We start from the raw sequence: 53,831 nt of genomic DNA on the forward strand, positions 1-53,831 counted from the left end.
GTTTTTAATATAACAAGTGATGGCCTCATTAAGTATTAAGCTTATATAATCAAAAACTAAAATAGTCCTTTTGCTAATGTCACATATATTCTGATAATTTACAAAATGTAATGGATATTATGTCCTTCACACCTTGGTTCTAGTTATTGGTAAGCATTTCTGAGCAAGTTGTTTCAATTAATGATAATGATTTTTACTCATTATTGAAATATAAGCATAAATATTTACAAACAATCGATGGTATTGATTTTATTGTTATACTCAATTATGCTTCGATAAAGATGTATGTATCATATTCCAAAAGTAGTATACATGTATACGATTTGTTTAGTTAGTTTTCATATTATCTAAGCAGAATTTCCACCTACCATCTCTTTTATCCAATGAAGTTTTAAAAAAAGCTTCAAGAAAATATTCATGGATAATTTAAATATTACAAAAATATTTTTAAAATAGGTATTTTTTTCATGTCATTATTATATACTAGACAACTTGTAAATAGTTCCTATAATTAAAGACATCAATAGTTTATAATTTTCATATACATTTATGTGCAGTGCCTATGAAAAATTTCAATGGTTCATGTATTACAGAATGTTAAAATCTTTTTTTGTTGTTTTGTTCAGTTATTCTGCTCAACCATCTGTGTGCTAACTCCTTGAGGTTTTATGTGAACTTTGACATAGTAGATGTTGAACAACCTGAAATATAAAATTCTTATGTTAGAATGTGTAAGCTCTCATTAATTCTTTTAGAACTTAAACTATAAATTTTCAAAGAAGTCAGACAGAACACATTGCATTTTGAGAAGAAAGTATAGAATTTGGTGCATGAAAGACCTGAAAAGAGCAAACTCTCTACAACTCATTACTGTATAGCAGTTGACCACATTCTGTCAAATAGTTTCTGACGAAAATATCTTTTTTTTTCATGCATGATCTTGCAGAATTCATAGAATTGGCAAGCAAGAGGTTTTATGAGTTGATACATGTCTTTTCATCTTTGTTATTCATGTAAATTAATCATTGAGTGATAGATTTCTCTTAGAAGATATTTAAAGGTCCAAGTGAATATATAGAGACTTATAACCATTGTAATTATTCAATTGATAATAGAACAGATAAATGTTTAAATACCTTGACCAAAAGAAGATGACCCAATGTAAAAGTTCCATTAGATTTGCAAGAAGATCAATATTACACTCTTGCATAGAATAACAGTCTTGTATAAATAACCAAGGGTTTCCTTGCCACATATTTTATAATGTATATATTTTCTTGTGTTAGAAATATATAAAAGAGTAGATTAAGAAATGTCTTTTCTGACCATTGCAACAAGCTGAAAGTGTTTCAAATTGATGATTACATGTGTAAGAAAGTATTTAAACAGGACACTTTTTGTTTATCTTTTAATACAGAAAATTGCTCAAGACACTTCAATTATGTAAAATGGAGGTTGTTGTAAAAGTGGACAAATGGTCAGGATTTCAACCAATATTATAAGCCTAGGAAACATAAATAGCAGGGCCTTGCAGACTTAATTTTCAAGCTAAATATTTCATTTGTCACAACAAACATGATCAGAAAAATCTTTTTTGCTGATAAATTGGCTCCAGTTGTTTTTGTGGTTTAATTGTCATGTTCGTATTGATCTGATGAGTTAGGCCATTTATCAGCTGAACATTTTTATTTGTTCTTTAATGGGTTTGCTCATTGTTGAAGGCTGTACAATGACCTTAAGTTCCTTACCTTTATGTCAAATAGTCTCTGGTGGCAATCATACCACATCTTTTTATTTTTATACCTATGTTTCCAGTCAAAAAACCTATGGATTAATTCATAGAGAAAAAAAAGGGAATTTTTAATTTTAAATGATGGGGTTCAAAATTAATGCATGGGGCACTTACCAAATCTAAAAATAAAACAATATTGATATTTTCTATATACATACCAGTATCTAATACATCTGGTGTGACATTACAGAGTGTGTCCAAAACCTTTACAATGTGATTTGTTAACTAAGAATGAATGCACCAAGTCTCCTGGAACTCTGTAGACAGAAAAATAATTGAATTCAATATATCATTTATTAAAGGTAATGTATAAGCTAAATGTATTGTCTATGGTTGTTACATTTGGATTTATATATTGTCTATGGTTCTAAGATACAGGCTTTATGTATTGTCTATGGTTCTTAGGTTCAGACTATATGTATTGTCTATGGTTCTTAGAAATGGTCCATGTGTATTGTCTATGGTTCTTAGAAATGGTCCATATGTATTGTCTATGGTTCTTAGATATGGTTCTTAGGTTCAGTCTATATGCATTGTCTATGGTTCTAAGATACAGGCTATATGCATTGTCTATGGTTCTTATGTTCAATTTATATGTATTGTCTATGGTTCTTAGATATAGGCTATATGTATTGTCTATGGTTTTTAGATATAGGCTATATGTATTGTCTATGGTTCTTAGATATATGCTATGTGTATTGCCTATGGTTCTTAGATAAAGGCTATGTGTATTGCCTATGGTTTTAAGGTATAGTCTATATGTATTGTTTATGGTTCTAAGTTATAGGCTATATTGCATTGTCTTTGGTTCCAAGTTATAGGCTATATGTACTGTCTATGGTTCTTAGGTAGAGTCTATGTGCATTGTCTAAGGTTCTCAGATATGGTCCATATGCATTGTCTATGGTTCTTACCTTCGGTCTATATGCATTGTGTACAGTTCTTAGGTTCAGTCTATATGCATTGTCTATGGTTCTTAGATATAGGCTATGTGCATTGCCTATGGTTTTAAGGTATAGTCTATATGTATTGTTTATGGTTCTAAGTTATAGGCTATATGCATTGTCTATGGTTCCAAGTTATAGGCTATATGTATTGCCTATGGTTCTTAGGTAGAGTCTATGTGCATTGTCTAAGGTTCTCAGATATGGTCCATATGCATTGTCTATGGTTCTTAGGTAGAGTCTATGTGCATTGTCCAAGTTTCTCAGATATGGTCCATATGCATTGTCTATGGTTCTTATGTTCGGTCTATATGCATTGTCTATGGTTCTTAGGTTCAGTCTATATGCATTGTCTATGGTTCTTAGGTTCAGTCTATTTGCATTGTCTATGGTTCTTATGTTTGGTCTATATGCATTGTCTATGGTTCTTAGGTTCAGTCTATATGCATTGTCTATGGTTCTTAAGTTTGGTCTATATGCATTGTCTATGGTTCTTAGGTTCAATCTATATGCATTGTCTATGGTTCTTAGATATAGGCTATGTGTATTGCCTATGGTTTTAAGGTAAAGTCTATATGTATTGTTTATGGTTCTAAGTTATAGGCTATATGCATTGTCTATGGTTCCAAGTTATAGGCTATATGTATTGTCTATGGTTCTTAGGTAGAGTCTATTTGCATTGTCTAAGATTCTCAGATATGGTCCATATGCATTGTCTATGGTTCTTACGTTCGGTCTATATGCATTGTCTATGGTTCTTAGGTTCAGTCTATATGCATTGTCTATGGTTCTTATGTTCAATTTATATGTATTGTCTATGGTGCTTAGGTACAGTCTGTATGGATTGTCTATAGTTCTTAGATATAGGCTATATGTATTGTCTATGGTTCTTAGGTATAGTCTATATGCATTGTCCATGGTTCTTAGGTTCAGTCTATATGTTTTGTTGATGGTTCTTAGGTACAGTCTATTTGTATTGTCTATGGTTCTTAGGTTTAGTCTACGTGTATTGTCTATTGTTCTTAGGTATATAGATATAGGAAGATGTGTTCCAATGAGACAACTCTCCATCCAAGTAACAATTTATAAAAGTAAACCATTATAGGTCAAAGTACGGCCTTCAACACGGAACTAAATGGTTCTTAGATATAGGCTTCATGTATTGTCTATGGTTCTTAGGTTCAGTCTGTATGTATATTCTATGGTTCTTAGATATAGGCTACATGTATTGTCTATGGTTATTAGGTACAGTCTATATACATATATTATGTGTTGTCTATAGTTCTTAGGTTCAGTCCATATGTATTGTCTGTGGTTCTTAGGTAGAGTCTATATGTATTGTCTATGGTTCTTAGGTTCCATCTTCAGTCAAGGATATAACTCTATAGGATTATTAGAGAAAAATAACATATATTTGTTATTGTGGACTAAAAAATCAAAGAACTGTGATAACATATGTTTGTTACATGTTTCAAAGGGACAATATACATAATTAGTTTTGTTAAAATGTTTACAAGTTCTATCGATATTACTCTTGTCCTATGTATACACAACTATAGAAAGATATAACAGTTCATAGTTTGCCAAACATGCATAGTACATCTATGTAACTTGTACAGAAAAAATATGCCTGTAATGCCTGTAATAACTATTTAAAAGGGTGTTATTACAGCTTCTCTACATCACTCCAAAGCATTTGCTCAGACATACATCAGGCTTAATTACAATGTCTTTTTAGTTTATTGTAAGAAATAAGGATCAGAGCATGTAATGAGGTTCTCTGTAAGCTTCCCAGTAATTCCCAAGTGTCTCATATAATAAGTCACATGCTTTTAATATCTAAGCCTTGTTATTACAGCTAAGTGTATCCCTTAAAAGCCTCATCACATTGATTTTATATGGTTTATGAAAATTCAAAAATCACTTTTCAAGGCTATGCATTTAGTTTTTCCACAAAGTTTCAAGAGTTCCCTAGAGCCCACTAAATATTAAAATGTTTATGGTTTCTTTTACTTATCACAAACATATGTTCTCACAGATTTAGACAATTAAAGGATTAAAGAGTAGACAACTCATGAAAGTATCTGTAATAACACATGTAAGATATTTTCTGGAATAACCCTGTAGAGTTATATGCCTGACTGGTCTATATGTATTGTCTTTGGGTCTAGATAAAGGATATATGTATAATGTATTGTCTTTGAGTCTAGATAAAGGATATATGTATTATGTTTGTCTATGGTTCTTAGGTTCAGTCTATATGTACTATGTATTGTCTATGGTTCTTAGGTTCAGTCTATATGTATTGTCTGTGGTTCTTAGGTAGAGTCTATATGTATAGTTTAGGGTTCTTAGGTTTAGTTTATATGTATTGTCTATGGTTCTTAGATAAAGGATATATGCATGATATGTTTTGTCTATGGTTTTTAGGTTCAGTCTATATGTATTATGTATTGTCTATGGTTCTTAGGTTCAGTCTATATGTATTATGTATTGTCTATGGTTCTTAGGTACAGTCTATATGTATTGTCTGTGGTTCTTAGGTAGAGTATATATGTATAGTCTATGGTTCTTAGGTTTAGTTTATACGTATTATCTATTGTTCTTATATAAAGGATATATGCATGATATGTTTTGTCTATTGTTCTTAGTTTCAGTCTATATGTATTATGTATTGTCTATGGTTCTTAGGTTCAGTCTATATGTATTGTCTATGGTTCTTAGATAAAGGATATATGCATGATATGTTTTGTCTATGGTTCTTAGGTTCAGTCTGTATGTATTATGTATTGTCTATGGTTCTTAGGTTCAGTCTATATTTATTATGTATTGTCTATGGTTCTTAGGTTCAGTCTATATGTATTATGTATTGTCTATGGTTCTTAGGTACAGTCTATATGTATTGTCTGTGGTTCTTAGGTAGAGTATATATGTATAGTCTATGGTTCTTAGGTTTAGTTTATACGTATTATCTATTGTTCTTATATAAAGGATATATGCATGATATGTTTTGTCTATGGTTCTTAGTTTCAGTCTATATGTATTATGTATTGTCTATGGTTCTTAGGTTCAGTCTATATGTATTGTCTATGGTTCTTAGATAAAGGATATATGCATGATATGTTTTGTCTATGGTTCTTAGGTTCAGTCTATATGTATTATGTATTGTCTATGGTTCTTAGGTTCAGTCTATATGTATTATGTATTGTCTATGGTTCTTAGGTAGAGTCTATATGTATTGTCTGTGGTTCTTAGGTAGAGTATATATGTATAGTCTATGGTTCTTAGGTTTAGTTTATATGTATTATCTATTGTTCGTATATAAAGGATATATGCATGATATGTTTTGTCTATGGTTCTTAGTTTCAGTCTATATGTTTAGTATATTGTTGTTAGAAATAGGCTGTATATATTGTCTATAATTCTTAGATATAAGCTTATTATGTTGTCTATGGTGTTTAAGTATAGTCGACACTATATATGTATTTTCTATGGTTCTTAGATATAGGCTTTATATATTTTTCTATGGTTCTTATATTGAGGGTATATGTATTGTTTATGATTCTTAGGTTTATGTTATAAGTTTTGTCTATATGGTTCTTACGTACAGTCTATATGACATGTATGTATTGTTTTGTTGATATGGTTCTTAGGTACAGGTTTGATATAAGTATTGCAATTACATTGCAGTGATCAAACTATTTAACTATTTAATGATCAACCTATTTAATAACATGATCATGAATTTTTAGGGCAGAAATCAAAACTATTGGCATGATTAAACAAGGTTATAAAAGACAATAATTAACCAATCAATTTGAAGTGATGATTAAACCCTGTAATCACATTATCATCAAAGGCAGATTTTGAGGGAGCAGGGAGCTTCATATATGATAAATGTATAGACTTTATAAACGTATTGCTCTAAATGTTGGTTTACCATAGGGCATCTACCCCTTTTTCAAAATCCTGGATCATGTACAATAAGGGGAATAATCAAATGATTAACATGATCAAAGTGTGATATAACATTATCTAATCTATCATGAATATCAAGGGCAACAATCAAACCTTACATTAGATAATTATAAATACTAAGGGCAATAATCAAAAATATGTAATCAGATAATCATGAAAAGTAAGGGAAATAATCAAATGATCATCACGGTCAAACTGTGTAATCAGATAATCATGAATTTTGATGGCAATAATCAAACAATCATCATGGCCTAACTGTTTAATCATGATTATCAAGGGCAATAATCAGACGATCATCAAGGCCTAACTGTTTAGTCATATGATCATGATTATCAAGGGAAATAATCAGACGATCATCACAGCCTAACTGTTTATTCATATGGTTATGAATACTAAGGGCAATAATCAAACAATCATCATGGCCTAACTGTTTAATCATATGATACTGATTATCAAGGGCAATTATCAGACGATCATCACGGCCGAACTGTTTAATCAAATGATCAAGATTATCAAGGGCAATAATCAGACAATGATCACAGCCGAACTGTTTAATCATATGATCATGATTATAATGGGCAATAATCAGACGATCATCAAAGCCTTACTGTTTAATCATATGGTTATGAATACTAATTAAGTGGGTCTAATTAGGGTCTAAGCGTGACCGGGTATTGGCTGATTTTTTTTAAGCATGACACGTGATGGTCGAATAATTAAGCGTAAAAACAGGAAACGAAGTCCGGCAGGACACAGGAAATAACATGCGCTATTATGGCAATGAGAAGAGGGATACGGGATTCTCACTAAACAATAAGTGGGATCCAGGATCAGAACCCCCCCCCCCCCCCCAAAAAAATGAGACCCCCTATACTAAGGGCAATAATAAAAAAAATCATAGGGCACAACTGTGTAAACATATAATAATGAATATGAGTATCTCTTACTATCAACATGATCACACCACTCATTAGTTATACTTATAGACTTATACTGAGAACTTTTAAGTTTATAAATCCCAGGTTGGACCAAATCCTGATATTTTGGCCTTAATGTTTAAAACAAAGGTATGTTTGTTATTTGGTCGTAAACATGCAATTTTTGTTTTAGTGTTTACCCTTTTCCGCATCTTTAGGACTTCTTGCCCGTCAATTAACAGCAGTATAAATATAACGTGAAATCGAAACAGAAAGTACACTTCGGAAACTCTTTTTTTCGTAGAATAAATCCGAGTTACATTGAGAACCAATCGTATGATAGATAACAAAAATGAAAAATAAATAAGCCAATCAGAGCGTGGTCCATATCGTGGTTTTTAGATCGTAAGAACCCCAACTATTATACCTCAAAAAACATAATAATATTTCTTCACTGTGTTGTCCGATTTACTTTTTGCTAACAAATCAGGAATAACGGCTAAATAACTGTCAAGATAATTTGGTAACTCTGCAATATTGTTTCTGAACACCTGGAAAAACATACTTAATAACATAATTTTAAATAAATATGTGATCCCTTTCCAAGTTTAGAATATTTCATCAATGCAATACATAATAAACATGATAAACCAATAAAATTACAATATAATATCTGCAATACAAACGTCAACCAATTCAAGAAAAACTACCACCAAATGATTATTAATTGTTAATCAAATGTCTCCCTAAAATCCATTCTAAGAGCAAACATCCTAAATGGTAAATCAATATTACCAAAAACCGATGTATTCCCTCTACCAGGTACACAAAAACGGCCAGTAATTCGCCGATCTCCACAAAGGTAAAATAACAGTACCGTATGCTTTACACTGCTGCATGTACATAGGCACTTTCAAAAATAGGCAAATTGGGGGAACAAACCACCCATTTATACCTTGCCAATTAACAATGAACGCATCAATACCCATTGAATGTACATTCCAATACCTGGAACAAAATACAGGTAATCGATGGTTATGATCACTAGCAAACCAGTCAATTTCATGAGGACCCCAAAGGGAATCCAGATATTCAAAAACATGTACTGCAAGACCCCAGTCATCAGTGTCTATGATACGACTTATATGGTCTGCAATTTCATTCTCAGCCCTGCTATCCGTTCAACCTCTAGTGACTCGTTGTGCTTCAAACAAGTCACTAAAATGTCATATGCAATATCTTGCCAATAAGATTTCAAACTGCCCTTATGGACTATGGAAACAACGTTTTGGTTATCCGTAAACCATTTAATGCGCTTATCCCTCATAAAATCTATCAAAGAATGCAATACACATGCCAATAGCATCGCTATAAATATTGGTTTAACACAAAAAACCACTGTCAATAAGGTCTTGTTTAACTTGTGCAGCAATATATGTACAGGCGTTCAAATCAGAATAGGTACCAAACCCGTCATCTAAATACATAAAATGTGTTTACCTTCGCCTCTCCATTTTTTTTATTAATGGCCTGGTAACTTTAGTAAATATGTAACAGGCAGAATTTAATCTTAAAGGGAGGACTAGAAATCTAAAATATTTAGTACTTTCGCCATATGTCCAGGAAAACCCTAGGTAATCAGTATGCGGCTCATATATGTCTAACTAAAAACAATAAAAATCCTTTTTGATAAATTGCATAGCTACACGGATATCTTAAAATTTCACAGATGTCTTCCACGGATGTAAATTGACATGACGTAGATCTAAAATTAAACGTTTTTTGCCATTGGTTTGAATAGAGACAGTAAGTGGATTTACAACTAATGGTTTTTAACCGGATTTTCGAAGTAAAAATCGGTTATTGATTTGGGGATGTACGGCGGGCGAGCGGGTGGGAGGGCTATCGGGCGACTGCCAAACAGTGTCCGTTCAATAACATGAAAACACTATAACCAAATTTTTTCAAATTTATATATGTTGTATCCTGTGACTAAATGAAGGTCAAGTTCAATTTTCACGGTTTTTTCTTTTCTCCTTGTTGAGTTATTGCCCTTTTTAATATCCAAAAGTGGTACTTCTAATGTGATTGAGTTATTTCCCTTTGAACAGAAATTGTTAATTATATATATAAAGTTTGATTACACTAAGTGTTTTTTAAAAATTTTCCCCTGTTATCAGATTACAAACCATATGGTAAATGTCTTATGACACAATTATAATTGGAGTGACAGATTTATTTAAAAATTTTCTGTTTCCTAAGTGCTGATGATTATAAGCTATATAGGACTGTATAAATATAGTAAGAAATCTACTGTTCATTTTTAGACATTTTGAAGATAATTACAGATAAGTTTTATAGATTTTTAAAAGACATTGTATTAATGATAAAATTTTGGATTTTCTTTTCTTTGGTTAATTGTTTGAAGAATTTTGTGGTAGGTTTGTTTGTTATTCTGTAAAAACTAATTTTCTGAATGCTATATGTATTTTTTTATGAAGTGAACTCCTTTAAAAACTAAGCTTATATTGTCTATTAATAAACATATATTTAGATTTCTGATTTTGGGCCCAGTTTTCAAGTAAGTCCAAATCGGGGTCCAAAATTAAACTGTGTTTGATTTCAACATAAATTGAATATATATAGGGTTCTTTGAAATGCTGAATCTAAACCTGTATTTAATTTCATTATTTATTAGATTATACCACATTGAGGTCTAAAGGGTCCTAAATTAAACTTTTGTTTAATTTCATCAAAAATTGAATTCTTGGGGTTGTTTGATATGCTAATTTCTAACAATGTTTAAGTGATTGAATCAAATCTAATTTTAGAGAATTTAGTCATCACTGGTTGTTGTTATTATATTATTGATTATAATTTGAAAATAGATGTATATAACATAATATCTAATTTGAGAGAACTATTTATTCAGTTTGAGTTATTTCCCATTGAACAGAAAATTATATGGATAAGATTAAACTGTGTTTCATTCCAACATAAATTGAATATATATAGGGTTCTTTCACATGCTGAATCTAAACCTGTATTTAAATATTAAATTTTTGGGCCCAGTTTTCAAGTTGGTCCAAATCAGGGTCCAAAATTAGACTTTGTTTGATTTAACAAAAAATGAATTTATGGGGTTCTTTGAAATGCTGAATCAAGCCATGTATTGAGAGATTTTTGATTGTGGGCTCCTTCATCAAATTGGTCCACATTGAGGTCCAAAGGGTCCTAAATTAAGCTTTTGTTTGATTTCATCAAAAATTGAATTCTTTGGGTTCTTTGATATGCTGATTCTAACAATGTACTTAGATTTTGGATATTGGACCATAATAGGTAAATGATCCATTTCAAATATTTCAGTTCTTTGACCACATTCATTTTGTGTCACAAACCTATGCTGTGTCATATATTCAATCACAATCCAAATTCAGAGCTGTTTAAGCTTAAATGTAGTGTCCATACTTGCTCAACTGTTCAGGGTTCGACCTCTGCAGGAAGATCCGGTTTGATGTCACTCTGACAGCCTCTTGTTTATTAGTACATTCAATAATAAGTCCTCTAATCAAAAGATCATCAATAGCTTCCAAAACAAAATCACTGTGTTTAATAGCAGGACGATTGTTATGTAAGCAAACGGAAGGCGGTATAGTTAAAAAAAGGTATTTTATATCCATGTAAAATAGTGTCAATAATGAAATCATAACAACCGATACTATACCAAAAATCAATATGTCTCTTTAATCTACCTTTGACGATAATTTGTTCCTGACCTTGTTCATTTTCAAGGTAGTCGTGTGTAAGTTAGTGTGCACTCGATTGACTATCAATAGAAATATTTAAATACTCATCTTTTATGAAATCATTCCGTTTTTGACTTACTGACTGCTATTGGGTTGAATGGGCATCTATTCCTCCAGTGTTGCATAGATCCACAACCATAGCAGGCTCCTTGTTGGAATTTAGGCCGACTTCCGCTCGTGCTGGGCATGTTGGAGTTTAACAGGAAACCGGCATACCAACCGGTCTGAGGTTCCCGAAAGGGCTGCAGTTGGAATGTTGCTGGAATATTGGGTACATTCTGAGCAGAATTATTAGCATAAGTAGAAGAAGACTTAACCTTTTTTGACGCCTTGAACTTGCGCTTTTTAATAGCTCTACTCTCTGCATTGATGAATTTGTTTTCATACTCGGTATCACTTGCAACCGGGTTAGTCTCATACTTCCTAACAGTATCCTAACCACCCTCACTGCTATCAGCAATCTTTATCAATTTGTTGCGTTTTTAAAGTTTGTAAATAACCTCAACAACAGTCTCACGTGCATAATCTGATTTACAATGTTCAATAGTCCAAATTACTTGATTAAAACTTCAGAATTAAGTGTATGTTGCACCTTATTACCTTCATATTTCCAATGATATTCATTTTCAACTTTCGGTTTTTAACCTGCGAAGCGACAGTTAAAGTAGACCCTTGAACCTCATTTTTTAAATCAATGAGACTCCTGGCGGAGTTAAGAGTTATTTAACAGCTCTCAAAATGTTCTGTAATGAAACATCAGGAGATTCATCAAGTGGTGTTGGAGTCTGAATCCATGGAGATATTTAAGATGGCAGCGGACCAAGATAAATTCCAACTGTTCAGATTGACGGTGAAGTGCTGAATGATATATAGGAAATAAAAAACCACGAAAATAATTTTGAAGCGTGAAAACCTAACGCCCTCTATACTACATGTGATGAAAACACCATGGAGAAATTAATATCATTCTAATGCACTGCCTGTTTAAACGAATTAAATTACAATTATAGTGTTCTTTTTATTTGTCTTTGTATATTTTTACCCTTTACTGTTTAGTCCTTTTTTATGCCCCACCTAGGGGCATTATGTTTTTCGGTCTGTGCGTCCGTTCGTCAGTTCGTCCATCCGTCCGGCTGTCCCGCTTCAGGTTAAAGTTTTTGGTCAAGGTAGTTTTTGATGAAGTTGAAGTCCAATCAACTTGAAACTTAGTACACATGTTCCCTATGATATGATCTTTCTAATTTTAATGCCAAATTAGAGTTTTGACCACAATTTCACGGTCCACTGAACATAAAAAATGATAGTGCGAGTGGGGCATCCGTGTACTATAGACACATTCTTGTTGGTTATATACTTTTGGCATGGCTCTGTATTTATACATCCTGCCATGGTGTTATTATGCTACGGTCATTTTTTTGTATTCTTATCTCTCAATTTTTGCTATGTGCTTTGTCTATATGCCATTTTGTTTTTTTCTTTGTTTACATAGTTGTATGTTTTTATAGTGATTAAGATTATAACACGAGGCTGACTCTGTACCACATTTTTACTTATTGTTTGTTTGTTTTGCTCACACATTGTTGTCAATATAATGGAATTCTATGCGACTTTCATACAAGTGAGAGGTTTAGCTAGCTACAAAACCAGGTTTTTCTACATAAGGAAATGCCTGTACCAAGTCAGGAATATGACAGTTGTTTTCCATTCGTTTGATGTGTTTGAGCTTTTGATTTTGCCATTTGATAAGTGACTTTCCGTTTTGAATTTTCCTTGGAGTTCGCTCTTTTTGTTTTTTTACTTTTTACCCATAGTTTTTGGAACACCTTGATATACTGACCCAACACAGGTATAATACCTTGATATATTAGCCCAACATAGGTTTAATACCTTTATGACAAAATTGATAAAGTTCCACACATGACAAAAGTGAGAAAAAGTCATTCAAATCTGTTCAAAATAAGAGGTGCACATCTTCAAACTGTGTTTCAATAAATTGAAACAAACTATTGAAGTTACAGATGAAACAAACTATTGAAGTTACAGATGAAACAAACTATTGAAGTTACAGATGAAACAAACTATTGAAGTTACAGATGAAACAAACTATTGAAGTTACAGATGAAACAAACAATTGAAGTTACAGATGAAACAAACAATTGAAGTTACAGATGAAACAAACTATTGAAGTTACAGATGAAACAAACTTGGCACCAACTATGTGTTTTGGATTATGATGATTATAGATGGCCGCTTGACTTCCAGCGACAATTAAATGCATATTCAGGACAAGAACATGTTATAGCAATATGAATATGACCCCTGCTTTATACCAGACTGACATGCAGAGCTTGATTTTAACGTTGTACTCAGCAAGTTTACTGTCTGCTGGATGCCGTATTACCATACCCAGACACATTGTTTTGATTTCATACAGGCAATGGTACATACCGTACATATAATCAATTTCTTTCAAAAATGTTTTATTCTTCTGTATTACATTTTGCAAATATATCAAGTCTAGAAATGTTATGAGAAACAAACATCTATGGTGGTTTGTGTTTTAACCATATTAAACTTAATTACATACACAACAAGTTAATATATTCTAGGTCCCTATCTATTAGTAGTAACAATATACATATATACAGTTAACATGATCAGCTATAATAACAAACCTGTTTCCTTAGAAATCATCAAAGAAATTACATTGGCAAGTTCAGCCTACAATAAAATTAATGAGATTCTTTACTTTTCAGTTTAATATTTCACTTTTTATTTTTTTTTATTTTTAGGGTTTGTACCCGACATCAAACAAAATTTTTCTTCTGAATTTAAGCAAAAACTAATAACGAAAGATGATTAGATTTGTTATAAGAAAACTTGTTGTCCTTCCAAACAATGATGGTTTCTAAGGTTACATAAATCTAGCACAAGCATAAATTAATCACAGAAAAGTTCCTTGTACCACATGTGCACAAACAAAAACATAACAGGGATACAGTTCTAGGGGACAATAATATAACAAGGTTTTGAGAGATAAGGTGTTTTGGCACAAAGGAAACCATTTACCCAGGTCCATATGATTTATACCTATAATACAGGACAAGCCCCTAGACTCCTAACATCATTCACTCTCAATTTAAATTTATTTACTTAATTCATCACAAAATATTAGAATAGTCAAAGGTAAAAACTCTCATAGGAACTTAGAAACTTAAATTACCTCTTATGTTAGAACAAATTCTGGAATAATTATAAAACTGATGTAACTGTTATCAATTTAAGCAAACTTTTTTGTTCTTTAAATACTGAAGTTCAACATTACAGTAGTCCCGAGACAGATATGAAACTTTTCTACAAGATAACAAGCACTAATGAATCTATATATAAATAAACATAATAAATTTATATTATAAATATTATACTTTCTAAAAGATTGACACACTGGTACATGATCATTTGATTTTCAAAAAAAACAAGAAACTAGAAATTATGTTCATACGACATATACATTCATAACTCCACATGTTTTGAATGAGCATTGTTATTATAGAGAATGTCTTAGTAAAGGATTCAATTTGTAATACTATATCCATGATGGTAACCGTACTAGATGTCAGACAGGGCCAGTTAATTTTAAACAAGTTCAAATGATCAAAACCAAATATCTAATCAAATCTAAAACAAATTAATGACAGAAATTCTGATTATTGATTGGATGTCAGGGGTCATCACCAAGGGGTCATCAAACATTGTTCTGAGAAAGGATAATCAAATGACCAATTCCAATACCAGTGTCTGACAAACTGAATTACTCCTATATCCCATCATTTGTAATGACAAAAATGTGAGTTGACTGGTTGGTTAGTGGATACATCTGGCATAACTTCAAATATTAACAGTTCAAGGACATAAGCAACAAAATTTATTTCCAACTTGCCAAGAGGTAGAAAAACAAAATATCTTTTTTTATAGAAAACATATAAAGGTGACACAATAACAACTGATGTGATGAAGGTAATAGCCCACATTTGTGTGAAATAAAAGTTAGGATGTTTCATCATCTTTACCTTATTGCCATTATACAATGATCAATTTTGCTCTGAGGCATCAGAGATTTTCTCTTGTGAGGTCAAACTGTTATGGGTATGGCTGTGATGTAATGTAAAGTAGCAATAAGGTGTTTAAAAGTTAAATTTAAAAAAAGAAATATTTTCTATTACGTTCTTCCATTTTTTTCTTCCTTCATTTAATAACATTTGATTTCAGCTTTTTTGTCAAAAATGAACAATCCAGACTAATATCTTTAAACAGATTTATTTAATAAAGAATTTTATTCTAAATTCTGTGAAATGATTGATTGATTGTTATAGATGTACACACCTTACAGAACTAACTTTCTGGACTATATCAAAGAAATAACAAAGTGGTTTCTAGTAAAACAGACAGACAAAATAACTATTGAGCTACTACAGAAACAAAAGAATAGGCACTCTGGGGATGATATGTGTCTGTACAATGGAACATGAACAGTTTGTATGGCACAAAAAGGAAGACACTTCAACAATTTTGAATCAATGCAAAATATAAAATGTCCTAAATACATCTGTATCCAACCAAGTGCCTTCCTTTTTGTAAACCCTGAATAAGTACAATACAGAAAATTGATTCATTGTATTAAGTTTTGTCAATAAATGGAGGACAAAATAAATAAGTGATCTACAAATAACAAATATCATGATAAAATACATCCTTACATTGACATTAAGAGATCTGAGGGATTATGATTCCCTAAAACATAATTCTCAAATTTCAACTAACTCCTATTTACCACTATATCTCAAATCATAAAAAAATTTCATCACACAAATATTTTGTTCAATAAAGCAATGCTATGTTGACAATGTTAGAGGATTTGAATGAGAAAACATATTGTGTTTTATATGAAGGAAATATTTTGCTTCAGTCTGGTTAGCCACTACCAGTAAGCCTGTATCTATAGTCCAATCATGCAATGGAAAATGAGCATACATTTTTAAGTCAAAAATGGGTTTCTTAAAATTTATCTTTCAGGCAATTCTGTTTGACAAAAGGATATTACTGTTCACTGCAACTTAAACTCTAAATCAAGAGGAGATAGGCTGTAAGTTTGGACGATTACACAAATATAAGAGCTATGTTTCAATGTCTCCCTCTGCTGAAAAACAGATTAAAGGGGAAGATCATCTTAATGTTATAAACATGAGAGCACTGTTGTCACATAGTTCATATATTTTCCAAGAGCAATTCTTCCCACAAAACATTTTACAAACAGCATTAATTTCCCAACTCAAAAGCTGTTGAAATAAACCTTGCATATCTACTTCATAGAAATCCATCAAGAATTAAGTGAAAGGACTTGTAATTATACAGGATAACTACCAATAACTTTTTAGATCAGCACTTCATTGAAACTCAAACAAGATATTGATGATCTTAAAATCTGTCAACAACTGCAAGAGTGAGAGCACTTAGAAAACAATTTTCACATATATATTTATTCATATGTTCATAAGGCATAATTCCCATAATTTCTTTTTGATGGCACTGATTTACAACTTGATGCAGATGTTGCCATATACAAATTTCAAAAGAATTTCATAAAACAGTAACACTAAGGTCCCATGTTGGTGACTTTCCCAGTATGGGGGTATGAATCAGTCAAGGAATAAAAGGTGATAGAGCTTACAAGGCAATTTCCCCTTAACATAATTCATAGTTTCAAGGAGCATCACAACATTTAGACTTTTGATCATGTGCTGGTTTTTAAAATAGCAGAAAGCAAAACTCAGAAACTGTGTATGCAATAATGTTGAAAATTGAATTTGAACTACATTTTCATACTGGCGAGACATAGTAACATAATTTTACTATATGAAACCATTTTTACAATTTTGAGACTAATATAAGACCATTTCAGGACTAGACTTGTGTCAACAGAGAAAATACAAATGAACAACATTACATGGTAGGTAGCTGTGTTTCAAATTATAAGATCTTTCTGCAATACAAACTTATGTAACCATCCTGAAACCTTAAGCTCCCATCACGTTTTTAAGGAGCATAAAATACAGCACTTTCAAAAATATTCCTGTGTAACACTGATTGTAAAATGTACTAAATGTATAAGTCATGTTTTCATAAACAAAAGCCTCGGTTTAATAAATTATAAAATAAATAATATTTGTATAATATAAACTGTAAAACCTAATTTGTTAATAAGTGTATATTCAAATATTTTAATAGTCCTCCTAATTTTCTAGTTTAAAAATATTACACAAAGAACACAAACAGCTCTCAAATTACTATAAATAGATTAGTGAGTCGATGTCAGAGAATAAATGAAAAGTAATATCTAAATGAAATAATGAGCGTTTATTAAAACGTCTAATTAAACCTTTTGCTTCTGACACTTTATATCATTCTTCTGTTTTATTTTTAATAATGATGAGCAATTCTTTGGCAACAGTACGACTCCTTCTTAGTGAGACTGTTAGTTCTATCCGAAGCTCGGAAATCTTTTTGAAACTGAACCATGTGATATTATCTCATTCATTTAAAATACTTCCATTTGACTTTTGGCAGGTGATAACTGTCCATGATAGTCATGATATTATCCTAAATAAAATAATTATCAATAGAATTCTGAGTCAGAACTTTGATAAGACCCTGAATGTTCTTTAACGTCTTGTACACTTCCAGCAGGACTACCGATTCCAGCTGGACTTCCTGGGTTGTCTAATGTTCTTGTAGCACCTAAAATATACAGTTTCAAGATTGAAGTTTTTGTTACAAAATGGCAGAAACTCTCAGCTATCAAAATAATATACTATTCTAGAATTGAAAGAAAGAAAATGATTTGATTTCCATGCTAAGACTTTAATTATACACAATTTAGTTTGAAAAAATAAATAAACTTCATAAAAAATACACAAATATTCATAAAGAATGAATTTTTATACTTTCATGCTCTATATACATAGAATTCATGCTTTTTAAAAATTATTTACAAAAACATATGTATATTTTTACAATAAGCGTTTAGAATATGTTACATTTCTTTACTGATCAGGCCCATTCAAAAAAATTATAAAATTGCAATAAAGTAAAATTTCCTCAAAAAAGTTTCTAAAATAAAACAGTAGGAAATTGCTGGGTCTGACCAGTAATTGAAATCTCACCAAATGGTGCTGATGGAGAGCTTTCAGATCGGTTTCTTCTTTGGAAGGTATTGTTAGGTGGTTGTGAGAATGGCATATGTGCTAATACAATAGCTAGACACTCAGCTACTCGATTGGTCGGGGCACATGCCAGAGCAGGGGAATGGCCTGGAAAGAAAAAGTTACTGTGTATTTCTTTCTATCATACAGTGCTGATGTTTACATGTAGCTGATGCCGTATCATCTTATAAAATTGTCTGCCATGCTGACTACTCTCTGCCAATAAGATATGTTGCTTTTTTCAGGCAGTGTGCAAATACGCATGTCAGTCTCATTCAAAAGCAATAAAACAACAATTATAGTAGTTTGAATTCTTCAGAGTCCTACTTAAGATTAGTTCAATTAACTATCATTTTATAAGTACACATTAGAATGACTATATATTCTCTCTGAAATGTAGAGAGCTGAAAAAAAAGACAAAAAATCTTTGAAATAAAAAATGAATTAGTCTACCATAAAATTCCACATGCCAAAACACTGAAAGAGAATATCATGCACACACAGCAATCATATCAATTTAGAGATCAGCATGAGCATAGTTACATTCTTTAAGTATACAATCATTCAAAGTCAGATTTCATTCATTTAGACAGAAAATCTCAAGAAAGTGGAAAATTTAATATTTCATAATTTTGAATTATTTTCGCTCGTGGTTTAAGATTTTCATTTACAGTTGTGTTTTTGAATTAACCTTGATTACCAGTATACAGTATATCATTTACATATAACTGTTCCATTAGTCTTAATCCAGAATAATTTATGGCAAATATACATTTAAATAGATAGTTAATTTTGCTTAAATTTTCATGAAAGAGAATTATTATAGGATTAAATGCCTTTCTAAAGGAATTTATTGGTGTATAAACTGGATCAAATCACTCACAAACAAATAAAAGTCTGATGGACTTTTATATGTTTGTAAGTGACTTGGTCCAGTGAGCATAGTTACATTTTTTAAGTACAATACTTTAAGAATGTAACTATGCTCTAATTCTTTAAAATTGGAGAAAATTAATTTAATTTCCCCACCCTTAACCTCTATCAAGCATAAATTGTATATTTGTGTCATTGAATTGGCCTGGTGCATGAATATATATTTTGGTTAACGCAACAAAATGTATTCCATGAAATTTGCTTTCTGATAAAAAATAAACTACAAAAATATCTTATTCAAATGAATGTTTTGTGTTTATTTAATATGTAATGCAACGATGAATGCAAAGTGAAAATAAATATTTTTAATGTCGAGCTGGTTTATGTTATCATCACCACCAACTTGTTTACATTGGTTGCAAAGAGTAGTTCCATCAACGTCGTCTATCGAAAAAATAAATAACTTCAAGAGAAACTACCAGAAGCCCTCTTGACCAATCATATAAACGCATTTCCTAATATGCAAATCATATAAAAATTATGTGTATACAACACATTTAGTTGATTCAGTTGGACAATTTCTATAAACATACAAAACTCATATAAAAATCTGAAATACCACTAATTAATGTATACTTCACCTTGATTTGCAGTAATGTTGCCCCTGAATGGACCAAATTAGTGAAAAGTAGCCTCCCCTGACCAAATCACAAACTCTTAGTTGTGTGAATAAATGTATATATATATATATAATTCTAGTATATTTCTATCAAGTATAGGTTTGATTTGCTAACCCTGATTGTCTCTGATTCTTTGTTTAGTTTTTAAATCTATATTTCTAGTGTGTTTCTATCAAGTATAGGTTTAATTTGCCACCCATGGTTGTCTCTGATTCTTTGTTTAGTTTTTAAATCTATATTTCTAGAGTGTTTCTATCAAGCAATGGTTAAAGTTGATACCAACAAATATACACATTATATTAACTTATCATAGTATCACAATGCAAGCATAATTGTTCAGTGGGATGGTCAGTTTCATAGAGTCTGTTGACCATATGATTTTATAATGGATAAAACATAGTTGAGTGGCCTCTTGTCTGTTTGAGATGCTCTGGAGACAATGACACTCCAGATTCCTACTTGTAACTGGGAAGATTAATTGATCCATCGATGGTGTTTAACGCCACAATCAAAAGGACACTTCATAATATAATTTTTTAAATTTGGTTCCACCCTGTATGTGATTTTGCTCAACAATCAATGAGTTAAATTACTAAAATGTGGTAAATCAAAAAAGATTACAATTCAATGCTTATCTTACCATTTTCATCAACAGCGAGAACATTTCCTCCTTTGGATATCAGATCTTGTACTATAGAGACTAATCCATATTTACAGGCTAAATGTAGAGGACTGAAAATAAACATTTCATATATAAATTCACATTTTCAAGCTATTCATGAATTTATTTTCTTTATAATGGGAACAATATAAAAAGTCCAGTACTGATAAATTCAATCAGTTAAATATTTTGAAAATGGAAAAAAAAAAAAATATTTGAAGAAATTTTCTTTTTGTAAAATATGGTACAACTTAACAGACATCCTTACACTTAAACACAAGTTATTGTCTGAAAACTAGAAAATTGCTTGTTTTGGCCCCTAATTCCTGAACAGTTTGGGCAATTACCCCCAAAATGAATCCCAACCTTCTACTTGTGGTATTGAACCTTTTGGCAGTTGAACGGCAAACGATTTAATGGCGTCTAAGTTCAAGACATTGGTCACGTGATAAAAGGTCAGAGTTTACCGTTTTCTTGTGAACGTGTACACCTCTTGGTTTTTTACCTCGTATCGTCTAATTGTAACTCGTACATGAATAAAACTTGTAGGGTCCAAATCTTGAGTGAATAAGCTTCATTATTATGTATACTTATTTATGAAAGGTGTTATAAAAGTATTCTAAAACAACGATGGAAGTTGAAATTTTTTTTGGAAAATTTGCGTAGGTCTACGGAAAATCCCAAATCATTTCTTAAATGGGTTTGGTAACGTATGGAGGGGTATAAAATATGAAGTAAAACCATTTTCTGGATCTTATATATTAATTATAGATCATAAATTCCCCGGATACGCAATTGTGTCAGCTTATTCGTGGCGAAGCGGCGATCAACGGGAGATAACTCCGTACACGCGTCGTAGGAAACTGCAAGTTCACAACAGTAAATTCGAGTAAAATTAATGATTGTAGTTATATTTCGACACTTTTTTTAATAAACTTCAATATTTAATGTTCCTCTACTCTTGTAACATTAAAATAGTCATGGAATCTTTGAATATGGCATTTTTTCAAGTACCATAAAACAGGTTTTTGAAAACTTCCAAAGAAGAAAATTATAGATAACTGACTTTTCTCTGAAACTTGGACTTATTTGTATATTCTCAAACACCCTTTAGGTAGATGGAATGATACAAGTCTTTGTTTTACTTTCTTTGTATCAATATTCTTAGAAAGGATATGAAAATAAACTCAGTGTTTGTACATGTTGGTTGTTTAGAACAGTTTGTTTAGATATATTAAAATTTCACTCTAAAATTAGACTTGAATTTTTATATTTAAATAAGTATCTAACATAGAAAGTTGTTAATCTGGTGCACTGAAAATGTTCCATCAGAAATGAGATTTAACAAAGTTATTTAGACTGAAGAACTTGTCACTTTTTATGCTGATCATATGGGGAAAAAAAAAGTGATATTATAAATTCTAACACAGCATCAATTGTGAAACAATAGTTCTTTCCTACAGACATTTTATTTTTCAAGATGCGAGGCTTGCCGATCAATTTACATATTTAAGATTTCACTGTTAAGAGTGGAAAAATAACTTATTGAGTCATGACAGAGATTCTGTATGGGAATGTTTCTCTTGATATTTTTAAATACATTTATGTTACCAACTACATTGTTTCTTTGTTTTTCTACTATGATCTACAAAGAGATGGGTTCTTTATGTGTGACCTCAATGATCGTCAAGCATGATTATTGGTAGCCTTTATTCCTGATGTAACAATGGAAAATTCTGAGAATAGCAAGAACTTTTAAGCAGATCCAGGTCTTTTATAAAGAGAGGGTGGATTATTCCTAATTTCCATATACAGAAAAAACATATTTCATTTCATGCCAAATAATTACATACAAGAGGGGTTTATCAGCCATTTGTCAGCAGAACTTGTGTTACAATAGAATTTAACTTTGCTTTACATTAAAATACAATATGGAAAAAAAGAAAATGTAGACAATACATGCCCGCCTCCTCTTTGAAAATTGGCTTGATCCACCCCCGAGATAAGAAACTATATAAGATGTACAAGTTCCGTTGCTCCTCTTAATCAAGAGAAAAAATCTGAACATCCAAAAAGCCAGAAAGGGATTTAAAACATTATAATCAACACAAAGAAAACTGAACAAAAAGCTGTATTGCAATCTGATATCATGCAGTTCTCATAATACCTATTACATGTATTACTTCAAGTTTTGATTTTTTTTCCCTTATATTTGAATTCATAAGTCCTACAAACAACTGTTGAGTCCTTTAATTAAATTATTGATTGAATAATGAATGATTAGCTAAGCTGGTCTGTAAATAAAGCCTGAAAATGCTTTGTTTAAATAAAAGAGTGTTATTATGTCATAAAATATACTGAATCAACTTCAAATTTAATCCAAATTCATATTTAACTGCTCTAAAATGCATAGTCAATTGAACTACAAAACAAAAACCTGAGACTACTATAACAATTAACATAGAGATTGGTCACTTCCCATGTTATAGTAGTCTCAGACAAAAACAAAGCTGACTTAAATACATGTACAGTATGTTCAGAAATTCTTTGAAGAATGGACAACAATGAGATATTTATTTTTCTGATATCAGAAAAAATCTCATAGTATCAAATCAGAATGAGAGTTCTTTTTATTGAGATAATCAATTTAATCGCATTATTTACTTTAATAAAAACCTCATGATAATATCTGAATTTACAGTCATGACTTAGCTTGTCAACCTCTACACTTAAAAATTTAAGGCTCCTAGGCCTAAATGTGGTTGAAATACAGACAATTTTGGTAACTTTAACAAAAAATCTCTTTTTTATGACATACCTTACAATTTCAGAATAAGCTGCATTAAGTTATATATGTATCACATATAAGAATGCTAGTTTGTATTTTAATATCATGATTATCATGATTATTGCAATAAGTTGTTATTATTCAATTAATTAAAAAAAACATCAATTATTTTTGAATTGATAGATCTGGAACTAGTACATACATTTGTTTTTTTAAACATCTATATACTATTCATTAGGGAACTTATTCAAATATATTTTGTACAAGACAGTCATAGCAGTTCACAATTACAGTGGTCATTATAAACATAATGACACAATTTATACAACCAAAATATATTGTTGATATATGTAAACTAAAATCATTGCAGAATTTTTCTTTCAAATGATTTAATGTTTGTTAGTCACTTACTTTAAATACTTAACCTGTACTAAAATAAAGAGATGTGGTATGATTGCCAATGAGATAACAGTATAGAAACTATCCACCAGAGTCCAAATGTCTGTTAGCAGTTAAATTATAAGTCACTTTACAGACATCAACAATGAATACATTTCATTGTTATCAGGCAGATGAGGAAAAAGAGTAATGATAGCTCTTTAGCTTACTACATGTACAAGAGAATATAAGAAATATAATAATATAAATAAGGAAATAATAGAGACAAAAAAGACAGGACTTAGCCACTGGACTATATGTGAAGTGTTCCCTTACTAATCCTCAAAGGAGCTGCTGTATACTTAGAAAAAAGGATGTTGAGGACTTGGCCACATCAATCAGCATTTTTAGACACTACATTATGGTCAATTGCAATCTGCCCTATTTGCTCCAACCTCTAATGAGTATTAAAATTAATACCTTAGGTGGGAATTAAACCAATGTATGTTCATTTACTCTATTGTTCTCTATGTACATACATGTACATGTATATGAAATATATCAAATGCAAAAAAATGCTGGAATGTAAATATGGTAATTTACATCATGTACATTATTACAGCCTCTTTTTTTAAGGACCTAGTAAAGGAGGTCCCTGGACCTAGCTAGACCTATTTCTTAGGCAAGGTGTATTATATAACTCTTGAAAGTAGTTAAATGCAATTGTAAAATTAATTTTATCTGCTGTTAAACAATAATAACACGATAATGGTTATTTCTAAGTATTTAGTAACAACAGCGTGCAATTTAGGTAAACAAACATCAATAATCTACCACGTGTTTGTCTGCTGTGCTTGAATATTCAAAACGACCCATCGGGTTTATTTACACGAATTTTTGCTAAAGCAGACAATTAAACATGTCTGTTTACCTAATAAGTTCTATAAAAAATGCATTTGCTGTTATGACTTGTGTATGCATGGAAATATAATGAACATAACATTGATTATTTACCGTAAATATTGAATACACATCATTCCTGAGCTATACACACAAAACACATGGCACTTTTGTAACGATGGATGGTAACGTATAGCCACTTTATAACAGTAAATCCCATTGGATAAGCTACACTACACAGTACATAATATGCAAATTAATGATTGGATACGAATTTGTGTCAGCTCTCAAATCGATGGAAAAATGTAAACATTGGAATCCGCCATTTTGACATAGGAAACAAACTAATTTTGAATCTTGGATTAAAGGACATTGCGCACATTGCCAGCGTATCATGCATAACCAGTCATGTGCAAATATATCTTTTAATTAGTTTTTTACACTTACTTTTCTATGTTTTAGTTAATTTAATGTTTTAATTTACTACAGAACGGAACATCGTTCTCAAAGACGCCGTAGAAAAAATTATAGGTGGCGCTGTTTGTGGGCGTAAACATTTTACATACGGGTACTTGTTTTGTCGACAAATTGACCTCTATCTGTCAGATTCAGGCATTTGCCGTTCAACTGTGGTACAATTTCAGAGCAATCAAAATACTTATACACAAGTTATTGTCCTGAAACTAGAAAAATGCTTGTTTTGGGCCCCTTTTTGGCCCCTAATTCCTCAACGGTTGGGACCATCACCCCAAAAAACAATCCCAACCTTCCTTTTGTGGTATTGAACCTTCTGATTAAATTTCATAGAGATCCATACACTTAAAGTAATTGTCCGGAAACCAAATGTCTTCGGACCAAGCCGATGACGATGTGATAGCATTATACTTAAATTTTTTGCGGTCGTATAAAAATGTAAGCAATAAATGAGTTAAATTTGACCTAATCATATACTTTAATACCATTGGAATGTAAAGGAAGTCATTACAACTTACGTTTTCTGTTCAGCATTAGGTAAATTGATTGTACCCGAATCATCAATTTTATCTAGTAACAGTAATGCCACATTTTCATGTTCCTGAAAAGTATAAAAACATCTGACTTTAGCAATGCAAAACAAGATTGCAATGCCATGGTACCTTGCTGGTGTGTGTAACTGAAGCAGATCTGTCTGAAGAGTGGCTACACAAATTACATCATCTACAACTCCCACAAGAATTATCACTTCAAAATGAAGGGATATCAAAGTTAACTACAAGCTGACATACAATACATCTACCATATAGAGAAACGGTCCCTGAGTAATAGTATTTTCTGGACAAACAGACAAACAAATGAGCGAAGGCTATCACTCTTTTGTTCACCCATGGCACATGTGACAAGGGGCAATAAATTTTTAAACAAATATGACAAAAGTTGTGTTGATATTTTGTATGTTCAGGTGATAACATTACAAGCAAAAATCACGACTTTGAGATCTGGATATTAAATCTGTTATCGTTTGCATTCCAGTTATTAGTTTGTTGGGTCTAGACCAGATGGATACTTGAAATCGCAGATTTCCCTTGCTCAGCTAGCAAGCGTATTTATGACGGTGATCGTGAAACATGTGTGCACGTTTCTCTCCCCTAGACTTAAAAACCCCTGCATGATTTACACCAACAACGATCTTGCTTTGAGACTTTGATTGAAATAAAAGAATACAATTGTTTCATCGACCGGTATCTGCATGAATAGGAAGTTTCTGTTATTTAATTTTACTTGCCCACGGACAACAAAGGTTTGAATTTCCACTTTCCCGTGACCTAAATCAACTTGCCACGGGTGACGGGAAATGGGAATTCTAGAACACTGTAACATGCTTTAATATTTATATCTACATGGAGCCTATGATTCAAATGTATTCGTTCAGGAAGATAACAAGCTGTAAAATTATATCTACACGGAGCCTACGATTCAAATATATTCATTCCGGAGATAACAAGCTGTAAAATTATATCTACATGGAGCCTACGATTCAAATGTATTTGTTCCGGAAGACAAGCTGTAATATCATATCTACATGGAGCCTACGATTCAAATGTATTCGTTCAACGAGATAACAAGCTGTAATATACGATTCAAATGTATTCGTTTAAGGAGATAACAAGCTGTAATATTATATCTACATGGAGCCTACAATTCAAATGTATTCGTTAAGGAGATAACAAGCTGTAATATTTATATCTACATGGAGCCTATGATTCAAATGTATTCGTTCAGGAGATAACAAGCTGTACTATTTATATCTACATGGAGCCTATGATTCAAAAGTATTCGTTCAGGAGATAACAAGCTGTAATATTTATATCTACATGGAGCCTATGATTCAAATGTATTCATTCAAGAGATAACAATCTGTAATATTTATATCTACATGGAGCCTATGATTCAAATGTATTCATTCAAGATATAACAATCTGTAATATTTATATCTACATGTACATGGAGCCTATGATTCAAATGTATTCGTTCAGGAGATAACAAGCTGTAATAACAATATCTACATGGAGCCTATGATTCAAATGTATTCATTCAGGAGATAACAAGCTGTAATATTTATATCTACATGGAGCCTATGATTCAAATGTATTTGTTCAGGAGATAACAAGCTGTAATATTTATATCTACATGGAGCCTATGATTCAAATGTATTTGTTCAGGAGGTAACAAGCTGTAATGTTTATATCTACATGGAGCCTACGATTCAAATGTATTCGTTAACAACAAATTTCTTTAGAAGCAAATGAGATGTTTTCAGAGCTTTTTGGAGACCTTAAACATTGGTAAAAACTTACATGAGCACAAGCAAAATGTAATGCTGAGTTTTTGTCACAGTCAACAAAGGAAAGATCTGCTCCATTCTCCAGTAATAACTCTACTGCAGCAGCATGGCCATTGGCTGCTGCCAACATGACTGGAGATTTACCAGTTTTATCACAGTAATTCACTGACGCTCCATGAGTCAGAAGTAACTGCATAGATTCACATTGGTCACTAAAAGCTGCTGCATGTAAAGGGCTTCTGTAACAAATAGAAATAATAGATTCACATTGGACACTAAAAGCTGCTGCATGTAAAGGGCTTCTGTAACCAATAGAAATAATAGATTCACATTGGACACTTAAAGCTGCTGCATGTAAAGGGCTTCTGTAACAAATAGAAATAATAGATTCATATTGGTCACTAAAAGCTGCTGCATGTAAAGGGCTTCTGTAACAAATAGAAATAATAGATTCACATTGGACACTTAAAGCTGCTGCATGTAAAGGGTTTCTGTAACAAATAGAAATAATAATCATTACAATTTAAACTAATCACAATGACAAGCCTTGAATCATTCTCTACTACACAATTCTATCACCTTTATTCCTTACTTTTAAACTGAATTGAGTTTATTCTCAAATCTTAAGAGATTCAAGCTTTACTTTAACATATACTACATGAAGTAAATGACAAGAAATTCACAAAAATATTCAGATCTGATTTTGACTTTTGATGTCTTAAAATTCAATTGGGGTCATGTTTTGATCATAGTAAATCATTTACCACTGTTGACATTAACCAGTTAATTTCCATTACCATTATATACAGTCTTGCTTACCTCCCTTTCGTGTCTGTACAATTTACAATACTATCACCTAAAGTTTCTATCAATATTTCTGTACAAGAATCATTTCCATTAATCCTGGAAAAAATACAAATACAAACTGTCATTCCTTAAAAAAAAGAAAGATTTATTCCCACAACACATCAAAGTTGATGATGCAAGTTTTACAGAGGTACTTCAACTTTACTACTCTTGTGATCTTCATGTTTTTGTGTCCTGATACAATATAAGTTTGATCTATTTCGTAGATTAGCAAGACGATTGTTACATTGTTTGAGAAGTGACTTGACTTATATATAATTTATAATTAACACAAGTATCAGATAATGAATTTGTATTGGGCAATTGAACATGGTTCAAATTGGATATTTCCCAAATTATCAAAAAAAATCTTCAAATGTAAAATATGTTCAATTGCGCATTTCATGTGTTTTATGTAATACTATGTTTGAAAAGCATTGACGGTATTTCACTATACTTACACAGCACAATGTAAAGGTGAGAAAAGATTCCCTGAAAAAACTTTATGTTGTTCATATTCTAATAAAACTTCTACACAGCCATCATGACCTGGAAAGAAATATTGTGTTTCATTATAAGTATTGTAAAAGAAACATTGATAAAATTTACATACATTAATGTCAACTTACAACCTATTAAAAAATCCCTTGTTTATAAAAAAGCAGAATAATTTAGCTACTAGTCTTCTTGGGCTTTTTGCAAGAAGTTAAGAGTCCATATTTTGTATAACAAATTGTGCAACTTAAAGAATATTCTATTTATAAAATGAAAAAAAAATAGGAATATGAGATGCAACATTTAAAAAAAACTTGCTGTACAATTGTTTGCTCTGTTTGAATTTATTTGTTCTTATTGAGTTCCCGGAGATTCTTCACTGTCAATAGAGTGATTTATCTTACCATTATAACAAGCTAAATGTAAAGGACAATACCCTCTTCTGTCTTCTATAGAAGGTAATGGACCAGTCTAAAATACATAAAAACATATAATGCCATAGGAGACGCATCTAAAACAACAAACAAGATCAAATCAGCCTCTTATAAATGCTCTGACATTTCTACAGTTATATGGTGTAATTATTCTTTAGATAACTTTCTTATATGTACTTTTCAATTCTTGCTATTGGTCAGTTTGTTTGTTTATTGATTGCTGTATGTTATCTAATTTGTATTTATAATTTGGATTGATGATTCATGGACAATTGTGAAAAGCAATTCCTGATACATAGTTCAAATTATGTTTTAAATATCAAAATGACCTGTAAAAGAAGACTAAGGAATATGAAGAAGACTGATTGAAAAATCACAATTAGACAAATGTAATTTTGAAGGCTGTATGTAAATTGTAAATGTTTACCTATATTTATTTGATTATGATTGGTATGAGTGTGATAACTTACTAGAAGTAAAGCCCCTAGAATGGCTACTTGTCCACATGCTGCTGCCAAGTGAAGTGATGTCCGACCAAGACTATCCTGTATAGAGATATCGGCACCATTGTGTAGCATAGCATCCACACATTCTTCGTGGCCATTGGCAGCCTGTCAAACATACAATAGCAATTGAATACAGTTATGGTGAAAGGCATTAGAGATCCTTTTAACATAGTAATGACAAGTGTATTTTGTAACATATTAAAAACTTTTATAGTTTACATACAAATTATTTCTTCTTTTAAAATTATGTCAAAACTAGTATTACCTCATAAATCACAGATTCCATAAACAAGAGTGCACACGCTGAAATGTCTCACCTGCTTTACTGACCATTAATTTTATGTTGATAGTCCTCAATATAAAGCTTTACTACAAGTATCACATAAACTTAACATTATCCAAGAAAATGAGGTCAAGGTCAGATAAACTAAACCGGAAATACATGTACACCTTACAATCATTCAATACACTTAATAAAGTTGACCTATTGCTTATAGTTTCTAAGAAACAGACTTAACCAAATAACTAAACATTGACCAATGAACCATGAAAATGAGGTCAAAGTCAGATGAACCATGCCAGACAATCCTTCCATACAACAAATATAGTTGACCTATTGCTTATAGTTTAAGAAAAACAGTCCAACACAAAAAACTGGACACTGAGCAATGAATCTTGAAAATGAGGTCAAGGTCAAATAAAACCTGTGAGACTGACATGTACATCATAAAATATTTCCATACACTAAATATAGTTGACCTATTGCATACAGTATAAGAAAAACAGACCAAAACACAAAAACTCTACTATAACCACTGAACCATGAAAATGAGGTCAAGGTCAAATAAAACCTGTGAGACTAACATGTACATCATAAAATATTTCCACACATTAAATATAGTTGACCTATTGCATACAGTATAAGAAAAACAGACCAAAACACAAAAACTCTACTATAACCACTGAACCATGAAAATGAGGTCAAGGTCAGATGACACCTGCCAGTTGGACATTTACACCTTACAATCCTTCCATACACCAGAAATACTAGACCTATTGCTTATAGTATCTGAGATATGGACTTGACCAACAAAACTTAACCTTGTTCACTGATCCATGAAATGAGGTAGAGGTCAAGTGAAAACTGTCTGACGGGCATGAGGACCTTGCAAGGTACGCACATACCAAATATAGTTATCCTATTACTCATAATAAGAGAGAAATAAACATTACAAAAAATCTGAACTTTTTTTCCAGGTAGTCACTGAACCATGAAAATGAGGTCAAGGACAATGGACATGTGACAGACGGAAACTTCTTAACATAAGGCATCTATATACAAGGTATGAAGCATCCAGGTCTTCCACCTTCTAACATATAAAGCTTTTAAGAAGTTAGTTAACGCCGACACCGCCATCGGATCACTATCCCTATGTCAAGCTTTCTGCGACAAAAGTCGCAGGCTTGATAAAAATAAGACTTGCCAAAATGACTTAATTTCCAGTGTTAGAAATTGCTGTATATCATAATATCAGGTTTTTTTCATAGACTGTTCTGTTTCTTCCTTTTAACATATATAGTAAAACAGGCATAGTCCTGTAACTTATTATAGCCATCAGAAAAATACAAGTTTGTAAGATAGGAATTTGTTTTTATAGGAAATTAATAAACTCATTATACATTTCACTCCAATAACCTGTTGTTCTTTTAATTTCTTTATATTCTAAGAGGAAAATGATAAAATTATATGTTAATTTTGTTTGTCAAGTCAAAATGTACTATTTTACCCCTCGATGAAGTGCTGTACGACCCTGTATATCACGATTGTTAACTATGGCACCGTTTGCTATGAGGTAGAGAACTGTATCTACATGACCATTTGATACTGCATGCATCAATGGAGTCCTGAAAATAAAAATTACAATGGTAACCACAGGTCCAGGTAAACATTCTTTTCATACAGAAGTAAACAATCCTGTGAATACGAAAATCTTGAAAATTATTAATATAAATTACTGTATAACAATTAAAACACATTACTGTATATAACAAGCACTCTGAGAGCATTGCATAGCAATACATAGTCCCCTACCGGTTAAAAATTCATTGTACTGGAACAAAATGCTAACTCGATCTATAACTTGTCATGGTGTAAACTATATAACAAATATCAAGTTAATATCCTCAAGCATGAGGATAAAAAGTGTGGAAAACTGATTATTTAAGTAAATTTTCTAAGTCCTAGGACCATAACTCTGCACAAAATCATCAGACCGGAACAAAATTCGAACTTGATCTGTAACTTGTCATGATAAAACTATATACCAATTATCAAATCAATATCTTCAAGCATGACGAAAAAAAGTGTGGAAAAACTGATTATTTGAGTGAATTTTCTGTCCAAGGACCATAACTCTGCACAAAATCATCAGACCGGAACATAATTCGAACTTGATCTGTAACTTGTCATGATAACAAATCAATATCTTCAAGCATGAAGAAAAAAAGTGTGGAAAACTGATTTGCTAGACTGACGGATGGATAGACAGACAGACAGACAGAGTGCAAACCTAAAGTCCCCTTCGACTTTTTAGCTTATGTATAAAAATTATGTTAAAACAACTGTTGTTTTGTGATGTTTTTTGTTTTCTTGAGCAGCAGTGTTCAACATGATGAGTTTTTCTTAGCTTGCTTCCCATAGAACCAAGCACATTTAACCTTACTTTTAAAATATCAGTCTTTTGTTTCCTTGTTGAAGTTAAGTTAGAATATAATGTTACCTTTCAAAGGAATCTGTACAATCTACTATGTTATTGTCATCAGCAGTCTCTAGTAATAATCTCAGACATTCTGTATGACCATTTAATGCTAAAACACAATCATTAGAATCAACATCAGGATTACACTGTATTTTAATATTTTATGTTTATATAGATCACTGGATGTATAATGTGTATTTTACTTGTAATACAATTTTAATGCCTGCACATCATGTAGTATCAAGTAAATTTTGGGTTGGTTTACTCTTATATCTCTTTTCTTACTTAAAAATACAATTTATATTTCATAAAAACTCTATGCATAATTATCTAATGTTGTAACTAGATTAGTGAAAAGGTACATTACCTGCTGCATGTAGAGGTGTTCTCCGTGTCTGACCGTCTTGGACTAGAATTGTGGCCCCTTGTAATAGAAGTGTTTCTACACACTCATGGTGACCTTTATAACAAGCTAAATCTAACATTGTCCTACCTACAACATGTTGTAATATGTTAAGGTTTTACAGTAGAACAATAAAATCTTAATATCTCAAAGTTTTACAGTAGAGCAATAATGTCTTTATATCTCAAGGTTTTACAGTAGAGCAATAATGTTTTTATATCTCAAGGTCTTACAGTAGATCAATAATGTCTTTATATCTCAAGGTTTTACAGTAGAGCAATAATGTCTTTATATCGCAAGGTTTTACAGTAGAACAATAATGTCTTTATATCTCAAGGTCTTACAGTAGATCGATAATGTCTTTATATTTCAAGGTTTTACAGTAGAGCAATAATGTCTTTATATCTCAAGGTTTTACAGTAGAGCAATAATGTCTTAATATTTCAAGGTTTTACAGTAGAGCAATAATGTCTTTATATCTCAAGGTTTTACAGTAGAGCAATAATGTCTTTATATCTCAAGGTTTTACAGTAGAGCAATAATGTCTTAATATTTTAAGGTTTTACAGTAGAGCAATAATGTCTTAATATTTTAAGGTTTTACAGTAGAGCAATGAAGTCTTTATATCTCAAGGTTTTACAGTAGAGCAATAATGTCTTTATATTTCAAGGGTTTACAATAGAGCCATGAAGTCTTATTATTTCAAGGTTTTACAGTAGAGCAATAATGTCTTAATATTTCAAGGTTTTACAGTAGAGCAATACTGTCTTTATATCTCAAGGTTTTACAGTAGAGCAATAATGTCTTTATATCTCAAGGTTTTACAGTAGAGCAATAATGTCTTTATATTTCAAAGTTTTACCGAAGTACATCATCGCAAAACAATTGATTCAGTTTAAGACATTTTTTTCAAATGTGTCAAAATTAATTAGCAGTCTTCTGTATATTATATTTGTTTTTCATTCATTATTTGTACATAGATCAGGCCGTTAGTTTTCTTGTATGAATTGTTTTACATTTGTCAATTTGAGGCCTTTAATAGCTGACAATGTGGTATGGGTTTTACTCATTGTTGAAGGCAGTACAGTGACCTATAGTTGTTAATGTTGGTGTCATTTGGTCTCTTGTGAAGAGTTGTCTCATTGGCAATCATACCACATCTTCTTATTTTTATATTCCTCAATATGTAATGTGTATACATAAAACACACGAGTTTTAATTTCTGTTCTATACATTTATGAAAGTAAATAATATATAATTCCAATTTCCTTTTTTAAAAAAGAAAACACTAAATAGTAACTTAACAAATATGCATTCACTTCATTCGAAATTTAATTATCCTCTGTCGTGTTTTAAATCAAATTTTGTAAATCAACAAACTTTCAAGAGAAGAAACCCCCAAAAAGATTGCTATGCATTAAACTGTCCGCAGCTGCTTAAAATACAAAGATCTAGTCTCAAGTAAATACTGTGAAACAACAGCTTGACCTATTACATTGTCCCATATGGCAATTACTTATTGACATGGAAATGTGGTCCTTTTGAGAATTTAGGGACTGTTGTGAATATTATGCAATTATTCTAGAATACTAAGTAATGCTTCATAGATTAATGAACAAATTATAACAACTAAAAACACTGTTCTGTATTACTGATTCAACACCAAATCTCTTTTTATGTACCAACCATGATAATCTCTTATATCCAAATTCATTATGCAACCTAGCAATACATTAAGGGCATCACTATGACCATTGTAAGCCTGAAAATATACAAAAGCAAGTTGCTAAAATTTCATTAATACTTATCACTAAATTCAAAATAAAAACATGTAATCAACAATTTTAGCAGAGTATTCTGAAATCAGTCTGTGCCCTACTGGCCTGAAAGCTCATACCAAGAAAAGACTTTTGTGTGTTTAAACAAATTTTTGAAAACTTTCAATAGTCAGGGACATAAAGGGAGTGGTTTTGGGCACATACTGTGAAATACAAAGCTTTAAAATTTTTCTATGAACCTAATTGGTATTTTTGAGCATTTCACTCATGAAAAAAGAAATCAGAAATTAAACATAGTATCTCCTGTCAATGATAAATTCTTGACAGGAAAATGACAATGCAGCAGATTTTTCAGATATAGGGAAGTGCCCAAGATGATTAACATTTGTTACTCTTGCCTAAGCAATGATAAATAATAAAACCTTCATTTCTATCAAATAATTTAAATTGCGTAAAAATTCCAGATGCACCATAAATGCAAGAAGTTTAATAAAGATATAAATTATGATACAAAAGGCAACGTCAAGGAACTAAAATATTGATGTCTTGTAGTATGGATCAATTGAAGTCATTCATCATAGGTCTAATCCAAACCAGGTGAGTCAGAGAATGCCATCCATTAATGATAACTTACAGCCAGGTGAGCAGGGGAATATCTAGCTCCACTCCTCAACAAATCTGTAGCAGCAGCATCAAGAAGCTGAAATCAGGAAGTTCAACATGAACAATAGGAAATTACAAATTCAAAGCAACATATGACATCACATTCCACATAATACAAGATTTCAAAACATAGAAAAATGACTATACAAAGAATTATCTTTTGATTATATGCAGCTTCGTTGTCTTGAACTTGTTAGACTAGAAATTCCTCACAAGTAAAATTAGTCTTCTGTCATGACCTTGAAACTTAGTAATGTATATTAATTCATTCTTTTTGATTTTAATATCTATGTGTTAAAATTTTAAATCACTCAAAATGTTTTCACTGGGATTATAAGTCTGTACTATTATAAATTTTCAGTACATTGTAATAATAAAATGACTTACCATTTCTAATGATAACTTATGACCTTTGAGTGCTGCATAATGGACTGTATTGTAGCCATCATTATCCCGGATTCCTGGACGAGGATCATGTTTCAGTAGTAATTCTATCACCCTGTAATCAGAGTAATAACATATGTAATCTACATGGGAATCTATTTTTGTTGTTAACATCCTATTCCTTTGATCTCTGGTGGGTAGTTGTCTCATTGGCAATCATACCACATCTCATTATCTTTATAAAGGTCTTCCCTAAATTGATTTTATAAATCTTGTATAATAATAATAATAACAATTCTATGATTGCAGGTCACATACTATCACAATCTGAAAAATGAAGCTAAATGGAAAATTTAGTAGAAGACAACTAAAAGTGAATATAATTCAGAGACTTCTTTATTTTTTGCCTAAAATGCATCTTTACACCATTTTTATATGACTTTAGTTTCTGAGATTTGAAAAAAATGTAATCAAAAGTCAATGAAGCTTCACAAATAGGTCTCAATGACTTACTTTTTTGTGGAATGCTGCTATAATCCCAAGAATCTTATATTAATATAAATGAAGGTCACTTTGCTTCTGAGATCTAATATCAAATATAAAACTTAATCAAAGTCAATGAAGAGTAAAAAATAGGTCCAAGATATCTACTTCTTCCTGGAAGCTGCTACACTCCCAATATACATCCCTTATACAAAGTTATATGATTGAAGTTCATTTATTATCTGAGATCTTAACTCAGAAATAAGACTTGACTGAGGACTACATCTGATCAGATTAATTACCTCCACACTTTTATAAATACAAATTACTTATTTCACTCATACATTGAATATCGGACAAAAATTGTAATAAAAACAGTTATTCACATGACAGTCTCACTTTGGGGGTAATAACTAGCTAATAACAAACTAAGAAATACAATGTAATTATTTAAGGATTTACTTTGCATCCGGATCTGAAGCTGCTGCATAATGTAGTGGTGTACATCCACGTCTGTCTGTAATATTGACATTACTTCCTGTATCTAGCAGTATAGACACACACTGGAAATTTATATGTGCAGCAGCATAATGCAAGGGTGTTCTGAAATATAATTATTTAATATACGAAACCAGTAAATACATGAAATACATAATCTAATATTATTTAATGATGAGCACTATAATTGTAACCTAAATTCTTAAATGGGAAAAACTATTTTCTAATCTGAAATATATACATTAACAAAATTCGTGCTTCTTTTTTTGCATTTGCAAACTTTTATGATTCTGGTTTTATATTTTGTACAATGGTTTCAAAACTATGTTTGTTTTGTGTGCTTTGACCTCACTCTTTCAAATTCAGTAGGATTCTATCTCAACTAAAGTGCAGAAAAATATTTAAACTTGAAATTGTTGGTGATATATTTGTATTATTTCTCTGTGAACTTTTGACCGCTGCTTACCTTCCCTCCACATCTAACTGTGATATATTAGCACCAGTCTTTAATAATAATTCTACACAATCAACTTTCCTATAAATATAAAAATAAACATACTTACAAAAAATATAAATTTAAATGCTACTTGCAAAAGATTTTTGCTGACAATCTTCGGCTGACTTATCTTATAACATATTTTCACACGTGTTGTGAAAAACAAACTTATGCTATCCTCTCTTCCATTAACTTTATCTGTTATATACTACCTGACAAATCATTTCTATCTTAAAATTAAACAAATAAACTAAAAATTAGTCATATTTTGGTGTAGTCTTTAGTTTTACTTATATACTTCTAAAAACTCCCTTTCACATAAAATGAATGATAATTTTTTAAAGTATAACAAGAGCTTGTTTTTAAATTGCAACAGACTTCGAATTGGTATTTTGTTTAAGTGCCACTCTGTATCTGTCAGCAGAACAAATACATTGTATGGATGAGCCAGTAAAATCAATACAAGATGGGAGATAACTCTGAAAAATACCAACCAATTTACTACTATTCTATTACAATATTATATGACAGACGTAATTCATTATTTTAAATACTTGATCTATTGCTCAGTGATTGGAGAGTGCCACAATCTTTACACATTAAAGAACTCATGCAATTACTCTTGTTGGGGTCCATATATGACAGTTTCCAAAGTAAAACACATGACCTGCTAAACACACCAAATTTCACCCTAATTTTTGGTGGTGTTGCTTTCTCTCTATTTCTCTGTGTAGTGTTTTGTAATTTTTCTTGGCCATGGTGTATTGGTGTTGTCTGTTTTCAATTGTTATTGCTCCCTTGTTATCTTTCTCTCTATTTTACTGTATTGTCAGTCCAAAACTCCTGTCTTTCATTCCAGTCTACATATCTTTGATAATTTATGGTATTTAATGTTTAATTTGTTCCTGTCTCAAAGAATGATGACATATTTGCCACTGGACAATAGTCAGATGATACAGGCTATTTTACACACTACATGCAGCTCCATGGAAACAAGTTCTTCCACAACCATCTGTGATGTCCATGTTTAACTTACCCACTACATGCAGCCCCATGGAGACAAGTTCTTCCACAATCATCTGTGATGTCAATGTTTAACTGTGGCATGGCAGACAGTAATCGTTTCATGCAATCAGTATGACCATTAAGAGCAGCAACATGTACTGGTAACATCCCACTTGTACCACGTCTAAACAAATATAAAAGTAATGCTAAATTCAAAGAAGCAACATGTACTAGTAATATCCCTGTCGTACCTCATCTTTATATATATATATTTTTCAATATGCTACATCTTCTAAATAAATAAATACAATTCTAATTCTACTTTTAGTGCAAATGCATTGATACACAAAAATGGCTGTGCTGTGTTAAGACCATCTTATTTATACGACCAGGTAAACTCAAATTACGACATTATAACCCATGTTTTCTGTAGGCAAAGCTTCAAATACAATACATTTATCTCTATTCTAATGCAATATAAACAAATCACTCCATTTCAATTATCATTTCGGTGTAAAATTTCATAGAAAGAAAATTCCGCTAAATGATGTTATCATCTTTGGCAACTAAACAAAGTGACGTCATATGTATGCTTCTGGCATCAAATGTAAACACCACATATTTTCAGGCTTCTTTTACACCCCTGAATGTAATAAAATGTGAGTTTTTATTATTGAATAATATATTATTTTATGGGGGGTAAAACGGAACAGCCAAAACAGTATCGTGTGTATAGGGCTTTCACCGTTGACAAAATGACGGTATTTGTCCTATTAAAATTGAAATATGTCATGGCAGCCATAGATTTGTTTTCATTTAATCATGGGTTGGGCATTTATATTCATATATTACTACTCCCTAACTCTCAGGATAAACAAATTTAATATAAATGCCCAATGCATGGTTAAATGAAAACAAATCTATGGCTCCCATGAATATTTCTTAAACAACCCTTTTTAAATTCTGATCTTACAAACCTCATTGGATCAGCTCCTTGTTCTAACAGTGTATTAATTAGTAATTCATGGCCATATCTAGCAGCTATATGGAGAGAAGTGTTCCCGTTCTTATCACAGGCATCTATTTCAGCACCTGAAAACAGAAATAACAAAGGCATTTAAAATCAAGCACTCCTTTGATGTTGAAAATATATCATACTTTATGTAATCATCGATAATATAATAATACCAGTCAAAAATATACAAAAACATATTTTAAGCAACAGATTTAAAATTTAACATTTCTCCATTTTACATTTGAAGTAAATTTTAATATTGAAGAGTGGACAAAAAGGGCTTACCAAAAAAGTCATGAAAAGTGTATCATAAAGTGTACTTAAAATGTTCAACTCAAATATTTTTATATTTAACTTTAATATGTAAGGCTATTTAAAGTTAAACTTCAATAAATATTATTACCAATAAATGTAGATTACAAAGTTCGTCAACAAAACTTCAGAATCTTAGCTCCCTTTTCATGCAAATAAGAGTGAGCCTCGACTGTCTTACCTTGGGAAAGATATATATATAATTCTCACCATGCTCTATTAGTGTCTGTGCTCTGGTAAATCTACCATGCAATGCTGTCATGTGTAGTGGAGTTCTACCATCCATACACTACAACACACAAACACCATTCACTTGTTATGTACTTCAAACAATGGGCTATATATATATATTGTATAATTTGCCATTTCAAAATCTAATTAAACCAGGTTATTTATACCGTCAGATGTTTCCTTGCTAACATTGATTAATTATTGCTAAATGTGATGTCATGGCAAAACAGCTTTATCCAGATGAAACATCAAATTTAGTAGACGTTTTCAGTTGCTTTATTCTATAATTGTCCTGATAAATTCAGATTCCACATAGATTTTGAAACAGCAAAATTTTCTACTTACTATGATAATTAATAACATAACTTAACACTACAAGTTACTTAAAAAAATACAGAGAAACAGATGCTGCCTTCTTTCAAAGAGAAAAGTGATTGTATTTCAAAATACATTTGTTGTTTTACTAATACTGGAGTTATTGTAGGAAGTTGGATTAATTTTAGGACAGTAAAATTCAGATCAATTATATTTTAACTTCTTAACTACTGTATGGAGATCTCAGTCCTATTCATAGCAAACATCTTGTGTTTTAACACAAAAGATACAAATTACTCTGGTATAATTCAGAAACTAAAATGATTTCTGCTTTAAAAACATAATACCTCCTAAATGTTATTGAAATTATACAATGTTTCATAATCAAATTTTGGAACAAGTCCGTAATACTTATACTGTGTCAGTGTTTAGTTAAAAGTTAAATAACCACAAATTGGAACGCAACTCCAAAACGGGACAAGAATGAAATGGTTTCACATAGACTTTTAAACGTCTATTAAGAATTAAGAATCGATCTGCCAAACTTTCATTATTATTTTCACAAATGGATCCCTATACTATAGATAAAGGGTGTAGAAATTTAGAGAGTATTACAGTGTGGTGGATACGTGCTGTTTTAGAACTACTGACAAAGTACAATGTTGTTGACATGCTGTTGGACAATACAAACAAAGGGAGATCATGCTGTTACATACTTCCTCTTTTCTCACCACTTTTTACTTTCTCTCTCTCAACTGAGCTACATTTCTAAATAACGGAATTACATATTAACAATTAAAAGAACTTTCATACTGTATAAAAAAAACCACAATAATATACGTTTCATATCATTGAAAATTTTATAAATGTATATTTCTTTGTAAATGACTTAGAGAAACATGAAAAGTCAGAATTAATACAGATAGGAAAAATAAATATATACTAGTCAAACCAACAATGTTGTAAATGTGTGTGTTTGACTTGAAGATCCTTTACAAGTGGGTGTTAAGTTATGTAAAGGAATTATATTTTTAAAACATCCAAAGGGCTGTACTATGAAAATGGACTGATAAAATAATTTTTTATATAGATATTTTATTGTTTGTAAGTCAGTTATAGTTCATTGAGTAATGAGATATGAGAGAATTTATTAAAAGTAAATTTACTCAGAATTGAGTAAGATTGTAACAAATGAGCAATCTTTAAATATATAAGATCCCTCCAGCTCACATTTATATCGTTTTCTGTGTACACTACATTGACCTACATTGTTGATCAACTAGTAGAAATAAAGAAAGAACCTGCATTTTTTTTACTCAATCTTTTTTTCTGCCATCAGCATTCATTTGACCTTCAAAATGCTCCCCCCAAAAAACCAGATAAATTATTGAAAGCATGTGGACATATTCAATGCTGTGTTTTTAAAAATCTTTCATATATATAATTCCCCTTAAATCAATGTGATAGGTACCGAATATTCATTTATTGGACCTTGATTATCAGGCCATGGAGCTATACTTCTCTTTACAAATAACAAATTGTTTTGATGGTATTTATTCCAAGTCTGTAAGAGGTTACCAGATTCTAGGGTTAGGAATGTTGGTACTATGATAAGTCATAAAAAACCTTCAAGTTTATACAACGACTTAAAAGATTCATTCATTTTAAATGATATCTACCTGATTTCTGGCATTGGCTCCTTCAGTAACAAGAATTTCTAAACAGATCCCACCATGTGTTGATGATGCTGCATAATGTAATGGAGTCTGAAATAAATGTCAACAAATAATTTTCAATTCTGACAGAATTGCGGATCTTCTTTTTAAAAAATGATCCTGTTTTTACTATAACCAGCCGACAGAATGGACATTTCCATAAACAACATAATAAAGATTTCCTTTACAAAATTTAAAATCAATTATTGTTTCATAAAATTGTCAGTTATAAGTTTTCCTTTGATATGATTTTTAAATGTAAGATGTTGTTTGACTCACCAGGCCTCTATGATTACAAGCATTAATGGAAGCTCCATAACTAAGTAGTTCTGTAACCACAACATCCTGACCATTCAGACAGGCTATATGGAGTGCTGTGTTGCCATGGATATTGACCGCATCATATTCTACACCCAGTTCTAATAACAGCTTGACCACACTGACTTGTCCACTGGCTGCTGCAGCATGTAAGGGTGTGTACATCTGGAATATAATAACAATCTTGACCATTAGATACTAAATGTTTATTAGGACAATACTAGATCTATTCTATAGAATAACTATCTTTATACTTAATGTTTATCAGGACAATAGTAGATCTATTCTATAGAATAACTATCTTTATACTTAATGTTTATCAGGACAATAGTAGATCTATTCTATAGAATAACTATCTTTATACTTAATGTTTATCAGGACAATCAGGGGCAGATCCAGCCATTTTCAAAAGGGGGGTTCCCAACCCACAATAAAGGGGGTTCCAACTATAAGTCCCCATTCAAATGCATTGATCGTAAAAAAAAAGGGGTTCCCGTATTCGATTCAATTTAAGCCCAATCAATGAACAGTTGATCCCTAAGATTAGCTGTGAAGTCAGATGTCAGACTGCGTTGACATGTACAGTTTAAGACATTCAAATACTTACAGCTTTCCAAAGTTTTGGTCTTTTAATGGAATTTTTTTCAGTAACAAATTTTGTACACACAACAATCATATCGTATGTCCCTTAAAGTTTCTTATGTTGAATAATATTGGATAAACACATTTTTTTTTGCAAAATCATGTCTTCTTAAATTCAAACCTTCATAAAACAACAGAGGTGAACCTACATAAAACATACAGCAGAGAGGTGAACCCTCATAACCATACAACAGAGAGGTGAACCCTCATAAAACATACAACAGAGAGGTAAACCCTCATAAAACATACAGCAGAGAGGTGAAACCTCATAAAACGTACAACAGAGAGGTGAACCTACATAAAACAATACAGCTGAGAGGTGAACCCTCATAAAACATACAACAGAGAGGTGAAACCTCATTAACATACAACAGAGAGGTGAACCTACATAAAACACACAGCTGAGAGGTGAACCCTCATAAACATACAACAGAGAGGTGAACCCTCATAAAACATACAACAGAGAGGTCAACCTACATAAAACATACAGCTGAGAGGTGAACCCTCATAAATATACAAAAGAGAGGTGAACCTACATAAAACACACAGCTGAGAGCTGAACCCTCATAAAATATACGACAGAGAGGTGAACCTTCATACAACAAACAAAAGAGAGGTGAACCTTTTTAAATCACAGCAAAGAGAACTTTTGAAAAGTCTATATTTTATATCATAATAAAAACTGCTTCGCTGAGCGCAGCTGGATACGCCCGCAGAGGTCCAACCCTGAACAGTTGGGGCAAAAATGGACACAATATTCAAGCTTGATACAGGTCTGAATTTGGATTGTAATTAAATATTTGACATATTATAGGTTTCTGAACTTGAAATTGGTTATATGAATTGAATTTATATTCAATTAAAGATTTCTTGCTGTTGTGCAATACTCTGTGCTGTTGCGCAATACTTAGTAAATCTGTTCTGACTATAAACAAATAAAGTTCAATTAATTCTCAATGTCATATTAGAAGTTTATGAAAATCAAAAGGGGGCTTACATAAAATCTAAAATTTATAAAAAACGAAAGGGAGCTCATGTCAATAGATATAAACAATTCACCAAAGTTTTATGCAAATTGGTTTAAGCGTTTTTGAGTTAATGTCCGACATGTTGACGACAGACAGACAGAGGTATACCATAATACGTCCCGTAAACAGGCGTATAAAAAGTATGTCAATGATGAGTATAAAAAATTCAAACCTGTTTATCACGACAATTAAGTTCAGCGCCATGTTCCACCAGGATCTTCACAACTTCTACATGACCCATGTAAGCAGCCCAGTGTATTGCACGCCTATCTTTCTTATCAAAGGCATTAATGGTAGCACCTTTCTCTAACAATAATTTTGTCATCTAAAAACATACAAAATCATTTTCAGAAATCATTGAAAACTTTGCAAGTATCATTTCATTAAAATAGGTAAAATATAAAATAAAATGTGTTTATTTGTTGGACATACAGAGGAGTATAACTTCTGATTTGGGAGAAAAGGTGGAAATACTATTTAAATAAAGAAAGGTTCTTCCCAACATTGCACTTGCTTCGACCAATTTATAACCAAACTAGAGGCTCTTTAGAGCCTGTGTCGCTCACCATGGCTATTTTTAGGTAAAATCATTATAATGAAAGGGCGATAACTCTATAAAGAGTTAACTGACAATTTCAGTCATGGTGACATATTTGTAGATTTTGTCCTGCTGATCACTTTTGCATTTTAAACTTTCTATCTTTCTTTATATCTATAATACTTTTCAAGATAATTATGATAGTAGGCAAAAACTAAAAAAAAATGCTAAAAAATGGGAAAAATCGTCATTAAAGTCAATAACTTCAATAAGGAGTTGTCGAACGATTTCGGTCATGTTTGACTTATTTGTAGATCTTGTCTTGTTGATCATTTTGGCTGTTTAAAGTTTTCATCTATCTATTATAGTTTTTAAGATATTAGACAAAAACGAAAAAAAAACTGGTAAAAATCTTCATTAGAGAGTAATAACTCAAATAAGGAGTCGTCTATTTCAGTCATTTTGACTTATTTGTAGATCTTGTCTTGATGATCACATTTCCAAATTAAAGATGATATCTATTATAGTTTTCAAATCAATCAGCAAAAATGAAAAAAAATTGGTAAAATTTAATATTTATGAGCAATATGTCCTATAAGGGGTCATCTGACAGTTTGATGTAAATGGACAGCAGATAGATGTCAACAATCTGTACATTTCTGTTCCTGTCAGATTTTCTTTATTCAAAGCAGTTTTCAAGATAATAGACAAAACTTGCATTTAACCATAGCCATGTCGGCTATGTTTGTTTGAAAGCTGGGTCATCAGACACATTTTGTAAACTAGATACCCTTATAATGATTGTGGCCAAGTTTCATTAAATTTGGCCCTGTAGTTTCAGAGGAGAAGATTTTTGTAAAAGTTAACAATGACGGACGAGAAGTGATGAGGAAAGCTCACTTGGCCTTTCATCCAGGTGAGCTAAAAAATGAACAATTTCAAAAACATTTGTTGATTCTTTAAAAAAGAAAAAGATAAAAATTACCCACATCTTTTAGATATAAATCTATTAAAACAGAAGGGCTGTGAAGTAAGAAAACAATATATATAAAGTAATCTTTTAAAACAAAAATATCAATATTATCATTTATTTGAATACCTGTTATATGAAAAATAAAGGAAATCAATTAAGCAGGGTGATTAGTGATAATAAATTTCCTGCAAAGATAAACATATCAGACAATTTAATATGTAGTAAGCAGTGCTGAAAGCATACTTAACTGCTAAACAGATCAATGAATTAATTGCTGAATATAAGCTTAACCTTGATTGTCAAAAACTTTGCCAAATTCAGTTTTATGATCACTTTTGTTGTTAATTTAAGGTCATTTGAATTGTGACAAAAAGGAAGAGAGATTTAAGTCATTTGGACAGTAAGGACTTGGTCTGTTATATATTTTTATAAGGATTTTGTGTTTTGGGATGAGAAACTAAAAGCCAAATCAATTGAGAATTTACAGTTATTTGTATCCATACTTAGTACATTTTGTGAAATAAGCAATTGTTATGCAGGGAAAATATAAATGTTCTGTGTGTCCATTCAAAGTCACTTGAAATAAATTTTGTCTGGTTCTGATAGCCTTGTCAAATACATTAACACGGTTTGGGAATTTATTTATGTTTGAAATACATACTTGAGTCAACTGAAAGTATGATGCAGGCTGATTTTACCTAACTTGTAAGACATTATAACATTTGTTAGTGTAGGTATCTTATATCTAACAAACCTCTTTATGTCCATTGAAGGCAGCATGATGTAGACTGGTTCTGCCTGCCCTGTCAGACACATTGACATTTGTCAAGGAAGGTACCAGTAATTCAGCACAGCGTACAGCATTGTTGGCAGCTGCTACGTGTAATGGTGTCTGCCAGTTTTTGTCTCTGGCATTTACATCTGCTTGATGTCTCAACAATACTTCAACTGTTTCCTGTTAAGGTAAAAAAAGTTTCTTGTTAACATTTGTACTTAAATTAAAGTGTGTTTATGTGGAAACCTCGTACCACCACTAAACATTATTTCAAATTAAAAACCAAATTTGACAAGAAGCCTGTTTTCAGAGACATTGACAGCTGCAGGATAATCTCTATGTGTAATCAGGATGCATGGACACACAGGGTCATAAAATGGTTTGTCCAGACAGAAAATCATTTGTCAGATTGTATCTACATGCCTTTATAGAGAATCTGGATATAAATCAGTGACATAAAAAATGGCAGAGAACACATCAGTCATCTATCTCTATGATTTAAGCTAGTAGATAAATCTATTCTTATTACATAATATGAAATTCATATAGATTCCACACATGAAATATAATAATTTTGCACCAAATATTTACTCGATTTCTTCATAATTTTAGACAAAATAATTTTGCAGCACTTTAACTTTAACATGTTTAATACTCTAAGATATATTTTCGAATTGATAAAAAAACTATTTCAAGCAAAAAATTAAAACTTTGTGAAATACAACAATTCTTTGGTGAACAAACTTTCATATCTCCCTAAAGGCATTGGAAATGAATGTTGAACATTAGAGCAATAACCCTGATTACCCTATATTCACTTACCTCAGATTTGGAACAGCATGCCCTGTGTAATGGAGTCAGCCATTTGTTATCCTTTGTGTTAACCCTGGCTCCACTTTGTATTAGAAGATCTGCGATCTCACTCTCTCCACAATAACAAGCTGAGTGTAATGGACTTCTTTTCTCAGAATCCTGCAAGAATAGTTTATAAATGTATTAAATCTGTAAGACTGTTATTCCATCAACTCATATCTTATGCTCGCAATTCCTTATTTACATTTGAATTTTAAGAACAATGTGTAATTTTATTTTCTATTTTGTATAATTGGATCTTAAACTTGAAAACTGCAAAATCGTAATTAATAAATCTCATTTATTTTAGTTTTATTTGAATCAACACTTTTTCAAAAAGTGTCTCTGATTAAAATTATAATATGAAGTAAACCTGGTAGTTAACATCCTCTTTCTTGTACAACAATGCTCGGACTTCATCTGGATCACCATGGTAACAAGCCTGCACTAATGGAGGCTGTAAGGATAAAAATAAAGCTGTTAGTCTATCTTCATTTATGCTAAATGATTCTAAGTTTATATATTATAGACATCAGAAAAATGTATCTTCTTTATCAGAAATGAGCATTTTTTTATTTTTAATTTCCATCTTAGATAAAGTAAAATTAAATCAAATATTAGGGTTGTAATATTATAGAATGATAAGCTTTTGCAACTTTTTTTTGCTCATAAATCTAAGTACTTTTTACATATACATGCACATATATATTTACAGCACGTTGTTTCCAGTTCTATAATCAAAGCATGGTAGGGCTGTGAGGCAGCCAATCGGAGGTCAGAATAACAAAAATACGTGTTTAGGGTTTCCGTACCTACCCTTTTATGTATGCCTCAAAACGACTACCATAGAGTAAGAACATAAAATAGAATAGCAATTACATGTGTCCCCAGTTTAATAACTAGAATAGAATAGCATCTAATTATCATGTTTAACATAGCAACACACCAGATTATACATTCATTATGTGTGCCACTTAGTGGGTGATGCATTATGTTTTTGCTTTGGGATTAAACAGGTGCATTTGGTGTTTTAGTTGTCCCGTTTAATCTGAGTACCTGGGACTGATGATCAAATCAGTATAAATGAATACTTGATTCACTGGTAAATCAGAGTGCAAATGTGCACTATTTATTTTCTCATTTTATTGCTTTAAAAAAGTTTGCATTTGTTTAAATTTAATCAGATTGAATACACACGACCATTTGGAACATACACATTCCCAGTCGTTATTTCGATTACAAATAAATTGGGTCAATCAACATTTAATTGATGTTTTTGATTTTAAACAACTATAATTAATATCAGAATATATTTTATGAATAAGTTACTCTAATATCACTTCCTTTAGATTTTATCAACTTCCCTGACAGTTGTAATAAAAGATTTGTTGATGTGCAGGAACGCGGAAGCTTGATGTGTAAAAATAGGTTGATGGACACTCTGTTGGTTTTAAAAATACACACATATCTGTTTTCCCAAAAAAATTATATTAGAGTTACAACCAGATGGAGTTGTTGTTCTTCAAACGATAGGTATATAACTTTCAGTGTGCATGTGTAATGTAATACTGTGGATCCATTTATTTTCGTGGGTACCAATTTTCGTGGATTGAGGAAAACTAGCATTTTCGTGGTCATTTGATTTCGTGGTTTTGCCAAAGTTTGCATAAATTCCTATAGAAAGTTTGCCATTCGTTTGACATTGGAATTAGTGGTTCCCCGGTTTCCACGAAATCCACGAAAATTGGTATCCAACGAATAATAATGAATCCACAGTATATGTTGACAGAGTTGTTGCTCTTCAAACGATAGGTATATAACTTTCAGTGTGCATGTATAATGTAACATGTTGAATATTCTGAAATTCTGCATGCAGTTTTATCTTTATTATCATGTATAATAATGTTGTATTAGATGTATGTGTCTGAAATCTCACAACAATGCCATTAAACATGTTAAAATTTCTTATTATACCTGACATTGTATAGTTATTATTTGATTGGCTAATGCAGTCTCACATGTCATAGTTTAATTTTGATGTTTTACCAAAAATTGGCAGGAGTGATGAATAACCTAGACAAATTTAAGCCTCCATTAAACAACCCTATTATTCCCCATTGAATAACCTTTTCAGACCCTTGGTTTTTGCACGAGTTATCTCCCATAAAAAATGATGTCATTGACGCCTGTAAACAAAATGGCAACGACCAGGTAAGAAGCCCAAGAAGTTAAAAGGAAACAAGATCAAACAAGGCTTGGAAAATCATCCCGTTTCGAGGATATCTCTCGTAAATGGTTCTTTTCAGGGTCATCAATATTTTACAGAAAGTCTATACCTTTGTTGTACATACCAGAAATTCTAAGACACAAAATAATTTCCTAGCATAAGTGTTTTGACAATCTTTTTTACTCCCGTATGGCAATATTTTACATCTAATAATTGCATGTTTGGTATAATAAAACAGTTATGGCCCATTGAGTCGGTGAATATTCAATAAAGCCCTCGTGAAATAACCCTTACTCAGGTTGACAATTTTGGACATTAAACTCCTAAGCGGGCCATAATTGTATAATATAAATAAGAGAACTGGCATAAAATGCAATGAAAACAAAAACTGTTTTATAGTATATCATAGTATATATAAACTTTCTTGATGCTAAATATATCTTATTATCACTAATTAGTTAGACCACATTCCTATGTTGCTCCAATGGGAGTGTAGGGGCTGAATCATAACCTTTATGGGAAAGTAGTGTCATTAGGAACTTGCATAAATCATTACAGGATTTTTTTATTGACCTGTATACATTGTAAGTCTGTAAATAAACAAACCAACTAATATACTAAGCCCTTTTATACATTGTGGCGATCTTAATAAGTTAATGAGTATCTAAATGATGGAATAAAGCAGACAGGAGTGACATTTATTTTATATTAGTTTGGCAGGTCGTGTGATAGACAATGTCAAAGTGGTTAGGAAGTATAAAGAGAGTTTTTGATGCTATTTTTTTACCGTCAAACTCAACATAATATTTACAACATATTTTATTTCACTATGTACACATATGTACTTGAAAAGGGAGCGGGTGTCTTACTACCTGTATGAACACCTCTCACGTGTTTACAAATTTCAGAAAGCAATAAAACTTAATGCAAATTAACCTCGTCTTCCAGTTGCAACAAAACTAGAGTCCCTAGTTTCATTTGATAGCTTTATTCACTGCATAAGGTCTAATATATGTCAGTAAGAAAACTTTTTCCACAATGACAGGAAGAAAATTCACCCCTAAGTCGCCATGTTTGTAACATTCCGCAGTAACGATAGGTCAATCGTAACATGTGACTGTGCTGCTTCCGCTGGGTTTAAAAATAGGTCAACTATACACAGTTAGTTCCCTTTCCATGTGGCTGTTCAAGACACAAATTATAGCTTTTATAAAAAGCTTGCCGTCTATGAGCTGATATTTATTTACAGGTGATCAAAGGTGTGTTGTTAAACACTGGAAAGCATTATAATTTCTATTAAAGGCCATTTTTTAATACTTTATATTATTTCAAATGACTTACATTTAAATAGTCATATTTCCCAAGTGGTGAAAAAAGGCAAACCAGCGTTTATGTCTTATAAGAAGATGTTTTACTAATTTAACGTCTGAGAAAGTATCTATATTGTATAAATCTATTGTGCGTCCAATTCTCGAATATGGATCAAATATTTGGTCACCGAATTTAACTAAACTGAGATATTGAAGCTTTAGAGAAAGTCCAGCGTAGGTGTACTCGTATGGCAAACAATTCATCGTGTCAATTTAGAATCACTTAAATCTAGAACATGGAGACAGGATATTTGTGAAACATACAAATATACACACAACACATATATTTCTTACACAGACAATTAATTCGAAATGAGTGAATCGCATACTAGAGGTCACAACTATAAGCTAGTATTTTCTTCTTCTTCTTCTTCCGAATACGGGAGTAGACTCCTAGGTAGGAGTGTAAAACTTCCCGGAACTTGTGTGCTATGTACATATGGACTTAATTTAAAAATAATATGACAAAGAAAAATCATTAACAATAACATATATACATTATGTACAGTGGCTTTGTAGTTTAATAAGTTGTAGTGGCTCCTTCAAATGTTAGAGTGGATATGCCACTTTTGAAGGATTCCAGGGTGTCAGACATACCTATTGCTTCAGGTAGTGAGTTCCAGTCCGAAATAGTGCGAGGATAAAAAGAAAATTTATAGAAATCTTTATTTGTTGATATTTGCCTAAATTTATGTTTCCCCCTGTACGTCTATCAGATATTGTTAAATTGTCCTTAGGAACTTCCACTAACCCCCAATTTATTTTATATAGCATAGTTAATCTAGCTTTTTTCCTTCTTATTTCTAAATTTTCCCATTCCAATGATTTAATTAAATTTGAAACTGCTCCAGGTGATCTGTCTTTATAATCATTGAAGACAAACCTGGCTGCCTTACGCTGTACCTGCTCAACCTGAGTGATGTGTTGCTTTTTGTACGGATCCCATACAGGGGAAGAGTATTCGACGACTGGACGGACAAGTGATGTGTACGTAAGGTTTTTAACCTTACGTGTGCAGTTTTTTAAGTTCCTACGAAGAAAACCTAAGGTTTTATTTGCCTTACAGGTAATATTGTTTATATGTGTTCCCCAATCAAGATCATGGCTTATAGTTACGCCTAAATATTTACTATCTTTTACTGCTTCTAAAACATGATTGTGCAATATATAATCAAAAGTGGAAGGTTTACTTTTTTTTTAGAAATGTGAATAACATAACACTTCTCAGGATTAAAATTCATTTGCCAGTCCTCTTCCCATTGTACTAAACTAGATAAATCTTTTTGAAGTAATTTGGCATCAGAACTATTATTAACATTTCTATACAATAAACAGTCATCTGCAAAAAGTCTTGCATTGCAAGTTACATGTTCGGGTAGGTCATTAATAAAGAGTAAAAATAATGTTGGGCCTAAAACTGTTCCCTGGGGGACACCAGAATCAACAGCTAATTTTGAAGATTTAACACCATTTAATAGTACCTGCTGTTGCCTGTCAGCTAAAAAGTCATTTATCCAATTTAAATTTTGATTCCTAATACCATAAAAGTTTAATTTCTGGGCCAATCTTTGATGGGGGACTTTATCGAAAGCTTTGGAAAAATCTAAAAGTATAACATCTATTTGGTTACCATATCCCAATGATTTTGCAAGATCTTGTAAACTGATGATAAGTTGGGTCTCACAAGACCTTTTACTTCTAAACCCATGTTGACTATCATTTAATATGTTATTAATTGTAAGATGTTTCCTTATGTTGCTTGTTATAATGTGTTCTAGAATTTTGCAACATATTGCAGTTAGTGAAACTGGTCTATAATTAATAGCATTATGCTTGTCACCTTTTTTAAATATTGGTACAACATTAGCCTGTTTCCAATCAGTTGGGATTTTACCAGTATCAATAGATTTTTGGAAAAAGAATGTCAAAAATGGAGACAATTCTTCTGCAAAATTATGTAAAAAATATGCTGGCAGATTATCAGGGCCAGTGGCTTTGTGTGGATTTAAGTTTTTAAGTAACTTTAATAAGCCATTATTACTAATAAATATGTCTGGCATAGTGGGGTGGGGACTTGTACCTTTATTTGGCATCGAGGATGTATCTTCGGTAGTAAAAGCCTTTTTAAATTGTTCATTTAGGATGTTAGCTTGTGTATTCGGCTCACTATATAATAAGCCATCCTTTCCTCTTAATGGTGAAACACCAGATGTTTCTGTTTTTTTACTTTTTATAAATTGCCAGAAAGATTTAGGTTTTTCTTCTAACTGGGGGCTAATTATTTCTTGCATGTACGTGCTCTGGGCTCTTCTTATTTCTCTTTGAGCAGTAGCTTTTAACTTTTTATATTTATCTTTATGTTCTTGTTTACCAGTTTTTTTAGCTTTGTTGTAAGCTTTACGTTGTTTTTTACATAAATGGTCTATATCCCTATTTGCCCAAGGGTTGGTGTACTTAAATTTAGTTATTTTGCTTGGTACATTATCATCTATTATTTTATTACTACCTTCTTTGAATTTATTCCATAATTGGTCAATATTGAAATTTTCATTAGCCTGAGATATAAGTTCAGATATAAAATGAGATGTTATGTCTTTTATCTTTTTAATATCAACCTTTTTCCATAAATAAATTTTATGTTGTGATTGTTTAGATCTTTGGGGCTTGCAGATTGCATCCACTAATACAATATCATGGTCAGATATACCTGGTATGGATTTTATTTTTGTTATCAATGCAGGTTGGTTTGTGCAGAAAAGGTCAAGGATATTATCTTTCCTAGTTGGAAAATCAACCATTTGTTCAATGCCTAAGATGTTCAGCATATCTATAAATGCTTCATTCAGCTCCTTAGTATACAATGAGCCAGATATATTTTGCTCCGGCCATTTTATGTCTGGAAGGTTAAAGTCGCCACCAAGCCAGAAGGTGGAATTTTTAAATTTTAATTTAATTTCATTAATTTCAATGATC

At 31.5% G+C, this 53,831-nt stretch overlaps 1 protein-coding gene and 2 long non-coding RNA genes across 5 annotated transcripts; 1 reads left to right on the plus strand and 2 right to left on the minus strand.

Annotated features, from left to right (window-relative positions):
* Positions 1-65: 65 nt before the first annotated feature.
* Positions 66-7,986, minus strand: LOC127731144 (uncharacterized). The gene is made up of 3 exons (XR_007995511.1): positions 7,832-7,986; positions 1,951-2,049; positions 66-701 (listed from the first exon to the last, which is right to left on the minus strand). It is a non-coding gene; the product is annotated as an uncharacterized LOC127731144 (long non-coding RNA).
* LOC127731146 (uncharacterized) lies at positions 4,786-6,041 on the plus strand. 2 transcript variants are annotated; one of them, XR_007995515.1, is made up of 4 exons: positions 4,786-5,025; positions 5,167-5,246; positions 5,543-5,622; positions 5,879-6,041. It is a non-coding gene; the product is annotated as an uncharacterized LOC127731146 (long non-coding RNA). The 2 variants fall into 2 exon arrangements; XR_007995514.1 differs by having other exon boundaries at positions 4,790-5,025; positions 5,583-5,622.
* A 5,914-nt stretch (positions 7,987-13,900) lies between the features above and the next one.
* LOC127731147 (serine/threonine-protein phosphatase 6 regulatory ankyrin repeat subunit A-like) lies at positions 13,901-50,588 on the minus strand. 2 transcript variants are annotated; one of them, XM_052240078.1, is made up of 27 exons: positions 50,425-50,588; positions 47,635-47,718; positions 47,232-47,381; positions 46,389-46,589; positions 44,296-44,448; positions 42,415-42,618; positions 42,100-42,186; positions 40,085-40,163; positions 39,525-39,639; positions 38,579-38,731; positions 37,513-37,581; positions 37,011-37,151; positions 36,069-36,180; positions 35,653-35,718; positions 34,927-35,002; positions 33,205-33,330; positions 32,859-32,946; positions 31,866-31,983; positions 30,043-30,183; positions 29,543-29,609; positions 29,105-29,192; positions 28,617-28,700; positions 27,811-28,036; positions 25,969-26,051; positions 20,890-20,981; positions 18,658-18,804; positions 13,901-18,232 (listed from the first exon to the last, which is right to left on the minus strand). In XM_052240078.1, the coding sequence occupies exons 1-27, from the start codon at positions 50,464-50,466 to the stop codon at positions 18,111-18,113; spliced, it is 3,114 nt and encodes a 1,037-aa protein (XP_052096038.1). In that variant the 5' UTR covers positions 50,467-50,588; the 3' UTR covers positions 13,901-18,110. The 2 variants fall into 2 exon arrangements, with proteins under 2 accessions (XP_052096038.1, XP_052096039.1); XM_052240079.1 differs by lacking the exon at positions 18,658-18,804.
* Positions 50,589-53,831: the final 3,243 nt, after the last annotated feature.

Source organism: Mytilus californianus, unplaced genomic scaffold (genome assembly GCF_021869535.1).
Source record: "Mytilus californianus isolate M0D057914Y unplaced genomic scaffold, xbMytCali1.0.p SCAF_2, whole genome shotgun sequence".
NCBI lineage: Eukaryota > Metazoa > Mollusca > Bivalvia > Mytilida > Mytilidae > Mytilus > Mytilus californianus.

Coding starts and splice junctions, on each gene's coding strand:
- LOC127731147 (XM_052240078.1), bottom strand. CDS start 50,466: ATGAAACTAGGGACTCTAGTTTTGTTGCAACTGGAAGACGAG. Junction 36,181..37,010: donor GCTTCAGATCCGGATGCAAA/GTAAATCCTTAA, acceptor CTCTGATTACAG/GGTGATAGAATTACTACTGA. Junction 33,331..34,926: donor GGATATAAGAGATTATCATG/GTTGGTACATAA, acceptor AACATGTTGTAG/GTAGGACAATGTTAGATTTA.